Consider the following 72089-nt stretch of genomic DNA (forward strand, 5'->3'; position numbering starts at 1 on the left):
GATTGATTGATCTGTGGGCTTTTTTTAAATCAGATTCAATGACATGATTAGTAAATGACTTATTAATATGTATACACTTTCAAAATTTCAATGAAAAAGTCCACACATCAATCAAATGTTCATAATATGTATACAGGAAGCATATGCATGCAAATTTATTGAATGTCTGATTATTGTGTTGGCTCGGCTCGCGAGCCGGCTCGAGCCGGCTTGCGAGCCTAGTTCGAGCCGAGCCGAGCCTACTCAGCGTGCTCGAAAAATTACCGAGCCTTGGCTCGGCTCGGCTCGGCTCGTTTCCAGCCTTATCTGCACGAGTCTCTAACTCGCCCAGAGGCTCGAGGGCTACACCCAGTGGGTGCGCTCTCGCGCAACCACATGAGTCCAGCTTGGGGAGACAGCACCCAGTCACGACAACCCAGATATGAAGCCAGGCACCAGCTACTAAAGACCCTGCACGAGTCCCCAGGACTCTTGCAGGGGCTCGGGGGCTATACTCACTAGGTCCGCTCGTGCGGACCCAGCGGAAGCACATCCGACCCGGCGCACGCCAAACTCGGGAAGACGACGCTCGAATGAAGCAAAGCCCCCGCATGGCTCTCCGAGCTGCTCAAGCTACTGACGAGGTTAAATACCACGGGTACCCCAAAGCACGGCCTTAAGGGGCCTAAGCGGGGATTAGCTTGAAGCCGTCGGACGGCCAAGCCCAACAGGGCACAGGGCGCGGTTGGCGTCAGCCCATCAGCAGATGAAGTTGCCACAGCCCGGCAGCAGTAGGGCTCGGCCCACGTGATGACCTCCCGACCGCAGCATCGCCGTGGGGGTCAGGAGGCCCAAACCAATCCCAAGAAAGAGCCCGGGCGCAAGATCTCCTGGAAAAGGCGCGAGACGGAATTTACTCCCCCGGATTCGATAAGACATGCATGCATGCCCCTCCCCCAACAACCAGGGTAGGGGCGCTCCTTACTGACCGGAGGACCGCCAGGGCGCACCCGGTTCAACAGGCCATCATGATGCTGCGACCAGTGCCCACACCGGCCGCGCCCCCTCTCCATCAGCACGATACGATGGATCGTACCGGGTCACCCTCCGCGATCAGGCGTAGGGGGAAGCAGGCACAGCGAGCTAGCGGGCCCCACCACATATTTAAGGCGGAGCTGGGCCTTCTCACAGACAAGCTGACAACCACGCACACTCACACCGCTTACAGGCGTCCCGGTGTAAGCACCCAGCATTCGAACGTGAGGAACACGAAGAACACCACCCCATACTGGATGTAGGGCTATCGCCCGAACCAGTCTAAATCCTTACCTTTGATTGTTAGCCATCGAGCCACCGAGAAGTGTGGTGCAAATTAGTAGCCAGTGATCAAAACACCGACAATACAGGAGCTACTAGCCATTACAACTGCAGAATAATTAACAAGTTCAGATAATCAGATCAATACATCAGCGATTCAGTGCCCTGCAGCAAAAAGATCAACTAAAATAAACCTGGAAATCTCAGCCATTCTCACTTCACATTTTATCAGGCATATCACTGATTCATTGGAGATCTAGCCTTCTAGCTCATGTTACAAAAGATATACAAGAGCTGATACATAAAAAAATTCCTTCATATGCTACTTATTTCTCGGTGCATTGAAAGAGCAGATCCGTGCATTTAAAGAGCAGATCGGTGCAGGAACAGATCAGAGCAACACGAGAGGACTAGACTCCTGAGTTTGCAGGCCGCCGGCGAGCACAGGAGCAGCCCACGCGCGGCAGAATCGCGCGGACCCAGCTGAAGCACATCCAACCCAGCGCACGCCGAGCTCAGGAAGACGACGCTGGAACAAAGCAAAGCCCCCGCGTGGCTCTCCGAGCCGCACAGACTCGGGGGCTATTGATGGGGTTAAATACCACGGGTACTCCAATGCACAATCTTAATGGGCCTACGCGGGGATTAGCCGGACGCCATCAAACAGCCCAACCCAACCCAACAGGGCATTGGGCGTTGTTGGCGTCAGCCCATCAGCAGAGGAAGTCACCGCGGCCCGGCATCAGCAGGGACTCAGCCCACGTGACGACGTCTCGACCCGCAGTATCGCTGCGAGGGTCAGGAGGCCCAAACCGATCCCAGGACAGCGTATATAAGGCGGAGCTGGGCCTTCTTACGGACAGACTGATAAAGTCGCACGCTAGACCACGCACACGCACACCGCTTACCAGCGCCCCGTTGTAAGCACCCAGCATTCAAACGTGAGGAACACGAAGAACATCACCCCGTACTAGACGTAGGGCTATCGCCCGAACCGGTCTAAATCCTTGCCTTTAATTGTTAGCCATCGAGCTAGCGAGAAGTGCGGCGCAAATTACTAGCTGGTGATCAAAACACCGACAATACAAGAGCTACTAGCTATTACAACTGCAGAATAATTAACAAGTTCAGATAATCAGATCAATACATCAGCGATTCAGTGCCCTGCAGCAAAAAGATCAACTAAAATAAACTTGGAAATCTCAGCCTTTCTCACTTCACATTTTATCAGGCATATCACTGATTCACTGGAGATCTAGCGTTCTAGCTCATGTTACAACAGATATACAAGAGCTGATACATAAAAAAATTCCTTCATATGCTACTTATTTCTCGGTGCATTGAAAGAGCAGATCCGTGCATGGAAAGAGCAGATCGGTGCAGGAACAGATCAGAGCAACACGAGAGGACTAGACTCCCGAGGTTGCAGGCCGCCGGCGAGCACAGGAGCAGCACACGCGCGGCGGAATCTCGCGGACCCAGCTGAAGCACACCCCCGCGTGGCTCTCCGAGCCACGCTGGCTCGGGAGCTACTGACGGGGTTAAATACCACAGGTACCCAAAGCACGGCCTTAAGGGGCCTAAGCGGAGATTAGCCGGATGCCATCAGACGGCCAAGCCCAACAGGGCACAGGGCGTGGTTGGCGTCAGCCCATCGACAGAGGAAGTGGCCGCGGCCCGGCAGCAGCAGGGCTCGGCCCACGTGATGACCTCCCGACCCGCAGCATCGCCGCGGGGGTCGGGAGGCCCAAACCAATCCCGGGAAGGAGGCCGGGCGCAAGATCTCTTGGAAAAGGCTCGAGGTGGAATTGACTCCCTCGCATTCAATAAGACATGCATGCGCGCCCCTCCCCCCTCCCCCGACAGCCAAGGTAGGGGCGCTCCTTACTGACCGGAGGACCGGCACGGCGCCCCCAGTTCAACAGGCCATCATGACGCCGTGACCGGCACCCACAACGGCCGCGCCCCCTCTCCGTCAACACGATATGACGGATCGTACCGGGTCAGGCAGGCACGCCGAGCTAGCGGGCCCCACCGTAGACCCGGTGGCAATAGAAATAGAGGCGCTCGATGTGATATCCAGGTAGTTAGACAACTAGATATTAAGTTTGGGAATAATATATGTAAGCAGGATATAGTGTATACAAGTTGTACAAAGCATAAGGGTATATTTGTAAATTATAAGTTTTATAAATTCTCATGAGCAAATGTGTGAAAATGTTCTTAATGTCAAATTTCAGATGGCTATAACTAATAAAAGATCAAAATTTAAATAAACACTAAGGGGAATGGACTCTATATGGAATTAAGGACCTTTATGTAATTAATACAAACATATAAGGACTTACATGTGAAATGGTAAAAAGATAAAAGTAAAACTTAGTTTTACCTAAGGACTAAAGTGTAAGAAAAGCTAGTCATGATTACTGCAGAAAGAATCACAAAAAGGACCCCAAACATTAGGGCATTTTGTTTTAATTAACACATAAAGGTTAAAAATTGAATTGTGTTCAAATTCTCAAAATAAAACTGTACCCTTTAAGATTTCAAACCCAAGCCTTAAAGCAAAGATGTAGAGTTTGAAAAACTCTACAACTTTCATGTTGAGTACTTTTCCATTTGACCCTTGTAGCAGTAGGAAAAATTTTAGATTACAGTGGGGTCCCTGAATTCTTAGAAATTACGAACAGGTCCTCCTGACATCTCTCTGCTTCTTCCTCCTCTGACTACCGCCGCTTCCCCCTTCTGCGCTGCTCCTGTCGCCGCCGTTCACCGCCGGCACGGCCACCCGAGCGCCACCTCCAGCTGCCACAACCTCCCACGCGTCCTCCCCTCCCGGCCTTGACTTCTTTTCTCTTCCCTGGTGGCCTCCCGCGCGCGCGCCACGGTAACCCGAGGCTACCGCCGGCCGCCACCTCCTCGCCGTCGTGGCCAGCTCGCTGCAGTGCCTTAACCTTCTCTCTTCCACGCGCAGCAGCACCACAACAACATCTACGTGCTGATCAGCTACTCCCAGCGCCCATTTTCCCGCACCCGAGCTACATTTCCTCGCCGCCATCCCGTTCCTCTCCGGCCGTGCACCACCCGCCCGTGGACAGCCCACACCGGACCTCCTCCGCCTCAATCACCACCTGCACAAGCTTTCCCACAGTCTACTGAAGCTCCTCGACCACCTACGGCCCTCCAATTTCCATTGGAAACTCGTCGCCGACGAGCAACATCCGCCGCCGCCCTCGGCCTCACCGTGGGCAGCACCTCTCACGCGATCCCGAGCCACCACATCACCCTAGACAGCACCACATCATCGCCCTGAAGCTGTAGGACCCAACCATTGACCCTCCGGTGCACCACAGTGCCTTCCCGACGCTCGCCGGCGATCTTCCTCGCCGCCGCCGCCTCGGTCTCCGTCGAACTCCTTCAATCTTACACGTTTTCATCAAATTGATGGCACGTACACGTTCCTCATGACTCACTGGTCCTCATGCGCAGGTTGTTGGCCGACGTTCATCGCCGGAGCACACTCGTCGCCGTTGAACCCTCCGCCGCCGCCTCGGGTCCTCGTCGGGATCCCTCTTCCCGGTCGTTCCAACCCTCGACACGTGGCGCATAAGGACCCTTGTGAGCTACTGTCCCTTTCCCACCCCTTAGACCTCATCGCCGGTGATCACCGTCGCCGGAACACGGCCGTCACCGCCCTGCTCTGCTCGGATTCACGGCCAGGGACCTCGGGTTAGAAGGAAAAGAAATCCAGGGGGTTAAGTGTAAAGCCATAGACTCAGAGGAATAGTGCCCAAGGACTTACTTACGTAATTTTGGCTGTCAACTTAGAAATGCCATATCTCTTCAAAGAAAATTCATAAAATAGTAAACTAAATTTTGTTAGAAACTTTAGACAAGGATCTGTAACTTTGCTTTAAGGGTCGACTTCAGTTTTTGAATGTTTGATGACCTAATTTAAATATCAAAGTTAATTGCTTGTAGGCTTAAGAATTACATAGTAATTCATAGAAAAATGATAAATTAGTAAAACCAGTGCCAATAATTTTCTTTTAACATGTAGAATTGAAGAAAAATAATTAATCTTGTACTCTAGTAATAATTTCTTCTTGTATAGATTTTGTTAGAAATAATGTGTAGTCTACATAGTATAATTAATAAATATAGTTTTAAATGTTCTAAAATCATGAAAATAGATTAAAGTTCTGTTTTGTAATATTATAACATCTTATTAAAATTTTCAACCAAGAATTAGATGATAATTAAATTAGATATTATATATTAGATTTATTAGGTAATAGCAACTTAAAATTAAGAGGTTAACATGTAAAGCTTTTAATATAAATATTAATGGAAACCACACCACCTGCTGCTCCATGCTACTAAGTGAACACTTAACCTAGCTAAATTTATTGTTTAATGAATCTAAGTAAATTTATTAGTACTCAATAAATGACTGCCCAGAACAAAGTAATTAGGAAATATATCAAAATAAAAGGTTATTTATATTGAATTACAACTTTATCGGAAAGTAAACTAAAGATAAAGGCATTTTATAACTTATAATTTGCATCTCATGTAGACTCGACCATTCTCGCTGACGGGGATTATCAGTTGATCCCGGAACAAGAAGAAGGTTATTCTGAAGACCCCGGGATTCTTGTTACCGATTTCTCTGAAGCCCCGAACCAAGGTTCGGAAGAAAATAATTTGACTAACCCCAACCCCACCAGCGAAGGCAAGCCCCGGACATAACCCCTACCTTATTACACTGCAACTTATATTACTTATATATATTTCTTTATGCATTAGGTTCTTAGGAGTTGTTTGGAAACTTAGTTGCATTGTTCTAGGAACCAATGTACTGAACACTAGAACTGAGTCCGACTAGCTGCTCTGCTTATAGGACCGGTAGAAGTCGAGTGATTTCCTGTCACTCGCGCGATTTAGGAATTGTAATGTTTACATTCCTGTTATCACTATAAGGATACCGGACGGGAGTTTTATGAGGTATCATGGTCAAGATGATACCCCGTCTGTATTGTTGAATTTTGATAAGGTCGCAGTGTGTGGTAGTGGTGGCTAAGCGTTTGAAAGTACTAGCCACATGCCGTGAAATATGGTAAGCGGTAAGCCTAGTAACCAATCGGCCCGAGGAGTGGACATACCCCCCACCACATGTATTTGCTTCTTTTGGTTACTTTGTTCGACGTGTAGGCATACGTGTTGCTGGGCAACCAGGAGTACGGGTTTTGTAGTCGCGCTACAGACGTACGTCCTGCACGTTGGATGTGCGTATGACCTGCAGTCGCTTGTGGTGGCACTGATCCACGAGTCGGAATGAAAGGCAAACGGTTGCTTCGGAACGACCCTGTGGTGTTCCAAGCGTGTGAGTTAGGTTTACCTTGCAAGGTTGAATCTCGATTCAGAATCGTCCGCCTCTCACGATGTATGAGACTGCTTATCCCCTTTATCACATAGAGTAACAAGAGTAATTATGTGATTATTAAAGATGATGTTTGAGTAAAGATTCTACCATGTTTGAATAGCTATAGGTGCTTACTTAGAATGGTTAATTCAACTAGAACCTGAAAGCTAAAAATTGAAAATAAGGATCTACTCTTTGTTGCTTTTCAGCTGAAAACCCTACCCAAAGCTAAAAGCCAGCATAAGTCTAGTTATGGGCTAAGATATACCCAATTCCGGGTAAGTCTTGCTGAGTATTAGTATACTCAGCCTTGCTTTGTTGATTTAATTCAGGTAACCCTTCTGAGGAGCCCGCATTCATTACACCATGGCCTTACCCTTTGCCTGATGGTTGGTCCGTGGAATGGGATCCGTCCCCGGCCAACACAGACTCCGCCGAGTGATATTATGCCAGGGCTAGCATAATATCTGTAGTGACGCCATGTATAATAACTCCGCTTTTCAAATTCCGCTGTTTTAATCAGAAACTCGAACTTGTGATGTAATAAACTCTCTTCTGTAAGAACAAATATTATTTTGTATATTTTTGTAATATAACTGCCTGTGGTGTAAATTATTTTGGGCATTGTATCTCTGGACTCACCTTCGTGTGAGGTACCTTGTTAGATCCTGCGTTCGGTGGTTCATCGGGACGTTACCCGACAGACCAATAGTTTTATACCGTTTGAAGTGCGAGGTAGCCCTGCATTAAGGACTCGCGCACTTGAGTCGGTATAATTCAGGTTGGTTCTGCCACAGCTGGTATCAGAGCTAACAAGTGTACCCTGGAGATATAATTAGCCTTAAAAAGTAATTTTTAGTATAAAATTTCATTACTCAAGTATTTGCGAACTACGTTAGTTCATTAAGGATTATGTATAGTACGTAAGCCCTAGGGTAATATTATTATGGGAATTAAAGGTGGCTGTGATATATATATATGACTAACTTCCAGCATTACTTTTCTGTTGAAACTTAAATTTATGCACAACCCAACCTTACTTTCTGTAACGACATCTTCGATCGTGAGGTAAGAAGGTAAGGATCCTCAGCCAACTGAGGGAGCTTGGCCTTCCTGTCGGTGATGCGAACCGAACGCTGTTTCTCAAGCAGTGGCCTACTTGAGATGCTGCCAATATACCGACCTCGGTTGACTATATTGGGAGTATATGGTTCGGCGCAGAGTATGGCGATCGCTGTTCATACCCCCGCATTTTGCGGTACCCCTGTGAATACGTTATCCAATAACGTATGTTAACGTTGTCTGTACGGCGGTAATTGTACAGATGCTGTTTCTATAGTGAGCAGTAATGAATGGGGACGCTTTCATGACATGCTGGCATGAAAGGTTCATTGGATATATATGCATTGTGGTTTTCTGCAGGTACACTAACCACGATTCCGAAACTAGGACGGATAGGGCTTATCGACTAGTTAATAGGGAGAGACGTATTTATATTGTGCCACCGAAACTAACCACGTAAGACCAAGATTACTTGGCAGTTACTTTTGGTTGTGAGATCGATTAGTACGTGCATGCATAATCCATTAATCAACTAAATTGAATGCTTGTTTAATGCTTCCTAAAGAAAATGGGCAACATGTTGGTTTATCTTAGTTGGGTAAGTAAGAATCTTAGTTGGGTATCTTAGGCATCCATCTGATTTCCAGCCTTTGCTGTTATCAGAATCAGCTATCTTAATCTAATTTTACCTTGTAAAGTTTCTCAACAGGGTAAAAATATCTTACCATTTGCATTGTTGTCGCAGATGGCTGCTCCTGCTAATACCTTTTGGGATCAGGAGGGGCACTTTCACACCAATGGTTTACATTGGGAGGGATTTCCTCGTCTTTTGTGGGAATCCTTGAGTATGTTTCATTATACAGAGCCTCCTCTGTATGATGGGGTAGAGTATCTTGAAGAAGGAGTTTCCCGCTGCAGGGTTAAGATGATGATTCCTCAGCACCCTTTCCGCTCCTTATGGCCTCCCATAGAAGTGGAAGTGGTTGGATATCGTCTTGTGGATACCTTTGAAACTGCTGCTTTAGAAGGAATCAAACTCTTCTGCAATCAACATCCGATTGAAGTTGCTTCATATCCTATTGGGTTATTCCCTACCATAGACCCGAGTAATTCGGACTGGGATTTTCGGACAAATCATCTTGGTCATTTGCTAGGAGATATAGCTGAAGAAACCGTCCGTATTGTTACCAGGTTTATGGATGTGCAATACCGTTACCAAAAGCTACTGCGTCATGGGGTAAGTCAGATAACTGGTGTGGCTCAAAGCCACTATCGGAATGCTGATCACCAAGTGACCCAGATAGAAGAATTGCAAGCTTTGGTGACTCAGAAGGATGAAATTATTGCAGCAAGAGATGAGACAATCCTCCATCGTGAAGATCAGATCAATGAGAGTGATCATATTATCACTCAGCGTGACACTGTTATTGAGTTCCTACAGGCACAAATTCATGATCTGATACTTGTGGCTGATGATGCCCAAGCTCACATTGAGGAAATGCAGCAGCAACCGATACTTCCCGCTATACCCATAGTACCTGAAGAAGAAGAAGAAGACCCAGAAGAGATTGAGGGTATCTCAGAGATTGATTCTGAGCATGGGGATCCTGTTCTTAGTCCCCATCATTCTCTTTCTGGCAGTCAGTCTTCTGTAGGAAATTTCGACGATTTTTAGTAAAATCGTCAACTTTAGAGATGTAATCTAAGGGAATGTAATAGTTTAAGTAGTCAAACTTTAAGCCATTTGATGTAACATAGATGGCCTATGTAGTAAACTTTCGACATGTGATATGAGAACTATTTGAGTTAGCAATGTAATATAAATTCCGGTTTCATCATCTTGTTCATTATCTTTAAATTTTGAGATGAGAAGATTTGCGGAATATATGCATTGATTATGTCTTCTGAAATTGGGAGTAAGGATATGTGGTTAATAATGGACATCTCCTTTATTTCAGATGGTTGGAGCTACACGAGGAACCCCAGAGGGTTTCAGGGCTGATCAAGCCAGTGGTTCTCAGCAACCACCACCACCGCCTCCCAACCTTGCCGAAGTCATGGCTCGGCAAACGGAATTACTTAATATGTTGGTTCAAGCCCAACTGAATCAGCAGCAACAATTCCGAGGAGGCCGGGATGATCGTAATCCTCCTGTGGCTAGCTACCAGGATTTCCTCAGTACTCAACCGCCTTTCTTCAGTAAGGCCGAGGAACCATTGGATGCCGATGCCTGGCTCCACATTATTGAATCGAAGTTCGCTCTCCTGACCATACCTTGTGCGGATTCTAGCAAGGCTTCCTTTGCTGCTCAACAACTTCGTGGGGCTGCTAGAATCTGGTGGGACAATTTTTATGCCATGCAACCTGCAGGGCATGTCATCACATGGGATGAATTCCGGGTCGCTTTCAGAGCGCACTATATTCCCGCAGGATTGTTGGAGCGAAAGCTTAACGAGTTCCTGGCTCTTACCCAAGGTGCCAATACAGTTTTGCAGTACGCACAGAATTTCAATCATCTGTGCCAGTATGCAGGGTATCACGCAGATAATGATACCAAGAAACAAGACCGTTTTCGCCGAGGCCTGAACACCAAACTCAAGGAACGCCTGAACCTTGTGAGGCCTACTACTTTCAGTGAGTTGGTTAACATGGCCTTAACTCAAGAAGACTGCATTGTGGCGCATTCTGCCGAGAAGAAGCGGAAGAACCCTGCTGGGACCTCGAGTGCACAACCACCGAGGTATCGGGTTGTTCCCAATACGCCGCCCAGAGCACCACAACGCAATGCCCCTACGGGAAGATTGGTTTTTAGGCCACCTCAGCAGCAAGGAAAGTTCAGACCTCCTATGCCCCCGCAACAAGCACAACAATCTGGCCCACGGCCAAATATTCAGCAAGTGCCACAGAAAGGCAGCAACTATCGCTGCTACAATTGCGGAAGTGCGGACCATTTCATCCGAGATTGCCCGCGGCCTAAGAAACCTAATCAAGGGCAGAGCTCCACCCAGGGAAATCAGCATAAGGGAAAGAAGCCGGTGATGCAAGTTCGTCAAGGACGGATTAACTTCACCACCCTTGCGGAACTTCCAGATGGAGCTCCTGTTATGTCGGGTACATTTTCTATACATCACAAACCAGTTGTTACTTTATTTGACTCTGGAGCAACACATAGTTTTATTAGTAACAACTGTGGAACCCGACTAGGACTTGAATCTTGTCCTATCCAGGGGTCATATATGATCTCTACCCCTGGAGGAAATGTTATCTCCACCCAAGTGAGTAGATATGTGCCAATTCAATTAGGTAGTATAGAAATCAAAACTGATTTGGTTTTAATAAGTTTGGAAGGTATCGATATTATACTTGGGACAGACTGGATGACTAAACATCGAGTCCGGTTAGATATTTCTTCCCGAGTTGTTGAAGTTGAATCACCATACTATGGGGTTACTACCCTTTATCTGCCTCAGCCAGAGTATCTGCACCCCTGCACTTATGCTATCACAGATATCAAAGTCAAGGATATTCCGGTAGTATGTGAATACTCCGATGTCTTTCCAGACGATTTGCCTGGAATGCCACCAGATAGAGACATCGAGTTCATTATTGAACTTCAACCTGGCACTGCTCCAATTTCAAAAAGGGCGTATCGTATGCCTCCAAACGAATTGGCAGAACTGAAAATTCAGTTGCAAGATCTTCTTGATAAAGGTTATATCCGCCCCAGTGCTTCACCTTGGGGTTGTTCTGCTCTCTTTGTCAAGAAGAAAGACGATAGTCTGAGGCTATGTGTCGACTACCGTCCACTCAATGCGGTTACCATCAAAAATAAGTATCCTCTTCCCCGCATTGATATCTTGTTCGATCAACTTGCTGGAGCAAAGGTCTTTTCCAAGATTGACTTACGCTCTGGTTATCATCAGATCAAGATCAGGCCTAGTGATATTCCAAAACGGCCTTCTCAACCAGATATGGACTTTATGAATATCTGGTTATGTCGTTTGGACTTACTAATGCACCGGCGTATTTCATGTATCTCATGAATTCTGTATTTATGCCGGAGCTTGATAAATTCGTCGTGGTCTTCATCGATGACATTCTGATATACTCCAGAACCAAAGAAGACCATGCTAATCATTTGCGTGTCGTTCTTCAACGACTACGTGATCATCGCCTTTATGCCAAATTTTCAAAATGTGAATTTTGGCTGGATAGTGTGAAATTTTTGGGACATACTATCTCTAGTCAAGGCATATCGGTTGATCCAACTAAAGTTCAAGAAGTTATGGACTGGAATCCTCCCACTTCAGTCCATCAAATACGAAGTTTCCTTGGATTGGCAGGATATTATCGCCGATTCATTCCAGACTTCTCCAAGATAGCCAAACCCATGACTGAGCTACTTAAGAAAGAAGTTAAGTTCCGTTGGGATGATAAGTGTGAGGAAGCATTTCACACTTTGAGAAAACTTCTGACGACTGCTCCAGTACTAGCTCAGCCAGATAGTAACCAGCCTTTTGATGTCTATTGCGACGCTTCTGGAATTGGCCTTGGTTGCGTTCTTATGCAAAACAACCGGGTTATTGCTTATGCATCCCGAGCACTTCGGACTCATGAGCAAAATTATCCAACACATGATCTTGAATTGGCAGCAGTTATTCATGCTCTCAAGATCTGGAGACATCATCTTATGGGCGCTAAATGTAACATTTACACTGACCATAAGAGCCTCAAGTATATTTTCACTCAGGCTGATTTAAATATGAGGCAAAGGCGTTGGTTGGAGTTAATCAAAGATTATGACCTGGAGGTACACTATCATCCGGGCAAAGCTAATGTGGTTGCGGATGCACTTAGCCGCAAGTCACATTGTCACTGTTTGACTATCTCTACTTTTAATGACACTCTTTGCCATCAAATGCGGAGACTCAATCTGGAGATTATTCCCCAAGGTAGTTTAAACTTGATCTACATTGAGTCTACTTTGCAAGATAAAATCGTCATGTCGCAGCTACATGATGAGGGTGTCAATATTATTAAATCCAAGCTATCCCAGGGAGAAGCTAAGTATCAGTGTTTTCACACTGATCGTCAAGGAGTCCTATGGTTCAACGATCGACTTGTTGTGCCAAAGGATCATCAACTTCGTAAGCAAATCCTCGATGAAGCACATTTGTCCAAATTCTCTATTCATCCTGGTAGCACCAAGATGTATCACGATCTTCGGCAACATTTTTGGTGGACCAGAATGAAGAGAGAAATTGCCAAATATGTGTCTGAGTGCGATACGTGCCAGAGAGTCAAAGCCAGTCATCTCAAAGCTTCTGGTACGCTTCAGCCATTACCCATTCCGTCATGGAAATGGGAAGACATTAGTATGGATTTCATTGTCGGTCTTCCCAACACATCTCAAAAACATGACTCCATATGGGTAATCATCGATAGACTCACAAAAACAGCTCATTTCCTTCCGGTGCATACCACGTACTCTGCTAAGAAGTATGCCGAAGTCTATCTGGAACAAATCGTTCGATTGCATGGGGTTCCGAAAACTATCATATCTGATCGTGGGCCCCAATTTATTGCACGGTTCTGGGAGCAGCTACAATCAGCTCTAGGAACCAAATTGATTCGAAGCTCTGCATATCACCCCCAGACTGATGGGCAGACTGAGCGAGTTAACCAAATTCTTGAAGACATGCTCCGAGCTTGTATTATTCATTATGGTACAAGTTGGGACAAGTGTCTTGGTCTAGCTGAATTTGCCTACAACAACAGTTACCAAGCTAGTCTTCAAATGGCTCCTTTCGAAGCGTTATATGGTCGCCGATGCCGAACTCCTTTGAGTTGGTCAGAGGCCGGTGAACGCAAAATCTTCGGACCAGACCTAGTTGTTGAAGCCGAAGATAAGGTTAAGGTTATTCAATCTAATCTTAAAACCGCTCAGTCCAGACAAAAGAGTTATGCAGATAAGAGGAGAAAACCTCTGCAATTCCAGATAGGAGATTTTGTCTATCTCCGAGTGTCACCTACCAAAGGCGTCCAACGTTTCGGCATAAAAGGAAAGTTAGCACCTCGGTATGTCGGACCCTTTGAAATTCTTGATGATTGTGGCCCAGTGGCTTACAAACTTCGTCTTCCATCTCAATGGGCAGCTATTCACGATGTCTTTCACATCTCTCAACTTAAGAAGTGTGTCAAAGTACCCACAGAAATCGTTGAGACAGGTACCCTTGAGATTGAACCTGATTTATCGTACATCGAGCAACCTCTTCGAATTCTGGATACTAAGGAGAGATTCACCAGAAGAAGGGCAGTTAAGATGTACAAGATCTTGTGGGATCATCACACCGAAGAAGAAGCGACTTGGGAAACTGAATCTTATCTTCAACGGAATTTTCCAGACTTCTTTCAAGCCAATCCCCAAATCTAATCATTAAATTCTGTTCAGCTTCGGAATCTCGGGACGAGATTCTTTTAAGGGGGGAAGGCTGTGATATCCAGGTAGTTAGACAACTAGATATTAAGTTTGGGAATAATATATGTAAGCAGGATATAGTGTATACAAGTTGTACAAAGCATAAGGGTATATTTGTAAATTATAAGTTTTATAAATTCTCATGAGCAAATGTGTGAAAATGTTCTTAATGTCAAATTTCAGATGGCTATAACTAATAAAAGATCAAAATTTAAATAAACACTAAGGGGAATGGACTCTATATGGAATTAAGGACCTTTATGTAATTAATACAAACATATAAGGACTTACATGTGAAATGGTAAAAAGATAAAAGTAAAACTTAGTTTTACCTAAGGACTAAAGTGTAAGAAAAGCTAGTCATGATTACTGCAGAAAGAATCACAAAAAGGACCCCAAACATTAGGGCATTTTGTTTTAATTAACACATAAAGGTTAAAAATTGAATTGTGTTCAAATTCTCAAAATAAAACTGTACCCTTTAAGATTTCAAACCCAAGCCTTAAAGCAAAGATGTAGAGTTTGAAAAACTCTACAACTTTCATGTTGAGTACTTTTCCATTTGACCCTTGTAGCAGTAGGAAAAATTTTAGATTACAGTGGGGTCCCTGAATTCTTAGAAATTACGAACAGGTCCTCCTGACATCTCTCTGCTTCTTCCTCCTCTGACTACCGCCGCTTCCCCCTTCTGCGCTGCTCCTGTCGCCACCGTTCACCGCCGGCACGGCCACCCGAGCGCCACCTCCAGCTGCCACAACCTCCCACGCGTCCTCCCCTCCCGGCCTTGACTTCTTTTCTCTTCCCTGGTGGCCTCCCGCGCGCGCGCCACGGTAACCCGAGGCTACCGCCGGCCGCCACCTCCTCGCCGTCGTGGCCAGCTCGCTGCAGTGCCTTAACCTTCTCTCTTCCACGCGCAGCAGCACCACAACAACATCTACGTGCTGATCAGCTACTCCCAGCGCCCATTTTCCCGCACCCGAGCTACATTTCCTCGCCGCCATCCCGTTCCTCTCCGGCCGTGCACCACCCGCCCGTGGACAGCCCACACCGGACCTCCTCCGCCTCAATCACCACCTGCACAAGCTTTCCCACAGTCTACTGAAGCTCCTCGACCACCTACGGCCCTCCAATTTCCATTGGAAACTCGTCGCCGACGAGCAACATCCGCCGCCGCCCTCGGCCTCACCGTGGGCAGCACCTCTCACGCGATCCCGAGCCACCACATCACCCTAGACAGCACCACATCATCGCCCTGAAGCTGTAGGACCCAACCATTGACCCTCCGGTGCACCACAGTGCCTTCCCGACGCTCGCCGGTGATCTTCCTCGCCGCCGCCGCCTCGGTCTCCGTCGAACTCCTTCAATCTTACACGTTTTCATCAAATTGATGGCACGTACACGTTCCTCATGACTCACTGGTCCTCATGCGCAGGTTGTTGGCCGACGTTCATCGCCGGAGCACACTCGTCGCCGTTGAACCCTCCGCCGCCGCCTCGGGTCCTCGTCGGGATCCCTCTTCCCGGTCGTTCCAACCCTCGACACGTGGCGCATAAGGACCCTTGTGAGCTACTGTCCCTTTCCCACCCCTTAGACCTCATCGCCGGTGATCACCGTCGCCGGAACACGGCCGTCACCGCCCTGCTCTGCTCGGATTCACGGCCAGGGACCTCGGGTTAGAAGGAAAAGAAATCCAGGGGGTTAAGTGTAAAGCCATAGACTCAGAGGAATAGTGCCCAAGGACTTACTTACGTAATTTTGGCTGTCAACTTAGAAATGCCATATCTCTTCAAAGAAAATTCATAAAATAGTAAACTAAATTTTGTTAGAAACTTTAGACAAGGATCTGTAACTTTGCTTTAAGGGTCGACTTCAGTTTTTGAATGTTTGATGACCTAATTTAAATATCAAAGTTAATTGCTTGTAGGCTTAAGAATTACATAGTAATTCATAGAAAAATGATAAATTAGTAAAACCAGTGCCAATAATTTTCTTTTAACATGTAGAATTGAAGAAAAATAATTAATCTTGTACTCTAGTATTAATTTCTTCTTGTATAGATTTTGTTAGAAATAATGTGTAGTCTACATAGTATAATTAATAAATATAGTTTTAAATGTTCTAAAATCATGAAAATAGATTAAAGTTCTGTTTTGTAATATTATAACATCTTATTAAAATTTTCAACCAAGAATTAGATGATAATTAAATTAGATATTATATATTAGATTTATTAGGTAATAGCAACTTAAAATTAAGAGGTTAACATGTAAAGCTTTTAATATAAATATTAATGGAAACCACACCACCTGCTGCTCCATGCTACTAAGTGAACACTTAACCTAGCTAAATTTATTGTTTAATGAATCTAAGTAAATTTATTAGTACTCAATAAATGACTGCCCAGAACAAAGTAATTAGGAAATATATCAAAATAAAAGGTTATTTATATTGAATTACAACTTTATCGGAAAGTAAACTAAAGATAAAGGCATTTTATAACTTATAATTTGCATCTCATGTAGACTCGACCATTCTCGCTGACGGGGATTATCAGTTGATCCCGGAACAAGAAGAAGGTTATTCTGAAGACCCCGGGATTCTTGTTACCGATTTCTCTGAAGCCCCGAACCAAGGTTCGGAAGAAAATAATTTGACTAACCCCAACCCCACCAGCGAAGGCAAGCCCCGGACATAACCCCTACCTTATTACACTGCAACTTATATTACTTATATATATTTCTTTATGCATTAGGTTCTTAGGAGTTGTTTGGAAACTTAGTTGCATTGTTCTAGGAACCAATGTACTGAACACTAGAACTGAGTCCGACTAGCTGCTCTGCTTATAGGACCGGTAGAAGTCGAGTGATTTCCTGTCACTCGCGCGATTTAGGAATTGTAATGTTTACATTCCTGTTATCACTATAAGGATACCGGACGGGAGTTTTATGAGGTATCATGGTCAAGATGATACCCCGTCTGTATTGTTGAATTTTGATAAGGTCGCAGTGTGTGGTAGTGGTGGCTAAGCGTTTGAAAGTACTAGCCACATGCCGTGAAATATGGTAAGCGGTAAGCCTAGTAACCAATCGGCCCGAGGAGTGGACATACCCCCCACCACATGTATTTGCTTCTTTTGGTTACTTTGTTCGACGTGTAGGCATACGTGTTGCTGGGCAACCAGGAGTACGGGTTTTGTAGTCGCGCTACAGACGTACGTCCTGCACGTTGGATGTGCGTATGACCTGCAGTCGCTTGTGGTGGCACTGATCCACGAGTCGGAATGAAAGGCAAACGGTTGCTTCGGAACGACCCTGTGGTGTTCCAAGCGTGTGAGTTAGGTTTACCTTGCAAGGTTGAATCTCGATTCAGAATCGTCCGCCTCTCACGATGTATGAGACTGCTTATCCCCTTTATCACATAGAGTAACAAGAGTAATTATGTGATTATTAAAGATGATGTTTGAGTAAAGATTCTACCATGTTTGAATAGCTATAGGTGCTTACTTAGAATGGTTAATTCAACTAGAACCTGAAAGCTAAAAATTGAAAATAAGGATCTACTCTTTGTTGCTTTTCAGCTGAAAACCCTACCCAAAGCTAAAAGCCAGCATAAGTCTAGTTATGGGCTAAGATATACCCAATTCCGGGTAAGTCTTGCTGAGTATTAGTATACTCAGCCTTGCTTTGTTGATTTAATTCAGGTAACCCTTCTGAGGAGCCCGCATTCATTACACCATGGCCTTACCCTTTGCCTGATGGTTGGTCCGTGGAATGGGATCCGTCCCCGGCCAACACAGACTCCGCCGAGTGATATTATGCCAGGGCTAGCATAATATCTGTAGTGACGCCATGTATAATAACTCCGCTTTTCAAATTCCGCTGTTTTAATCAGAAACTCGAACTTGTGATGTAATAAACTCTCTTCTGTAAGAACAAATATTATTTTGTATATTTTTGTAATATAACTGCCTGTGGTGTAAATTATTTTGGGCATTGTATCTCTGGACTCACCTTCGTGTGAGGTACCTTGTTAGATCCTGCGTTCGGTGGTTCATCGGGACGTTACCCGACAGACCAATAGTTTTATACCGTTTGAAGTGCGAGGTAGCCCTGCATTAAGGACTCGCGCACTTGAGTCGGTATAATTCAGGTTGGTTCTGCCACACTCGACCTCCCGGTCGGTGCAAGGGAGGCTGGATCCATTGACCAGATGAGAGGCCCCGCCCCGGTGCATCCGAAGGGGCATGCCACAAGGATGACGGCGCCATCCCTTGCCATGGGGATGGCGAATAGGACTGAGGACGTGTCACGCGGCGCCGCGGATCGGGCAGACGAGACTTCATTTCGGGAAGCGATGCACCCCTTCTCTCACGCAATATAGCCCAGCCCACCACGTATATAAGGCGGAGCTAGACCTTCTCACACACAGGCTGACAAAGTCGCACGCTAGACCACGCACACGCAACCGCTTACAAGCGCTCCGTTGTAAGCACCCAGTATTCGAAGGTGGGGAACACGAAGAACGTCACCCCATACTAGACGTAGGGCTATCGCCCGTACCAGTCTAAATCCTTGCATTCGATTGTTAGCCATCAAACCACCAAGAAGTGCGGCGCAAATTACTAGCCGGTGATCAATACACCGACAATACAGAAGCTACTAGCTATTACAATTGCAGAATAATTAACAAGTTGAGATAATCATATCAATACATCAGCGATTCAGTGCCCTGCAGCAAAAAGATCAACTAAAATAAACATGGAAATCTCAGGCATTCTCACTTCACATTTTATCATGCATATCACTTATTCACCGCAGATCTAGCGTTCTAGCTCATGTTACAACAGATATACAAGAGCTGGTACATAAAAAATTCCTTCATATGCTACTTATTTCTCGGTGCATTGAAAGAGCAGATCCTCACGTGCATGGAAAGAGCAGATCAGTGCAGGAACATATCAGAGCAGCACGAGAAGACTAGACTCCTGAGGTTGCAGGCCACCGGCGGGCACAGCAGCAGCACACCCGCAGGAGAATCGGGCGGCCGGGGTCCGTGAGCGCGTATGCGCTGTGCCGGCCGCAGTGGGCGCCGTGCAGCTGGGGGCCGGAGCACGGTTACGTGGGTGTGGCGCACTGGCTGCAATGGGCGCTGGGCAGCCAGGTGGCCGGGGGCAAGGGTCGTGGGAGCGGCGCGACGGCGCCTGGGCCGCCGCCGATTGATGTTGAGGGAGGAGGGTAGGCGACCGGCGCACGGGAAGGAGAGCCGAGGAGGAGGGGGCGGCGCTCAAGGAGGAGGATGGGGACAACGGCGCAAGGAGGGGCCGAAATCGGAGAGGAGGGGGGGGTCCGGTGGGTGTGGCGGCCGGGAGCCCGGGAGTGGGATTTGGAGGCTGGGAGGAGAAATGAGGAGGAAATCCTAGAGGTTCTTTATATAAAAGTATATGGGTCCACATATCAGCGGGTCTGGTGGATTTACGGATCCAGGTATTAATTTTTTTACCCGTTAGCAAATACTCACGGGCACAAAGTTAGACCCGTATCCGTATCCACCGGGTTTCCTATCCGCGGGTAGGTGGATATTTGATGCCCGTTGCCATGTTTAGGATAAATGTTAAGGCAGTTATATAACTTAAGTTTCTTTTATATACTATCATCTACATATGGAATTTTAAGGTGAAATTCTTGTGAGGTAACGTATCCATCATCTACTGAATAATTCTTTTGTGGCATGGTAAATGAACTTACACTGTATACTTTCAAGCCTTGATCGAGTGGAATCATAGAATGATGAAATATTGTGACTGGACAGTAGATATCTCCTACCCAATTAGATTCATCTACAGATCATGCATGTCGCAATCTGGATCCAGATGCATATTTGAATTGATATCATGCTTGATTAGTATATAAAGTAAATTCATGTTTTGAGCAATATTAAATCCAGATTTTCGAGCAATAAAATTTGAATTCCTTTTCTTCCTGAGTTCAAGCCGAGTGATTTCCCAGGCTGACCATATATTCATTTATCCTTATTCTTTTTTTAGATACCATATATTCATATTGTTGTTAATCTATGGCTCAAATAAATCTTTTCATCAATCGACATAATGAACATGAGCAGTTTTGGAGATATACTTTCAAGGCACCCATCTCGACTCCAGCCTTACAAATTCAGATACCTTTTCGATGAAACAATTCACAAACATTAAACAACATTTTACAGAGATACAGGTGAACAGTGCATGTTGCGGACATGCTGTTGCTCGTGAACAGACTGGGAACTAATTAACTCTTGTAAGCTTGAGTAGCACCCTTTTCCATATTATCCAATCCAAAAGAGAAGGTTCTCAAGCCAGCTGTGAATAATGTGTCCAGGTCTCCATGAGATCACGAAGAACTAGAGCTGAGCTCAACAAGTGAAGCATAGATGCCATCCTTTATCCGCATTAGTTCACCATGGCTCCCTTTCTCGACTACCGTCCCATTCTTCAGGACAGCGATGGCATCTGCACCTCTGATTGTCGATAAGCGATGCGCCACCACCACAGTAGTCCGACCAACGACCACATTGTCTAGTGCCTCTTGCACCACTCGCTCCGACTCCACATCCAGTGCACTCGTTGCCTCGTCGAGCAGCAACACCTTGGGATTCTTTATAATGGCCCTAGAGATGGCAACACGCTGCTTCTGCCCACCTGACAACTGGATCCCTCTCTCGCCGACGATGGTGTTGTACCCATCAGGAAGGGCGGAGATGAACTCGTGTGCATTGGCTGCTTCAGCAGCAGCAACGATCTCTTCTTCGGAAGCCTCCCCTTGCCTCCCATAAGCAATGTTGGCGCGGATGGTGTCGTTGAACAGTACTGGCTCTTGGGAAACTAGCCCCACTTGCTGCCGAAGCCAGCTTACTTTGAAGGTCTGAAGATTAATGTCGTCAAGAAAGATGCTCCCGGAATCCGGGTCATAGAACCTCTCAAGCAGTGCAATCACCGTGGATTTCCCACTTCCACTCTCCCCAACCAGTGCAACAGTCTGCAAGGATAGTGCCACTAAAGTTAAGTTCTGCATCATGTGAAAATGTCTAATAAGCTACTTTTTAGATCTGATGAAAACAACCACCTTTCCAGAAGGAATACTCAGTGATAGATCCTTGAATATTTGAATACTTGGTCGCAGTGGATAACTAAAGCATACATTCTGGAAATCAATGTCACCCCTCACGCTTGCAATGGTCACACCCTCCTCGCTGCTGTAATCGATCTTGGATTTACAGTCAAGAATTTCAAAGACAGAGGTGGCTGCGTCATTAACCTTATTACTGTCTGCACCTATTGCGCTTGATCGGGAGATTCCTTCAGCTCCCAATACTAATACAAAAAAGACCTGACAACCACTGGATCATCAGTTGGCCGAAACATGGAAAATAAACAAATGATGCAGTATGGGTATACATAAGAATGTGTCTGCACCTTAAATATTTCAGGAAATGTTGCCTTTCCTTGCTGAACAAACTTTGCACCAACGTAGAAACAGAGAGCATACGCAAAGTAGAATACAGCTAATGAGAAGCCAAATCCCAAGCCACCAACAACACCTTCCCTTATTCCTTGCCTTATTGGAGATTTACATTTCATCTCATAGGTTTCCATCACATTCTTTTCGGCACAAAATGATGCCACAGTTCTGATGCCGCCAACTGCATCAGTTGCTACTTGACTTGCTTCTTCGTACTTCAACTGCATCGCACCAAGCAATTAGACAAAGATACTTTCTATATGAGAAATGATTATCCAAACAATACTAATGGTTCGTCCATTTTATATACCTTTGCATTTTTATTGACACCTTTAAGAAATAACATCTGAGCATAGGCTTGCAAACCCACAAAGGGGAGCACAAATGTTATAATCAGTGTCATCTTCCAATTTGCTACCATTGCTATTGTGAGGCCTGATACGATAGTTGATAAAGTCTGCACATTAAGTGCTAAGTTATCGCCAACTAGTTGCTTCACGATAAGAGCATTGGTCGATAGCCTGGCACCTATCAATCCACTGAAACAAGAATTAAAGCTTTGCATAGGAATAAATTTTTTTGTTTACTTCCGGTTAGCATTTGTAACTGTTCATCTAAATACATTCATGATAAAGGTTTTTTTTGACAATGAGTAATATGGTAATAATGTACCATATTACTCAATGTTATCATAGAGTTCAGAAAATTATTCCGGGTCAACACATTATAATGTTAAAAGTGTTATTATTTACTCATTGCAAGACTAAGGTGAAATAGTACATTGAAGGTTTCATTAAAAGCAACTAGTAGGATATTGATTTCACGCTTGTAGATTTTGAAAATGGCTATATGGAGGAATATTACTGAGGATGGTAACAAAACATATTATTGCAAAACATCATGTTAACAATATACACACACACCTTGAGTGCTCAGGTTTATCAAACCAATTGATGTCTTGGCTCATTACACTTTGAAACATCAATGATCTTATGCGCTCCACAAGCTTCCCACCTGCTAATCCAAACAGGAAATACTCTACTGGATTCAGAACAAAACTATAAGCGCCCAATGTAACAAACATGCTTGCCCAGAACCTGGAGTCCTTTGGTAGTTTTTCTGGTGGCTCATAAAATGTCTTTATTGCAATTGAAATCAATGTGCCAAATAATGGCAAAATGACTCCATGCATTGCAGCAGTAATAGAACCAAGTGAAAGAACAAAAACCTCTGGTTTGTTCAGATAGAAAAGCCTAGCAATTGGAGCTTTCTTTGGACCATTTGTCATCACATTGTGTGTCTTGTCATCCTCTATGTTCGGAGCAGGACTAAACTCTGTTGGGTCAGGTATCCGAGGCGAGGCAGAGAAAGAGTGCCTATCACTATGCCCAATAGAAGATGAACCTTTACTAACTGACCTCGCAGAGAAACTTTTGCTTCTTGGCTCGGTGTTGATCGTTGTGGACCCAAAATCATTTGTTGATATCATATCATTATCAATATGAGAAGATTCCGCCTCTGGCTGAGTCTCCTGTAGATGAATTAGCTTAGAGTAAGAACCTTCAGGTATCTTCATCAACTCTACATGTGAACCTGCGTTGAGTTCACACAAACAACTGCCAAGTTATCTACCTAAAATATTACAGATCAAATATCATGTCAAGCAAAAGAAACTAAGATTTATTACGACAAAAAAGACAACGTTTTCTGATGATGCCGATATGGATGTGTTGTAGTTAATACAAAGTAATAAATGGAATAACACCTATATATCACAATTAGTTACTAGAAAACATCTTCTATTTAGTGCCTTAATTATGGGATCTCATATTATATAGATCAATTGTGTTCGCAGGTTAACAGATTACAAAGATTAAATAAGTAATCTGTGACACAAACATTAATACGAATATATATTGTCAAACTTAAAATTCTACAGAATACGGGGACAATGTAGGAACAACAAATTATTTAAAGGTTGTAGACAGAGATATATATTTCTAGTTTGTACTTAAGAAAATATTGCCAAATGGTATACCTTGTTCCACCATCTTCCCATTCTGTAAGACTGATATCACATCAGCATTCTTCACTGTGCTCAGACGATGAGCAACAATAATTGTAGTCCTTTGTAACATTACCCTATTCAAAGCTTCTTGAACTACCCTCTCTGATCCCATATCCAATGCACTAGTTGCTTCATCAAGTAGTAAGATCTTAGGGTTCTTTACGATTGCTCTGGCAATTGCTATTCTTTGTTTCTGGCCTCCAGACAGTTGAATTCCACGTTCACCAACCATTGTGTCAAGACCCTGTCAGGTTACAAGCAACACATTATTATTTGTATAGCATAAAGTTAGCAACTAATTTACAATAATGGATATATAAGTTTATTAATACACTTGGAAAGTTATCAATGAATTTGGCTGCATTCGCAAGCTCGGTAGCGGCCTTGATGTCTTCAAGTGTTAGATTTTCCATTCCGTATGCAATGTTCTCCCTGATCGTAGTTGAGAACAACACTGGTTCTTGGCTAACAAGACCAATTTTTCCTCTTATCCACCCCAGCTTCATTCTTCTAATGTCAACTCCATCAATCAAGACTTGTCCAGCCTGTGGATCGTAGAATCTCTCCACTAAACTGATCACGGTTGACTTCCCACAGCCACTCTCGCCAACTAGGGCCATAATAGTGCTACTTGGTACTCGCAATGAAAATCCGATAAATACCAAATATTCAGGTCTAGTAGGATAGCTGAAGTACACATCCTTCAATTCAACATCACCCTTGATGTCCTCCAAAATGATGCCTGTGGTATCATATATGTCAATATCTGGCTGCCGCTCAATTATCTTGAACATTCTATATGCTGCTCCTTGACCTTCTGCGAAAGCTGTCACTGATGGTGTTGCAAGACCTAAGCACCTATGGAACAGAAGCATGTAACTGGAATCAGCAAAGGGTATAAATTAGATATGAGAATGCCTATTTAAATATCATGATTTAAACCTTCTTGGGAAGTTTAATTGATATTGCAACTTATGACAATGTCATCTTAGGAAGTGCAAAATAATATACTTCAAATTTAAAAAAATATAAGATAGATACAATTTACATGAGGGCATGAAGCACACCCATATAAAAACATGGCTCATTTATCACCATTATTATTTCATATTTTAAGAATATTTTCTTGATAATGTGATGCATGAGAAACTTACATCGCACCGATCGTGACAGCCATTATAATAGAAATAACCGAGCCTCCATTATATCCATGCTCAACTATCAATCTAGATCCGTACCAGACTGCCAATCCATAACTGCAAAATAAGGATAGCTCCATGGAACCCAGTCCAAGTCCACTTACAATACCTTCCAATAGTGCGGATTCATACACTTTTCTTATTAACTTGTTATACATTTTTATAGCATGCTTCTCGCCACTGAACGAAACTACCTTCAAAGCATAAGTAGGTAAATTAAACCAAGTTAGCAGAACATCATGGTTACTAGTGACATGTAAGATGAATAACAACAAACACGTGCCTAGTTGCACTAACCGTTCTGATGGCCCCAAGAGTTTGTTCAACAACATTTCCAGCATCACCATATTTTGCTTGCATGTGGGTGGAGAGTCTTATCCTCAACTTCGTTATGATTGCAAAGGAAATAGCTATTGGAGGAATGCTTGAGAGCATAACAAGAGCCAAGAGCCATCCTCTCACAAATGCTATAATGAAGCCACCAATAAAAGTAGAAAGGAGTTGTATGGACCTCCCAACCTAAACAGAAATATGTACACAAACTTATATAAATAGTTAACAGAAAATGGAGCATTTGTGAACTCACATCATTAATAGCAAGACCAAAGGTGATCACCGCCCATTCGAGGTTCGTGGCTCTAACCGGCGGTGATAAACATTTTCAATGCCTGTTCCAAAATGGTAGTGATATGCTATATTATCACTGCCGACTTAAATCCAATGCCCCCCAAACCATTGGTGATGGGCCCTTACAAAACGATGATGAGCTTTATGTAATAGTGAATGTAGTTTATGTTACCACAGTTCATAGCTTTTAAATATCTCAAAATAGTATACCTTCTCCCCTATGGCATCTTGAATGAGAAATGTGTCACCCGCCATCCTTTCGGTCACTTGACCAGTACTCATTTCCATGTCAAAATATGCTATGTCTTGTCTTAGAATAGCCTTGAGATACAGGGCTCTGATTCGTGCTGCTTGTCTTTCTCCAGTAATTGTCCAACATGATACCTCTAGCAAAATATCAAACTACTAAATTGAGAAAGGTTTGTTTCTAACTTTTTGTTTAAGAAAAATTGGTTTTTAGGAAAATTCTTTAGATAGAAAGAATAATGGAACAGTACTTCTTTTCTGATATGATATGATTTTGAATAAGAAATCCACTTACGAAGTGTTGAAGCGAGTCCTGCCCCAATGGCAAGATAGACAAAGTTCATAATCACCTGAAAATAAGAAATGGGAGTTTGGTCAAAGCTAATGATGATGAGCAAACCACCCTGCCAAAACAAGAACAGTTTCACCTGTGGGAGATGTACTACTCTAGTTGCACATTCCCAAAAATTTAATTGACCGGTATACTGTGGTTCTTATATTAGTGCCAGTGATTTATGAACAGTCTCAATGGTTGCTGTCACTCTATGTCATTGTGTGTAGTGCTCCTCTAACATTTCTCCCTCAAAAAGAAAACCTTGTATTATTATCATCATTATTATTATTATTATTTCGTTACTTATTTCAAATCTGAAAATATCGGTGTTTAACCTCCAAGCCCACCGAGGGATACCCCCGAGGTGGTAGATTGTAGGTGGGGTATCGCTGAGATCAGGAACTCGAAGGTGCAAGGAATACGAAACTTTAGACAGGTCGGGCCACCGAGAACGTAATACCCTACGTCCTGTGTGGTGGTTTGTATTGCCTTTGATGTTGTGATGTTTGGAGGAGGTCCTTGCCCGCCCATATATAGTCTGGAGGGACAAGGTTACATGAAAATTCTAGTCAAATACAAGCTTAGGAGTCCTACCCTAGTACTACTTGGGTAGTTCCTTCGACTAATCCTACTCCTGTACGAGTAGTTACAACTGACGTAGGGTGTGGACCATATCCTATCCCTTATTCTAGAATATGTACGCCATGTGTACAGTCCCGTGGCCACAGGTTTGACAAGCCCTAAGCTCTTCGTAGTCGAGTACTGCAGGCTTCCAAGCACTTCTGAAGGCGTCTTCGAGTTCTCCCGAACTCCATCTTGAAGGTGTCTTGTAAGTACTTCCTTGGCTGTATCGAGGCTGTGAGGTGCTCATGCTCCCGAATAGTTGCCAGGTCTTCATTTATATGGGTTGCGATTAAACTCGCACTCCATATGGAGTAACCCCCGAGCCTTAGGTTGAGTCAAAGAATCAGGCTGAGGGCTAAATAAGTCTTGACTCTTCTTTTCTTATCTTCCAAAAATTTGAAAAATAAGCCGTTGATGACATGTGTCCCGCAGCCTCGATTCAAGCCCAAAGGTTTGGAAAAAAGGATCCAAAAATCGTGGCATGGGTTATGAAAAAATTAAGGCTTTATATTGATGGCTTAAATAGGTAAATTGGTTCTGAAATTCGAAAACCTCTTTTTTCGGATGACATCCCTGAAAAAATGATTAAGCAAATAACTTCCCCAAATAATCCCTAAATTGCCACTCAAAACAAATCTTATGCCGAGAAAAAACTGGGCCCGCCATAAAACTGGGCCCGCCGCTGGTTATTGGAGAGCAGTGGAAGATGGAGCTCGCCAATTGCAGGAGATAGACCGCCGAATTGGAGAGGAAATCATGAAAAATATTGAGTTTTGGAATGAACTCAATGCTTTGAAAAAGAAGTGTACCCTTGAGGTATGGCTCTTGAAGGACACTGAAAATCTCATAAACAAGAACAAGCCTATGGCCAAGACTCACTGAGGAAACAATCTGGTGATTGCTTTTGCCTTGCATTGTTTTATCCAGTTGCTTGTATCTAAACTCGTGTGAGTTTTCTTTTGTCGATTGTCCACAGAACTTAATAATATAATAAGCTATAAAGAAGATCTGGTGACTGACGTGAAGAATCTGTAGTACCATGCAACAGATGATGCAGAGAAGTTGCTCAAAGTGCTCCAAGATTCAGGTGCTTAGAATTAAAACACACTAAATGCTAGTAGAAAGTATGTATGTTTGATTTTGTATAGGTGTGCCAACATTTGAATGCAAAGGGAAAAGGGCATTTGTGTAATTTTGTAAAATTTAGGTCCTTTAGTGTTAAATGGGTGAGAATGGGAAGTAAAAATCAAAACGTATAAAGGTTGTTGTGTGAAAAGTCAAGAACTTACTTTTAACCTCAAATAGAGATAAAACTACCTATAGGATGCAAGTGTAGTGTAGAATTCTACATAGGATTTACTTAAAGTTTAAAGTTTTGCCAAGTTTTATGTTAGTTTCAAATCCTTAGCTCTTTTGCAACTAGGCCTTAAAGCAAAGTTGTAGATCTTATTAAACTCTACACTTTTTCTTTTGGGCACATTTTCATTTGAGCTATGGTTTGAAAGTTAGCTAGACTTTACAGTGGAGTCCCTGTATTTTTGGAAAATTACGAGTCAGTCCCTTCATCTACCTCCAGCCCCCCTGCTCTGCTCTATTCTGTCTTCGCTCTGCCCGACGCCCCGTCGCCTTCGCTGGCCATGTGCCGAGCTTCAACTGCTCCGCGCCGCCCCTCTGTGCACCACATGCTACCCCTGCACCTCGCCACCGCTCAACCGACCGCGCTGACCTCTCCCCGCCTTGCCGCGCCGCACTGCCATCCGCCCGAACTGCTTTCCGCCGCTGCTCGCCGTCGTCGCAACCCGACCGGCGCCACCTCCTGCTTCTAGCAGTCCCCACGCGTCACTCCCCGGTCGACCGCCGCTCTAATTCCCTCCGCTGTCTTCTCCCGCACGCGCCACGCTGCCCCTACCACTGTCCGAGCTTCGCCCGCAACCGCCACGCTCGCCGCCGGCCGCCAGCACCAACTATCACTCACTGTGCCCTCTCTTCAACTTGAAGCGCATCCTTGAGCTTCCAGTGTCCTCCCTCTCGCATTCCAGCACCCACATTTCCACGGCATTTCTCTTTCCCGACCACCGCGCCTCACCGGACCTTCGCCGCAACCTCTGGCCGTCGTCGTCAGCCGCCCACGCCGCTTCCCAGCCCCGATCCAGTGCACAAATAGCATCCCCGTCACCCGCTGAAGCTCACCAACCCGCCCAATCTCGCTCTCGTGCACCGGAACGATCGGACCACTACGCCGGTGAGCTCAAGTTTCCGCGCCGCTCGGCCTCGCCGTCGTCCCATCGATCCACCGCCTCTTAGCCCCGGCCAAGCACACCGCCAGCACCACATCATCATGTGGAAGCTGTCTAGCCACTTCCCCGCAACCCTCCTGCCCTCCAGCCACCGGAACGCCGACGACGTCCCTCGGACCTCCGCCGCCCGCCCCTGTTCGTCGTCGTTACGCCGCCTCGGCCCCTCTCATCCCCGACACCGACCACCCCCGTGACCGCCATGAGCTCCTAAACATTTCCCCTCACTTGCCCCTCACCGCCGGTGAGCCCCCTCACCGGAATTTGATCGGCACCGATTGAGTTCCCTGTGTATCCCAGCCAAGGACCCAATTGCGAAGATTCAAAACTTTCTAAGGGCCTTTCTGTAGGAAACCAATACCCCTCTCCAAATTCAAATCAGTCAACTTGTAAAATCCATAGGAATGTGTAGAAAAATCCAAAAATTGCCAAACAAGTTTTTTTGGAATCTAGAAGTCTAATTCTACCACTTTTGTTAATAAAGTCTGGTTTGAAACTAAATGCTTTTTGATTTATTTTAAACTCTAGAAAAAGAGTATCTTGTGCATAACTATTGCATACTAGTTCTTTTTCTTGTGATTTTTGGTGTATAGCCTATTTACGTGATGAGTGAGCTTGTGTAAAAATTTCATACTCACTACTGCTCTGTAGTTTAAGTTCTTTAAACTTTTGCAAATCAAATTTGAAATGGTTTGAATTTATTTAAGCATGTCCCTAAAACTTTCCTGCTTAGATCTTTTTAACATAACTCAATCTGTTGATAATGAGTTCCTAATTAAATTTTCAAGGAAATAAAGCTCTGTTTGCTTAAGGTTTGAATTTAAAACTTGAAATTTGAATTTAAATTCAAATGCTTTAGTTTCTATTTTCAGAAAATTATGAAAAAATCACAATAAGCTTATTGTTAGAAATAAGCTTATCCACCAAAAATTCAAAGTCAGAACCTTTATGGTTTTCAAAATAAAAATCAAACTTGTCAAATTACTTCAAATTAATTCCATTAATATGACAATGAATTAAATACAAATAGTAAAATTGGATCCAACCCCCTTGTTTCATGAGATTATGTTTGTTAATTTGTTGGATTGCAACTTTATTGTGAAGTAAAATCCTTAACTCGAGAACCATCTAATCAAACCATTGCATATCATGTAGAATCCACGACACTCGACGACGGAAACTACGAGCTACTCCCGGAACACGAGCAAGGATTTTTTGAAGATCCTCCGAACATCACCGAGGTTATAACTGAAGCCCTGAACCAAAGTTCGGAAGCATCTGACCTCCTTGACCCCAACCCCACCCAAGAAGGCAAGCCCCGGTGCATAACCCAGTATTTCAAATTACTACATTATGCAATCTTACACTTATATATTATATCTTGCATTAGGTCTAGGAGTTGAAATGAAACCTTAAATGCATGAATCCTAGAAACCTATGTATTGTGCCTGAGTCCTTATTGCATAGATGCTCTGCTAATAGGATCGGTAGAAGTCGGGTGATTTCCTGTCACTCGCGCGATATAGGAGTTGAATGCTTACTATTATGCAATCACTATAAGGATGATGGACGGGGTCATGTGCAATACCATGACTCGGAAGGTTACCCCGTCTGTGTTGATAAAAGTTGTTAAGGTTACAGTGTGTGGTAGTGGTGGCTAAGCGTTTGAAAGTACTACCCACATGCCGCGAAATATGGTAAAGCGGTAAGCCTAGTACCTGATTGGCCCGGCAAATGGACTTATTCCCACCACTCGATATATTGGTTTGTTGTACACACGCACCGACGTGTGGGAGTATGTTTTGCGTAGCAGACAGGAGTACGATCATATAGTCGCGCTTCAGACGTATGTCCTGCACAATTGGTGTGCGTACGGTCCTGCAGTCGCTTGTGGTGGCCCTGATCCATAACCCGGAATATGAGGGAAATGGTTGATTCGGAACGATCTTTGGATGTTCCAAGTGTGTGAGTTAGGTTTACCCTTGCAAGGTTGAAATTCGATTCAGGAATCATCCGTTTCTCGCGAAGATTGAGACTGCTTATTCCTTCTGCCACATAGAGTAAGAACAGTAACCTTATGGAATAATTTGGATGGATGTTAACCTCTACCTTGTTTGTCTAGAATAGGTGCTTACCTAGAATGGTTAATGAGACTAGAATTTGAAGGCTAAAACATAAAAGTAGATCATACTCTTTGTTGCTTTTCAACTGAAATTAAATTCCGAACCATTACAAGCCAGCATAAGTCTAGCTACATGGCTAAGTATACCATGACCCAGTTAAATTTTGCTGAGTATTAGTATACCCAGTCTTGCTAGTGAATTTTTTAGGTATGACCCTTGAGAACCCCACGGATAGTCCTGCATGGCCAACCTCTGTTCCGTTTGGCTGGTCCGTGGAGTGGGATCCGTCCCCGGCTGGCAGTGACCCTCCTGAATGACGCCATACTTCAGGCTGAGTGTGGTGTCAACCTCCGCGACGTGTGTAGTCGCGTGTTAATTTTTCTTCCGCTGTGAACTTGACAAGCATGTTTATCTTGTTGTTTTAAACAATGTTTGTTTATTACTTTAAGTTTGAAACGGTTTGTAATAATGTTTAATACTCTGTGAATTAAAAGTTGATGAGCTGTTGTGCGACTGTAAACTCGCCTTCGTGCGAGGTAAACCTGCTTCGATCCTGTTGAACCGTGGTTGCATCGGGCGGAGACCTGACAGACCAATGGGTTGTTCCGTTTGAAGTGCGTTGGGTTAGTATCGGCTGTATAGCGATGGCTAGCGCACTTGAGCCGGAATAATCCAGGCGGTTTTGCCACAGTAAAGTCCTACTAGCCCAAGGCCAATCTGAACCCACTGGTTGATAGTATGTCTGCTAATTGTTCTGAGGAGAAATTTGCAAAGTATATCAAAGAAGTAAAACCAGTGGCTCAAAAGTTGATTGATAGCTTAGAGCAGGAGTAAACATGATATGTAGTCGATGAACAACCTGTCCATGAATGTAAACATGTATATATGTTTTATTTGTTGTTGCCTGTTGATGTGTTTGGTGTGCTTACTTGTAGAGTAATAACAAAAATCGTAGGACTTAGATAAAGAATGCGGGATGCCCAATATAGAACTGCCCAGAAAGCTACGCTTCTGGAAGTAGTCGATGACTTGGTGTCCAGCGCAAAGTCCCATACAGGGAGAGTAAGTGAATCAGGATGCAATCACTACACCAAAACAGCTCAATTTCGTCGGCCAGATGTAATTTCGTCGGCTAAAATCAAGCCGACGAAAATAGACTATTTATTTCGTCGGCCAGCAGAGGCCGACGAAATTACAACTTATTTTCGTCGGCCCACTCAGACCGACGAAAAAGCTCTCATATTTTCGTCGGCTAAGATCTGGCCGACGAAATAAATGGATCATTTTCGTCGGCCCTACCCTAAGCCGACGAAAATAAGTTTAATTTCGTGGGCTTGTGCTGGCCGACGAAAATACAGGTACCTAGTACCTAATAGCCCGATCGGATCTCATTCTACGCCCCCCACACGCACTGTCTTCTCTCACCCGCGCCCGAGCCCCCCGCCCCCAAGCCCCCCCTGGCCCCGTCGCCGCCGCCGCCGCCTCGGGCGCACGGCCCCCGCGCCGCCGCCGCCTCGGGCGCGCTGCCCCGCGGCCCACACCGCCTCGCGCCCGCGCGGCCCCCGCGGCCGCCGCCTCGGGCGCATGGCCCCCGCGCCGCCGCCGCCTCGGGCGCGCGGCCCCCCACGCGGCTCGGCCCCGCGGCCCCCGCCGCCTCGGGCGCGCGGCCCCCACGCGGCTCGGCCCCGCGGCCCCCGCCGCCTCGGGCGCGCGGCCCCGCGCGGCTCGGCCCCGCGGCCACCGCCGCCTCGGGCGCACGGCCCCCGCTCCGCCGCCGCCTCGGGCGCGCGGCCCCGCGAGGCTCGGCCCCGCGGCCACCGCCGCCTCGGGCGCTCGGCCCCGCGCGGCTCGGCCCCGCGGCCGCCGCCGCCTCGCGCCCGCGCGGCCGCCGCCTCGGGCGCACGGCCCCCGCGCCGCCGCCGCCTCGAGCGCGCGGCCCCGCGCGGCTCGGCCCCGCGGCCACCGCCGCCTCGCGCCTGCGCGGCCCCCGCGCCCGCCGCCTCGGGCGCACGGCCCCCGCGCCGCCGCCGCCCCCGCGCCCCTCTTCAGAATGTATTCACGAAGCTATGCTCCTGAGGTTATCTTCAGAATGTATTCACGAAGCTATGAATGAATTACCTACTTCAGATTGGCTAAGCCATTTTATTTTCTATGGTGCAGATGCTTCTTGCACTGATGGATGAGGCATACACTGGTTCTGCAATAGAAGATTCTAGGGGTAATTCAGGTTCTGATGATAGTAGTCCCCTAGACCTCGCTGACCCAATGTTCCTAGACCTTCTAAAAGATGAGAATGATGGTATTGCCGTAAGTAGTTTCTCCTATACAATAGTCTACTGTTCCCTTCAGGCAAAACATTGGATATCTCCTACAATATCTTCGACATTACAGGTGGCAGTTAACAGTCCACAATCGGACAGATTAAAACAGTCACTGGAAATGGCACCTCGCTTTCTTTCTTTGTATTTTGCAATTGCATTACGGGACGTTAATGACTGTATGTTGCCTACCTTTTCTCATTATAATTACTATTGATATACATACTAAATTACCAACATAATGTTGATGTGAAAAATTTATGTTTGGTTGTTCAGCGCTGTTGTGTGCTCTTATTCCAGTAGTTATGTCAAGATATGCTGCAATGTTCCCAGACAAGGTTTTCTCATTCGAGGTAAACAACTTAGACTTATTCTGAATTTTCCTTGTCTCTTATGTGTTATACTGATGTTTTGTAACTATAGTTAGATACATAAGCTGGGTGCGGTTCGCAACCAAGGATATATTACCTTTCCAATATCTCTGTTTGCTTGATCGGATATAACAGATTAATTCTGTAGGAAATCAATTTATAAGCAATTAATAAACAACATCACAAGCCAAAATTGAAGGATTCAGCATATATGTTGAACTATTGCAGCTGTTGTTTTCACAAAACTTACTAATTCTGAAAGCCATCCTAAATGATGCTATGACTAACTGGAGCAGTCAGCAGTGGTATGTTAAGTCCATCTATTTTATGTTGGAATATGTTGGATGATCAAAATGAAAGAAGTACAAACTGCCAATACCAACCTTCACCTATAATCCACAATGATGGTATATTCATATGGCTTGTCTGGCTTTGGAATTGGTTATTTGCCTAACATGACTTCTGTAAGTTCCATGTTCCCATATTCTAAGTTCCCTTATATTACATTCTTGTAGGTCAGGAAAAGACTGTCGGATTTCATATTGGCTGCCTTCCAGCGGTCTCCTGACATCATTGCAGTACCAAAGGTAATGTGTAAATTTGTGTTCTTTATTTCTTACTATACATACAAGTCAGAACTTCGAAGTCTGAACCAAATAAATGCCCATGTTATGTAGAACTTAGCAGCAATAAGGAGGCCTTTAAAAAGTTTCTTTATATAAGAGTTTTGTTAACAATTTCGCATGATAACTTTGAATCATTCTGCAGAAGCCTATTACTGACAGACTTGGTGAAGCTCATGATTACTTACACAGGTGCATACACGTGAAATGATTACTTACACAGAAATAGTAAACAATGCATGTGTAATATCACTTGTACAGAAATACATACCATAAATGTTACTGTTATATAGGCTCTGAATTTCTACCGTAGAAATTCGTGTTCCATGGAGTAGTTGATTTTCTTTGTGTACTAAATGTGATCAGGGACCATCTGCTTGCCCATTGAGACTTGCAATTACTTCACCTCTCTTCTGCTTCTATATAGCCAAAATGCCAAATTAAGTCACTGGCAGTGTGCAAAGCTGGAGCTATACTGAAGAAGATTCCTCTTTTTTTTAGCAGGCATCTGATTATTTTCGTCGGCCATTAAAGCCGACGAAAATACTTGACGTATTTTCGTCGGCCACTGAAGCCGACGAAAATACTTGACGTATTTTCGTCGGCCACTTAGGCCGACGAAAACGTGAACATATTTTCGTCGGCCGTATTGGCCGACGAAAATACGGTTATTTTCGTCGGTTGCCGACGAAAATAATCCTATTTTCGTCGGGTTTATTTCGTCGGCCTATTTTCGTCGGAGGGCCGACGAAAATAGCTATTTTCGTCGGCATTTGGCCTATTTTCGTCGGCTTCTGGCCGACGAAAATAGCCTATTTTCCTGTAGTGAATACTTTAGATTGCTTTCAAAGGCGTGGAAGCCTCTTCGACTTTCTCACGGTGACTCATGCCATTGGTTCCTACAAACTGTTAAGCTAGTACTCGAAGTAGTCAGAGTCGGACGCAAGTAGTGTTTGCGCTTCGGCCCACAGTACTAGTTGGTAACTAGTAGATAGAGTGTTACCCGAAGTATGGGAGCGAGGCTCCTTCAGTAACATAGAGTACTAGTCGAGAACTAGTAAACACAGCGTTACTACTAGTAAATGCAGCGTTACTGGAAGTATGGGAGCGAGGCCCATTCAATAACATAGAGTACTAGTCGAAAATTAGTAAACGCAGCATTACTGGAAGTACGGGAGTGAGGTCCCTTTAGTAACATAGAGTACTAGTTGGAAACTAGTAAACGCAGCGTTACTGGAAGTATGGGAGCGAGACCCCTTCAGTAACATAGAGTACTAATCGGAAACTAGAGAACGCAGCGTTATTGGAAGTATGGGAGCAGGCCCCTTCAGTAACATAGAGGACTAGTCGGGAACTAGTAAACGCAGCATTACTGGATGTATAGGAGCGAGGCCCCTTCAGTAACATAGAATACTAGTCGAGAACTAGTAAACGCAGTGTTACTGAAAGTATGGGAGCGAGGCCCCTTTAGTAACATAGAGTACTAGTCGGGATCTAGTAAACGCAACGTTACTGGAAAATAATCACGTAGATGCTTTATTTGGCTAATTAACGGGTTCCATTAGTCATTGCCAAACGAGGCGACCACTTTTGGTAGTCACAAGGCTTGGTTGTGACATGGTTCACTGAGCTTAGCCTTGAAGAAGTTGAATCATTTTCTTCTCTCCCAATCCCATCCCCGCTGGCCCTATCCTTAGCCCCCGAGTGTTGGTAATAAAAGCCCATGACATGAGAAATAGGTGACAAGAGATCGGCTGGAAAAAGGTTACGCTAATTAGACTGGACATTCATTGGGCATGTCTGAGAGTAGTATGGTGAGAAAGTCATGATTAACCCGAATAATAAACATAAATGGCGATCCCGACTAAGTGGTAAAAAGGGGTGCTTTTAGGTTTACAGAACCCCTTATTTTGATATATAGTCCCAAAATAATGGTTGAACAAATGAAACACCTAAAAGACCCTCAGAAAAACTCCTTGAATCGGATATTTAATTTATGAATAAATCATTGTTCGGATAGTCCCATCATCTTTCTTCGTAGTCTTTGTTGAGTGGCGGAGCTCCCAAGACCCTCCGAAGGGTTTGACATTTGGAGGTGGAATGCTTGCTCTTCGGGTGCCATGGGCATAGCTTGTGGAGAGCCTCCTCGAATCGTTCCTTCAAGCTGAGGGTTTTCTTTCTTCGGGTTGGTTGTTTCCCGACTTTTGGCTTGCTTTTTTTGAGTTGTACCCAGGTAATCGAGGGGGATATGATAGTTGGTGGGGCTGTAGGCCTCCACCTCGTCGCGATGATGACGTTGCGGGCGTCCCGGCCATCGTTGAAGATAGTGTGAAGGTCGCTCATGGAGCAATCATAAGGTTGCCAAGCTGATGTTGGTGTTGTTCTGGTATGCGCTGCCTGCGCGGCACGCTTGGCGTTCCTAATCTTATGCCGCACTTTTTAGACGTCATCTTCATCTTCGATCTTCACGGTTCCCACAGTGTTGAGAGCATGTACGGGTAGCTCGTGATGGGCGAATGCCCCTGCTGCGTCTGGGTCTAAACCGGGTGTGTCGGAGATGTAGTCGTCGTCGTCGATGTAGTAGTCGTCCAATTGAACATACTCCGATCCTTCCTCCCCTGCGTCCTGGATTTCCTCGATGAACTCCATGAACACCTCGCGATCCAGCGTTGAGTTCTTGGCGGGTTGCTCCTCTTCTCCGTTAGAGGGATTGAGGGACTTGCCTTCCTGGAACGGGAGCTCGTCGGAGTCGATGTCATGGAGAGGTAAGCTATGTCGAATAGCTCGAGGGGTTTCGTGCCCTTCTGACGCATGAGCCCACCTAACTAAGTTGATGTGATCGTTGGGCCTTGGCGGCCGCTTAATAAGAGCCTTGAGGAGTAATCGAAGAGGGGAGCCTCCCGTTGTAGGGTCGCTTCTCCTTCCCCGAGTTGTAGTAGGTAATACAAGTCCTCCTTCAGTTGAGAGAGGGGCTTAGTGCATGTGGCATCAGACCAAATCAAATTCGATCCGGGAGGTGGTAGCTCGTCGAGTGCGTCAATGAAGTCATCAAGGTCATGATCGAAGATTGTCGTGGATGCTTCCAACTCTTTAGAGTCAGAGCGCCGGAGAGCTTGATGCATTCGGTGATGTTTTGGCCGACTCGATCGATTGAAGAAAAGATATCGCTGGTGTCGGCAAGAGGGTGATGAGGTATCGCAGGGCGATTCAGGGTCGAGGGACCTGAGTTATCAGAATGTTGGAGAGCAGCCTCCGCAAGCTTGATGCACCTGATAATGCTGGAGTCCACCCGATCTATTCCGGCGAGTAGGTTGTCGTTGCTGATCCGAGGATGAGAGATTGCCTTGAGGCGGCTCGCGTAGCTTCCGATTAGATCGGAAAGTCAAATTCTGCCGAAACCGTTGGTGACAGCATCAATGTCCCGTTAGGGTGTTGGAGCAGATGCCTTCGACTCCCTGGGGTGTGCAAGGTAGCTGTTGAAAACCCCATGTTCGTTAGCAATGCAGACTCAGGAGCCAAAGGTGAACGATGTGCCCACGTCGGGCATAGCGCTGGTGAAGTTGAAAGATACTATCGAGTTCTCCGATGGATGCTCGATGAACACCCCTACCAAGCACACCAGCCGTAGGTGTTTAACCTCCAAACCCACCAAGGGATACCTCCGAGGTGGTAGATTGTAGGTGGGATGTCGCCGAGATTAGGAACTCAAAGGTGCAAGGAACACGAAACTTTAGACAGGTTCAGATCACCGAGAGCGTAATACCCTACGTTCTGTGTGGTGGTTTGTATTGCCTTAAATGTTATGATTGTATGGTGGTTTGTATTACTTTAGATGTTGTGATGTTTGAAGGGGGTCCCTGCCCGCCCTTATATAGTCTGGGGGGATTTACATGGACATCCTAGCCAAATATGAGCTTAAGAATCCTACCCGAGTACTTCTTGGGTAGTTTCTTCTATTCCGACTAGTCCTACTCTTGTACGAGTAGTTACAGCTGACGTAGGGTGTGGACCATGTCCCATCCCTTATCCTAGAATATATGCGCAGTCCTATGGCCTCGGGTCTGATAGAAAATCCTTTTATTCTCTAGGATTAATTGACAATCATGAAATCTTGTAGTAAAATAGAAATTAAGTACCAATAATGGTTTGTATATGATAAGAGAGTAGTAAGAAGCAAGATAATATATAAAACAAAATTGATAAGAAAAAAATTATGAATAATAACTATCTAACAACTAAGCAAAGCTTTGTAACCCAAACAAATTGCCGAAAGTAAATTACTAGTGAAATTCCTAGACAATTGGGTCACCCGACCTAATTGGTCTTATCACCTGGGTCATTGATGGCCATTCAAGCAAACTCTATTCTTTCTTCCTTCCCAACTTTCTTATTGTGTACAATGAAACTTCATGCAACTGTCATAAAGCAACTAGACAAATATAGAAAGCATTTCTCTGGGGAGGAACAGATTTAGCTGATAAAAAGCCACCAAAAGCAGCTGGCAGATGGTCTGCATGTCAAAAGAGGAAGGGGTCTTGGGTATTGGATCTTGAAGTTCGAAATGAGGCTTTGCTTATGAAGCATCTACACAAATTCTTCAATCATGAGAATCTCCCGTGGGTCAAACTAATATGGGATAATTATTATTAAAATGGGGATTACCAGGAATCATAAAAAATGGCTCTTTCTGGTAGAGAGATATAATCAAGTTGTTTGATACTTACAAAAGGCCTTGCAGCACCACAACCCAACAATGGAAGAATTGACTCTTTTTGGAATGATGTCATGAATGGATTAATTCTTAAGCTACAATCCGAGAACTATGGGGCTTGACCGCTCCTGTTTCATAAAAAAATCACAATGGTCCAAATCCTCTCCTCTCCTCCACAAGGGCGCTATTTGTGTTTGCTTGAGTGGTGCGGAAGCTCAGCACTGCATAACTAAGCCCAAGTCAGAAACTTCCTCTCAGCCAAATTCAAACAAGGATCCTTTTCTCCTTACCCAAAGCCACGACACTCAGTCGACTAGCCACCTTGTCACCAAAGTTAGCCTCATGCGAGACCCACACCCACGACCATAGAATTAGTTCTCCACAACAACAAAAAAAAAAAGAAGATTGCTCTAACCATTAAATTAATTGTGCAAATCCTGAAACCTAATTTTTTCCCCAAAAAACCAAATGGTTCCAATCCAAAATAAATAAATAAATTGCTCTCTGATGTAGAAAAACCGCACTGGCAACAACCTCCCTGCCATTCTTAAGCATGTAGGGCAGAATGAAACGAATTTAACGGTCAGCATGGCAGGGAGCAACGTGTAGTATTCGGAAAGGAACACTATCGCTCGAAAAAACCCTCAGGGAAATGGAATACACACATGGAAAAATCGGTTTCCGGTAGCTAGTGGCGGCATATTAGCCAAGAGCATAAAGGGAAGGGCGAGCTAAAATAGTGACACATGGACACATAGTAACCTCGATAGTCGAGGTGGGACATCAAATGAACATTACATGCATTGGAGAGAGTGGGCTACGCCAAGCTCTGTCCATGTGTGCAAACGCGATGATTTGCTCTGATGCAAGCCGATTGTAGACTGTCATTGCCACCATCGCCCTAATCTCTACTGATGCACATCCCTCCTAGTGCCAAGAAGAAGCTCTAATGAAATGCTAGCAATGCCAATATATTTCCATGTGGAGACAAAGTATTCCAAACATAGAGTCAAAATATTCCAAGCACGGAAATCACATTTTCCATCCACACGCCTACAAGCAGCCGTATCTCCATGGGCGGAATGTGATGTGACAGTAGAGGCGAGCGAGATCAAGGTTGGGAGGGAGGAGATCCTTGGTGGAGATGACGACAAGCTGCCGTATCTCCATGGGTCAGCTAAGGACACACCCAAGGCTAATAGTGACCACACTAGATTATTGCTACGGTCTGTAGAGTGGTAGCAATAATATAATGGAATATGGACAGCACCCCGGCTAGGGCAATTTTTGTCAACTATTTACACACACCCTAAACCATGAAGTTAATTTTTTTACTACTTACTCCTGAATCAGTAACCTTGAGGTCCTATCCAGTCTCCAATACCATGCCATGGCCTGCCACTATCATTTCCTCACCTCAATGCACACACCTCCATTGTTTAAGCTTTGCACATAGTTTTTCAATCGAAAGATTGAGATCAAATTAAAAGTTTATTAATTTATTTAGGAAGAATTTGGGAAGTAAAGGGGACTTGAAAGTAAGAAGAGATTTATGTGATTCCACTTTCACGTAGAAGGGCAAGAATGCAGTGAGGGATATATATATATCTAGAAAACACAAGGCCAGAGGTCCTGCATCCTTTCATTGAACAGGTTAGGGAAAAGGTGGTGGTGACGTGGAAGGGAATCCGAAGACAGTGTCATTAACAAAAGGGCGAGCCCACATAAAAAAAAGAATGCCCGAACCCTTGTATTCTATAGGTCCTTGTCCAACCTATACATTTGTTTGCGGTTTAGTTTTTTCTTCTACGCCCACCTAGAAGGCTAGAACCGTGGTTGAATCTCTGCTAATTGCCCTACCTCCCCTATCATAAAAAAATTATGTGCTTTTCCGTAGAAAACAAAAAAATGTGCCCACTATGTGAGCGAAATTCCACTAGAAAATTATACAAAAAATAAAAATGACCCAAAATAAATCACCTTGCTCGATAAAAACTCAAGAAATATTCCGTTCCTAATTTAGGGGCATATTAACCAAACTCGTCTTCAGACAGGTGCTAAAATTAAGCAGCATCCAAAGAAATGAGCTTGTTTCATGTTAAACTCAAAACAGTTCACATCGTAAAATAATTTCTCACGAGACCTGGTAAATTTAATAAAACTCGTGCCAAAGCTTAAAAAGATTGAGCGGAGAATGAAGCTTATGTTTGTCAAGTAGAATAAAAATTTTCACGGAGATTCGAGTGGATAGAAATCCCTAACGGAGTTCGTTGGTTTGGTATGGCGCCGACATTGTGATGGCATTGGCGTAAAAATCTGTGTCAGCCACCATCTAACTAGTTATGTTATAAGTTAAGGTTTTAAATAGCTGCTTATAGCTATCGCTATAGCCAGCTATAACTGGTAGGAAGAACAGCCGATATGACTTTTAGCCCACTAAAATCGGCTATAGCCCACTAAATGCTGGTTATAGCTCGCTAAACACCGTAACGGTGGTCTTGCCGCTAAACGTCTTAGCTGGCGATTTAAAACTATGGTTCTAACGAGTAACCAGATGAACAGCAAGAAGAATGCTGCGCACATGCACGTGCCTACTTACCTTAGAGACCCTGTGCGCGACGTTGGAGGAGCCATCAGCGGAGCCGAAGGCGTCGATGACGTCGCCCAGGATGAAGGTCATGAGCGGCCGCGCCATCCCGTTGGCAACCGCCGCGGCCGCGCCCACGGCCATGAGCGCGGCGTCCGTCCTGTCCGCGAACGCGAACAGCCGGTGCAGCGGAACGGTCCCGACGGCGGCCGCCTGCTTGTCCGCCGCCGCCGGCCTCTCACGGCCGCCGGCAGCTCTCTCGCCGCTCCTTCCCATGGCCAAGAGCTATAGTCAACCAGCTGTGTGAGCCTCGGATCCGATCCCTTTTTCCGGGGCCTCGGCCACTGCCACCTTTTAATTATCTTCGAGACTTCGACGACCCCGGAGCGAGAGAGCTCTTTGTTAATTCGCTGCTTAGTGATTGGAGAGCGCGCAGGTGCACTGGTTAACTAAACTCGTGTTTGCATCCTCCAACCAATGGTTAGCTACTTAAATTTAGCTGTTAGAGATTCAAATAGGTCAACTAATGCAATAACTAATGATGCTCCAGCTAATTGAAACTATGTAATCATATTAGCTGATTAAACCCAGCTAATTCCAGTTAAAAATGTAAAAAGATCTTATTATCCTCGGTCCTTCTATCAAATTTCCCTGCCTGGACTTGTGGGTAAGGGCACCATGATCCATCCATGTTAACGATTAACAATTAGTTGATGGATCCAAACACATCCAGCTAATGACTAACAAACTAATAGCTAGCTAATAAAAACTATTATCAATTAACTAGCTAATCATTAACTAAGAAGGATCCAAACGAGATCTTAGAGCAACTCCAAAAACTCTCTATATCTTTCTGAATAGAGATTTTGATAGAAAAATACCCTACAACAGCTTTTCTAAGTGGTTATCTAAATGTAGCCATCCTCCATTCCGTATTTCTTGCTTGTAAAAAATAGATAACGAAAATAACTTTCTAGAGTGTACACAAGATATTGAAAAGCTGTTGGAGAGTGAAAATATATATAAAGTGACTTTTAGGCAGAAGGCTTTCCAAATAATATTCTATAGAGTGAAATTTAGAAAATTTAGAAAGATTTTTGGAGATGTTATAAGTTTGACGCATCGAGTTGCATGACGCCGGACAAAACCAGTCGGCGAGGCTCTTTAGTTTTAGAGCACCGCTGTAAATAACACATGCTAATGGCCAATGGCCAACGGCATGAGCTAGCGCATGAAAGCAACTAAACGCTGAGCGCCCGGCGTCCCTTGATCTTGATCAATGAGCTGGAACTTGGGTCTTGGGCTCTTGGCATACGCTCGGAAGTCTGAACTGGCACAGCAGCAGCACATGCCGGTTGCTGACCAAATCACTTTCATACCACGGCGAACTGGAAAAGGCTCTATATATAGCACTAGTACCCCAGATGATATAACAATTCTAATTTAATTAAATTATCTAGAATAGTTTACGTTGATAAACTATCGACAAGTATATGCATAAGTTGCTATCACCGCTGCACATGATTTTTCCGCTCATATAAATATCTTCAAAACGTATATAGTGTATACCTCATTTTGTTTTGTTGTCGAGCATCTCCATCAGATTTCTTATCCCTCTCCTCCATGTCAAAATACTGCTCTCGTAGTGATTGGATGTGCTCTAATAGATTGCTCATATTCATCGCCAAAAACCAAAGACCTATCATTTGGGAGATGAAAATCATCTCTAACAGACTAAAAAAACTAAGCTCCTCTCCCCTTAATGTAGGAGGACGTAACCCTCTCCCTATTGACGGTTAGTTTTGGAGATTGTTTTTAGTAGACTGCTGCAGATCCTTATAAACATAATAGTAGCTATTGGGGAGGGAGAGAGAAAATGTTTTGGTAATAGAGTATGAGTAATCCATTGGAGATGTTGTTGCCTGTGTATTCATGAATCATGCATGATGACGAGGTCCTGTGTTTGCTCATTTTTGCCGCCATTAGCAGGAGAACCCAGTACTCGGTCTGGCCGGACACATGCTTTTTTTCTATGCCACTTCGCTTTCTAGGCACCCGTAAAAGATTCGACTGATGATCCTTATATTTTCACTCTATTTCTTGTGTCATCTATAAAAATTTTGATCGATATCAGATTCATTGTCCCCCATTTTCCTATTTCTATAAGACTAATCAAAATATATTTTACACGCGTCATACTTTCATTGGAAGTGAGATTTTAAGGGGAAAAAACACTCAACCATCACCTAATTAATCACTGCATCTTCAACTGTGCCCCAAAAGTCAGCTCCCCATCCACAGCACCTGTTGCATACATCCTGCATGGGTATTGGCCCACCAATAATGGTGCAACTTTATGCAGGAGGGTCGCGTGAGGCTTTGATCAATAAGAGGAGAGAATGTAAGTTTTGATATAAAGCTGTCAAGTCTCAGCAACGTATGCTAAAGAGTAATGCCTGGAATGAAGTGAGTTTTTGCGCGTAATTCTCTACCAATCAAGCAACACTTTTGGTGCTAGATTTTGAAAATTTGTGTGGAAACATAATCCAGAAAGCATACCCAAAAGTTAATAGAGAACCACGATTTGATTTAAAGGATCGGGCATAAGAAAATCACATCCTTAACAAAGTATCACATATGGTGGCAAAAGTCTTTAGTTCAAGACCTTTAAACATCTCTTTTCGGAGATCTCTAATAGGTGATAAACTAAATGACTGGTATAATCTTGTAGCGAGACTTTTAAATGTAGACTTACAGGAAGGTTGAGATACCTTTAGTTGGTCCCTTTATGCTAACGGGTAATTTTCCATGCGCTCCATGTATAAACATTTGATTAATAATGGGGTAAGAGTCATAAAAGGAGATCTGGCGTGCCAAATTTGCGAGAACCGCCCAATTTAATATCATTTTAAGCGAACCGCCGGTCATTATCCTTAACATGAGAGCTAACACGCGCTCGCGCTAAGGGCGTGCCACGTGTTAACCCACATCTAAGTTATGGCGACTGTCGGTACATACAGACAGGGGTGCCACCTGCTAGGGTATCCAGGCCCTTAGCGTATCACCATACGTGATCTCCCCCTCGCCCTCTGGGTGACATGGCATACGGCCCGGGCCTGACAGCTGGGACCGTGGTCTCCGGACCCTCCCCGAGCTCTCTGAGGTTCGGGGCCTCCGCATGCCACGGAAGGCAAAGGAGTTCTCGGGTAGCCCCCGCGGACCTGGACTCCCGAGGGAGGTCCGGGGCCGCCGCGTGTGATGGCCGGCCCATCACGGGCCAGACCGCTCCAACCGGCCTCGGGGGCCCGGACCCCCCTCCCTCCGGGGAGGGGTCCGGTGCCGCCCCTGCGGAGGGAGCGAGGCTGGCCCTGCCACGTGCGTGTGGCACGAGGCCCTTCGCGGGTCTCCAGCCCACCTACCAGCATTTAATGCGGTAGCTGGGCCGGGTGCCCCCAAGTCAAAAGGAGTGGCCTGCCCCTGACACACGGGGCAGGTAGGCTGACACCACGGTAAGCCCGCCTGTTTCCAAGGTGGCGCGTCGTATCACCGTTACTGTGCGCAAGCGGCGTGCAGTCCCATCACCGCGCGGCGCGCAGCGTGATGATGGCCTGTAATAGGTAAGCTGAGGCGTGCGCTGCCACAGTGCGCGCGGAGGCAACGGCGCGGCGGGTCAGCACTGCCCCCACGCCTGTCACAGTCGCACCCAACAGTGGCAGCACAGCACCACTGTTGGGTAACACTGACAGCGGTCACTGTGCCTGCAGGACAGCACACGACCGTATCCGGGTTGTGGATACGCACACTATCTTCCCAACCGTGAAGGCTACAACGGGGAGCTGGAGATGGAGATCTCCATATCACTTAGAATAGGTTCCTGTTGGCCGGGCCCACCTGTCGGGGCCCCGCACAGTGTAAGCACTCCCCTTGGACTATAAAAGGGAGAGTGTACTCATTAGAGGACAGGTTTTGACACACACAAGTTCGTGCGGCTCTCCATTCAGGCTTACACAAGCAATACAACACCAAAGTGGACGTAGGGTGTTACGCTCCGGCGGCCCGAACCACTCTAAATCCTCGCGTCCTTCCTGTGTTCATCCGCACATCGATCGAGCGCTCCTAAGTCTCCTCCAAACCCATCCTTAACTAGGATTAGGCGGGTGCCAGAAGCGGGAAGAGACCGTGGAGGAGGAGCTGGCAGCCGGGCCACCTCCTCCGCCTCGCGGGCAGCCAGCCACTCTTCTTTCTTCGCCGCGGCTGCCGCCAGCTCTGCGACAGAGGCCTCTTGCGCCTTGACCGCTGCCGCTGCCTTCCTGGCCTAGGCGGCCAGCTCCAGGGCGGTCCGCTCCCTGTCCGCTGCCGCCAACATCTTCTCCTCTGCCGCGATCTGCCGCTCCAGGGCATCCGCTTCCCGCCGTGTGGCCGCCTTCTCCCATTGGAGCGCCGCCGCCTCCCGGTCGCAAGCCTCCTGCAGTTGCTCGTGCAGGAGCTCGCGCTCCAGCACGAGCTTGGCGCGCTCTTCGGCGTGGCGGGCGGAGGCAGACTTGATGCAGTTCCCCAGGCGGCGCTCCCAGTCGGAGAGCCGGAAATGCTCCGCCTCAAGCTTCTCCCATTCTCGGCAAATGCCAGCCTCCAGCTCCTCCTGAGCCTGCTGGCATTTGGCAAGGAGCCGGGGGAGGGGGATCTCCGTTGTGCTCGGGAGGAGGGGCCTTCCCAGCACCACCTCCGGTTCCTCCTCCTCCGCTGGTGGGGCGGCGGCGCTGGTAACCTCAGCGGCCTCCGGTGCCGCTCTCTCCGCCGCCTCCGCTGTCTCCGGCGCTGCAGCCTCTGCCGTGGCGGCGGCCCCCTCTACTGCCGGCTCAGCTGGAGAGGGCCCGAACTCGGCACCTGGCTCGGCTGCCGGTGCCTCGGTCGCCGCAGCGGGCCTGGCAGCCTCCTCCTGGGGGGCGGCTTCAGGTCGTGGCGGTGTGGTGGCCTCTGGCTCTGGACCTCTAGGTCCGGAGCCTTCTAGAGCTGTCTCGGACGGGGGACCTGCTGGAGCCGACGCCGAAGATTCCGGCGCTGGCTGGGGGCCGGATCCCCCGATCGGTGCCTCTGAAGATTGGGGCCTGCCGTGTCACCGATATGGTTAAGGTCCAGAAGTTAAGTGGGATAATGAAGAACTCTAAGAAGACTACTTACGTGAAGTCGAACCACTCCCATCGGCCCCGGGCGGCTGGGGGGACCTTCTTCCCTGCCGAGGACCCCCCGGACCTCTAGCGGGTGTCCCCAGCCACCGGTGCTTCTGGCGGCGGTGGTGGGGTCTATGGCCTGGGCTCGGATGATGGTGGTGGTGTCGCCGGCCGCCGTGTCAGGTGGTGGTGGTGGAGGAGTCTGCTGCCTCGGAGGAGGCCGTCGCGCCTCCTCCGGTCTTCTCTCTGGCTGTTGGCGCTGCGGTGGAGGTGGTGGAGCTCCGCTCCGCTCCTCCGCCCCCGCCGTCTTCTGGCGCTTGGGCGCCGGCTCCCCGACCAAGGAGCCATCACCACGCTGGAGCCTCCGGGACTTGCTCCCCTCGGCTTGACTCCTCTGTGCGGGCGCTGCCCCCGGGCCTCGTCGCCCCTTTGGGCCGGGGCAATACCCGCATTGTCCTTGTGCCGGTGCTCTGGCACCGGCGCCTTCTCTTTCCCTTTCCCGGCGGGAGCCAGACCTCCGGGTCCGGGCTCCCCGGGACCTTCGCTGGTGCGCTGCTGGCGGTCCGGAGTGGCGCCGGGGATTTCGAGCCCGCGATTGGGGTCGCCTCCCAACTGCCGGACCGCCAGGCCGCCCTCGTCCAGGGTCGGCATCGACGCCAGGATAGATGACCGCAGCGCCTGGTCCTCGCACAGGGCCTTGACCCCGCTCGGGAGGACCAGGGACTCTGGGCTGAACGCCTCGCTGGTCATCGCCCGGACCACCGCCTCTAGCTCCACTCTGGTGAAATTGGCGCCGGGCCCATGCGCGATCCTGCAGCAGTCATTTAGTCCCGTGTACATGTAGGCCATCCGGGACCGCTGCTGCAGGGGGGCGATCCGCCGCTTCAGGAAATCGCCTAGCACCATCATGGATGTCAGGCCGCTCCGTTGGAGATTCTTGACCCGATCAAGTACTGGGCTGAGCTCCTTCGGAATCGTCGGCTTGGCCTTCCATGTGCTCCGGTTGCTCTGGGGCGCGTCCGTTGGCAGCTCCAGGGGTCGTGGGGGTCAGCCACCGCGATGACCCAGCCTTCGCGCCAGTCCTCCCACTTGGAGCTGGAGAAGGCGGCAATGTAGGAGTTCGCCATCCCGTGCCGGAGCTTGAAGTAGTAAGCGCCGATCTCACGCTTGCACCTCCCGGTCCCGACCAAGGCATAGAAATGCCGGAAGATGGTGGTGCAGGGGCGCACCCCCACAAACATCTCCATAAAATGGGCGAAGACCGCCACGAGGAGGACGGAGTGGGGGGTGAGATGTTGGAGTTGGAGGCCGAACTCCTCCAAGAGCAGGAGGAAGAAGGAGGAGATCGGAGAAACCAACCCGCACATAATGTACGAGTTGAAGAGAACGAATTCCCCCACAGCAAGATCGCGGAAGGGAATCTTGCCGGCCCTAATCTTCCCGGCTAACGCCGGCGCGGTCCATCCAAGAAGGCGGCACACAGAGTTCAGCTGGGCCTGGCTTTGGAAGCGGCACGGAAAAGGAAGCGAAGATATCGCGATGGATGTCGAGGTCGCTAAGGATGGATCGCAAGGGAGCAGGGAAGAGAAGGATGCCGAGCGCAAGGAAGCCGAGCGCAAGGAAGCTGATCGCGAGGAAGGTTGTGAAGGCGAAGGGGCGCTACGGTGTCTGTTGATGGCAAGAGCGAAAAGGTAGCTGTTCCCTTCGACGCTTGCCTTTTATGCAAAAGGCTGTTGCTCTCTTGCGCTCTGCGGCGACCGAGAAGAAGTCGAACGGTTGCCTGCACCAGGCCCCCTCCTCTCACACCCAATGACCAGTGGGCCCGACGGGATGGAAGGGGGAAAGGCGGAATCTGAACCGCCCGAGCCGCGGGAAGGGCTTGAATAAGACAAGAATCTGAACCGCCTGACACGCACGGCGCGGGCAGGGGACGAGCCCCTCGGGGATCCCGCTTTGGGGGAAAGGCCATCTATGCCCTTCCCCGGCGGAACGAGCTGTCCACCTAGCGCAATGCTGGGAAACTGGCTCCACCTGCGGGTTCATTCTTCACCCGAGGTGGGCCCGGGGGCCTCTGTCGGTACATACAGACAAGGGTAGCTCCTGCTAGGGTGTCCAGGCCCTTAGTGTATCACCATACGTGATCTCCCCCTCGCCCTCTGGGTGACGTGGCATACGGCCCGGACCTAACAGCTAGGACTGTGGTCTCCGGACCCTCCCCGAGCTCTCTAAGGTCTGGGGCCTCCGCATGCCACGGAAGGCAAGATAGTTCTCGGGTAGCCCCCGCAGACCCGGACTCCCCAGGGAGGTCCGGGGCCGCCGCGTGTGATGGCCGGCCCATCACGGGCCAGACCGCTCCAACCGGCCTCGGGGCCCGGACCCCCCTGCCTCCGGGGAGGGGTCCGGTGCCGCCACGTCCCGCCCCTACGGAGGGAGCGGGGCTGGCCCTGCCACGTGCGTGTGGCACGAGGCCCTTCGCGGGTCTCCAGCCCACCTACCAGCATTTAATGCGGTAGCTGGGCCGGGTGCCCCCAAGTCAAAAGGAGTGGCCTGCCCCTGACACACGGGGCAGGTAGGCTGACACCACGGTAAGCCCACCTGTTTCCAAGGCGGCGCGTCGTATCACCGTTACTGTGCGCAAGCGACGTGCAGTCCCGTCACGGCGCGGCGCGCAGCGTGATGATGGCCTGTAACAGGTAAGCTGAGGCGTGCGCTGCCACAGTGCGCGCGGAGGCAACGGCGCGGCGGGTCAGCACAGCCCCCACGCCTATCAGAGTCGCACCCAACAGTGGCAGCACAGCACCACTGTTGGGTAACACTGACAGCGGTCACTGTGCCTGCAGGACAGCACACGACCGTATCCGGGTTGTGGATACGCACACTATCTTCCCAACCGTGAAGGCTACAACGGGGAGCTAGAGATGGAGACCTCCATATCACTTAGAATAGGTTCCTGTTGGCCGGGCCCACCTATCGGGGCCCCGCACAGTGTAAGCACTCCCCTTAGATTTGACACACACAAGCTCTTGCGGCTCTCCATTCAGGCTTACACAAGCAATACAAGACCAAAGTGGACGTAGGGTGTTACGCTCCGGCGGTCCGAACCACTCTAAATCCTCGCGTCCTTCCTGTGTTCATCCACACATCGATCGAGCTCTCCTAAGTCTCCTCCAAACCCATCCTTAACTAGGATTAGGCGGGTGCTTTCCGCCACCCGTCTGGAGATTTCCTCCGACAGCGACCAACACGCCATTCGCCAAAAATAATGTTAAATCCGGTAGTACCGGTATGTGTTCCACCATATGCCCAAGATCATGCATATACACATACCGTCACAAGCCCATTTATCACCGACGAACCACAAAGAGCAAGTTTTAACACAATGTTAAACAATTAGCCATTACAAGATTAATACAAAGGAAGGATTCAAATCTGAAAATTAGAGGTTCAAATACGAGATACAAGCCTTGGGCTCACAATTAACATTAGAGGAAGCATAAACCATAAGTTCAATGTTTAAGTGGCATCCCCAAAACACGATTGCGCAGCGGATAACTAAGAACAAGATAAAATAATGGCGTCTTGCTCAAGGACACCATTACGACCGCCTCGGCCTACTCATCACCCTCGCCGGAATCGGCGGGGCAGAAGTGGCCAAACACCACTTCCGGCTCACCTGCAACTTAGTTAATAAAGCAACATGAGTACAAAGGTACTCGCAGGACTTACGCGAATAAATAATAACCAAGGATTATGCACATGAAGGCTCACAAAAATAAGGCTTTAAGGTTAAGTAATTTACATAAGCATGAGCTCCCTAATTCCAACACCTAGCTTCCTAACATTTTAATTATCTTGCCCAAACCACCTCAAGTTTTAGTTTATTGAATTATCCAACAACTAAACATCATATATGAGGTGACATATACCACATCCGGATAAAACCGATACTTCTACAAAGGTTTCATTGGATATTGAGCTTGCTCATAATCGAGAACGCGGCAATTCGAATTGATTTAATAACCTTGCAAGGGTGTACTTCTTTACCAACACGACATAAGGATCATGCGACTTACCCAACCGATCACGTTAGGCAAGGGGTACTCGCGTCAACCTTTTCCGACAAGTTTCAACCGTTGAACCTCACGCCCAACTTGCGCGGAGAGTTACCTAGGTCCACCAGGGACACCCCTAAGTCTCTCTACAAAGCCGTATGGCCATGCATCTAGGACCGTGCAACAACAACAACAACTTAGCCTTTTGTCCCAAGCAAGTTGGGGTAGGCTAGAGATGAAACCCACAGAAAACTAGAATAAGAAACACAAAAAGGGCACAAGACAAAGGAAGAGTTAGGGGTTAAACAAAAAGTAACAAAGGTCACGGTTCAGGTACGTTAATTGCTAATCTCCAAGCGCTCCTATCCATAGCTAATTCCTTAGCGATATTCCACTCCTTAAGGTCTCTCTTAACCGTCTTGTCCCAAGTTAGTCTAGGTCTACCTCTATCTCTCTTTACATTATCGCCCCGCTTTAAAACTCCACTACGCACCGGCGCCTCGGGAGGCCTCCGTTGTACATGTCCAAACCATCTCAACTGATGTTGAATCAACTTCTCCTCGATAGGTGCCACCCCGACCCTATCTCGAATCTCTTCGTTCCAGACTCTATCCCTTCTTGTATGCCCATAGAACCAACGCAGCATACGCATCTTTGCTACACTCAGTTGCTGGACATGTCGCCTTTTTGTAGACCAACATTCAGCACCGTATAGCATCGCCGGGTGAACCGCCGTCCTATAGAACTTACCTTTTAGCCTCTGTGGCACCTTCTTGTCACAGAGGACGCCAGAAGCCTGCCGCCACTTCAACCAACCCGCTAAAATTCTATGCCTAACATCTTCATCAATGTCTCCATCTTTCTGAAGCATTGATCCTAGATACCGAAAAGTATCCCTCTTGGCCACCACTTGACCTTCGAGGCTAACTGTAGGATCACTGGACCAGTAAAGAGGCCTAGAGGGGGGCTGAATTGGCCTGTAAAAACTCAACTCCAAATTCTCGTCAGAGGAGAGTGCGGCACTGTCGCGCCTGAGTGCAGCACTGCCGCGCTCAACAGAACACAAATTACAGAATTCAATATCTGACGAACCAAAGAGTAGATCGAGTTAATTTCTAGGTTTCCTGCAAGTGTCAGCAACACAGATATGGAACTAGAACAGAGGAAACCACGGTAGAGAAGTAGATCGGCCTCAAACCTAGAACGAGAAAGTAACTTAGCAATAATGTAAATCAGCACGCGAGACAAAGATTTATCCCGTAGTTCAGCGTCGCTACAAAGGCTGGCCTAAGTCCACGTTGTTGAGGCAGCCACAAAAGGCTTGAGCTTCACCACAAAGGTTGGCTCTTTCTCGTTCTCAAGTCAAGAGAGTGAACTCTTGAGATGAGAGGTAATATCACTAGCTGCAAGAGAAGGTTACAGACCTCCCAAGGCTGCCACACGAAGAGGCAAGCTCAAGGGCGACGCCTAGCCGGCTAGGAGCAAGTTCCAAGAGTAACAAACCCTAGAACTGCTGGTCAAACATGAACTAAATGCTCTTTTGAGTGGGGGAATCAGTAGATCCATTTTTCAATCGAAGTTTGCTGCCTTTTGTCTCAAGATTTGGTGGTTGGATGTGAAGATCCACTTGAGAGGTGAGTTTGGAGCAATGGAGGAGAGAAAGAAGAGCTCTGGTTCTTTCTTCTATGAATTTGAACGTTGGAGAGCTAGCTGGCGTGGTCTGTTACCGTTGGGGAATTTATACTCCTCTGGTCCCAACGGTACATTAAGTGCAGCACTGCCACACACAAGGTGCGGCACTGCCGCACCTACCAAAACAACTCTACTAGATGTGAAATTTTGCTGGCTGTTTTGGTTGAGTATGAGGATGTGGTTTTCAGGATTTGAGCATTTGGTTCAACAGTTGGACAGTTGTTCTTGGATCCCTCTTTATAGTACGGCTTTTCTTAAACTCAATATTCAAAATATAAAATAAATTAAGCCTTCATGAGTCAAGATACCCATCATATCGATTTGGGGGATCCTCCAACCTGTACATCATCCTCCTTTTTAAATTCCCTGCATGTCATCTCGATGAATCTCATTAGTTCCCTAATTAGGTGGTCATCAACGCCAAAACCCATAAAAAGCTTGATTGCACTTACAATCACCCCCTTTTTGTGATTGATGACAACCCAATTAGAGCTAACAAAAGGTATAAATTATAGCTGAGAATTTTTCGATAAATGGATGTAGAAGCCTCCCCCTAAATATATGAGTTGGATCTTAATTCCAATTTTGACACAAATGTCAAAGTTTATATATTTAGATGTGATTTGGGGCCTCCTCCTACATCCATGCCTGCTGTGGGGTGCTGAACACTATGTCAAAATAATAATACGTGATGCATGTGACAGTTCAGAGCATTACAGGATCTGGCTGTTGCAATGGGGTGCGGCACTGCCGCACAAAAGTTCAGCACTGCCGCACTCATATGCATCAGTCAGATCAACAAGAAAATTTCACAGCAAGACATATATGAAAGATAATATCTCTAGCATAAATATGAAGTACGCTACAGCACACAAACACATACATGTCCATATCCGATATAAATGGAGTCACATAGGTAGCAATATTACACAAATAGAGTTTTGATCGACTCTCAAACTCACAACCTAACATCTACTCTCATCGGATCTGGCATGAAGCGCAGCCGCAGCAGGGACACGTCGTCGAAAAAGGTTTGACCCCTCTAATTTTCTCCCCCTTTGGCATCAAGTACCAAAAAGAGAAGAGAAAATAGAGGAATCACTCATCATCAGAAGAGACTACTGCACGTCCTCCATCCTAAGTGTCTCTGTGTCTCTGCTGATACTCAAACAAAGTGTCATCCCAACCACTGGAATGCTGTCCTGAGTCATGCTCTGCTCTGTCGCAGAAAGGTCAGACAACTCAAACTGAGGTGGGACAGGAGCAGGTGGAAACGGTGCAAGCTCTGCACGCTCTCTGGTCTCCCTGACTGACTCTCTGAGCTCCATCCTGGTGTCATAGGCTGTCTGAGAAGTATTAGAGCAATGTCCAAAGATAGCTCTCATCCAGGCCTTGACTGTGCTACTCAGTCCTCTGCCACTGCTTCTAGAGCGAGACCTAGAGCGAGAACTCTCAGGAACGTCCTCACGACCTCTGGAAGTGCCACCAACTGTCTCTGTGGCTGCTGCATAAGACTGGGTCTTCTCAATGTTATAGACGGTGTGGAAACCATCCTTAGGAAATATATAACCAGAAACCCTCTCGATCATGAACATGAGGTAGGGAGCATAGGGCAGACTCCTAGCATCATCCATAGCATAAGCCAGTTGCACCTAAATGAACCTACCAACATTGAATCTCTCACCATTAGGAAAACGAGCAAGCAAGTTCCTCACATAGCCACAAATATCTGAAGCTGCTCCATCCTTAGGATCAATGGTGTTCCTCAAAAGGTTGTTCATGACATAATAGAAGCTTTTCAGACCACTCCTCTTGCCATCTGCCTGGCTGGGGCTCTCCAACAGTGACTAATGTCACTGACCCTGAAAGGATCATCCTGGTGAATCCTGGAGTAAGTCCTGTGCTGCTCCCCAAAACCAAGAATCTGGTAGAAGATGATAAAGCTAATACGGTAGTGTCTGCCATCAGTCATCCAGTGCATCTCATCTGAATCGCTGTTCCAAAAATATGTGGAATGAAACTGAGCAAGGATCTCCACATTCCAATTATACCTGAAACCCATGATGTTAGTCAAGTCATATCTCTCACAAGTGTCAATGGCAGCATTGAACTCGGGCTCATTTTTGCCTCTTACAGCTTCCCAGTCAATATAGTGCATCTTACAAATCTTTCCCTTCCTACTATCGAAGGTGATAGAAGCATAGAAGTTGGAATGGAACCCATCCCAAAATCTATAGTCAATGGTTAGACTCTTTGGATTTGTATAAGTGTTGATCTCTCTAGCATCTGCCACTTCCTTGAATTTCCTGTAGTAGCTTTCATAACGGTGATTTGCTGCATTCTTTGGAGCTGTGAGGTTAAACTCCTCTGTCCTAAAGACCATATATCCTATGTTGGCTTCTGCAAGGTGAAAAGGGGTGCCTTGATCACCTTCAAGAGAGATGGTGTACCCAATCTGCTGTTGCACATCCTCCTGGTGCATGTACTGCCTGTGAGTTTATCTGTCAATTGACTCTCGAGGGGCTGCACTGCTGCTGGATCCCCTCCCCCTGCCTCTGCGAGCAAGCTGCTTCCGAATTGCTTTCCTCTTGCATCTTTGGTCATCACCATGCTCCATCTATCCAATTTGAATAAGACTTGAATAAGAAACTGCATTTAGTAAAGTTTTAGTTGCAATTAAAGGTGAGATTTAACTAGGGAAAGAACTTTGAGGGCTGACTGTCTGAAAGTGACATTTGCATGTCAGTGCGGCACTGCCGCACTCTGAGAGCGGCACTGCCGCGCTCAGTTCTTTCAGTCAGTCAGCAATCAGTTTCTTTCTCTGCCTAAATCTTACTCCTAATTGCATCTTTCCTTTACTACAATCTCTGAATCTAAGTCTAAAAATATTACGATATTTGCTCATGAATTTGAGAGAATAAACATGGGAAATGAAGAAATTTGACTTTGTAAAGAGTAAATCCAATCTACTTGGTTGACAATGACATGGATGAATGAGGGGTCAAATGCTATTTGAATCATCAAAGAACATTGATGTTCTATTTTGGGCAGCACTGCGCCCTCCCCCTTTTTCTTCGAAATCATGGAAAACCAAATTGATTCGATTTAAACCACCAAAATCAATTCTAAATGCCCCACATTACATCTAGGAACAGAAATCCGAGAGCAAAAATATCACATTGCATAGACTGGGCACAAGAAGGTTTGATTAGGGTTTCACCTTGACTGTCCACGTGGAATGGAGAGGGAAGGAGAGAAGGGGTCCGGCCAGGAACCCTAGCCCTTGGGCGTTGACGAGCAGGAGGACACCCAGGGACGGTGCAGCACTGCCGTGGCTGGGCGCGCGGCGGCCGTCACTCCGTGCGTGCGTGTGACGAAGAGAGAGAGCGCACGGTCACAGGCGACGGGGAAAAGAGAGAGAGGAGAAGAGTTACCGCGGGGCCAGAGAGAAAGGGAAGAATAAATGCGGGCCCCACAGAGCAGACGAGTCACGGGCGAATTTTCACAGAAAACCGGAAGTACGGCACTGCCGCACCTGCCCAGAGTGACCGGATTTAGCTACAATCTAGGTGACTCTTTTCATCTTAGATATGGACGTATATTCTCCAAATTTCATGGCCAGAAACCAATAATCAATACAGGCTATGGTCAGAATCTTTGGAGCTAGTTTTGCAATTGGTTTTGAAACACAATATGAATTTTTTTAATCTTTTCCTACACATACTAGTTGATCAATTAGAAGGTGTGCAGGATTTCAAACCATGTTACGAGAATCAAGTATATTTAGCTCACTGCGCAAAGCACAAAACCTTGACTCATCGAGAGGCTTAGTGAAAATATCGGCTAGTTGCTTTTCGGTGCTCACATGGCGAATTTTGATATTTCCTTTAAGTTCGTGGTCTATCAAGAAGTGATGACGGATGTCAATGTGTTAGGTGCGAGAGTGTGCTACAGGATTGTTTGCAAGTTTGATAGCACTTTCATTGTCACACATGTGACCGTCGTGTACTTGTAATGCTAGGCAAATATTTTGTTAGTGTGAAATATGTGTTTGTTTGTATATGTGAAACATTTGAAAATTTAAAGTGCAAGTGAAAAAGGGGTATTTTTGTAATTACAGAAAAATCTAGGGTTGTTTTCGTAAAATGTATTTGGATTGGGGTAATTTCGAAATAAGTGAAACGTGGTTTTGGTAAACATGTTTTTCTTATATTATTCCTTGTAAAAATGTATGTTTATTTGAAAGTTGTATTTGAAATGTGTGTGTTGAAGTGTGTAAAATTTTTTGGGTAAAGTGGTAAAAATAAGGTTATTTATGTAATTTTATAAAAGTACAAGTCCTTTTACGCAAGTATTTGATTTACAAAAGTAACTTTCAAATTTACTTAGGGCTAAAGTGTAAAAAGTGCAAGTCATCATGACATGTCTATCCAACCATTATGACGAGTCTATCCCGTCATTATAACGTGTCATAAATGCTTGCATTTAAGTCCTGAATTTTATAAAATTACACTCTTAGGACAAAAGTAATTCGAATCCAACTTTTGTTCAAAAATTCACATGTAAAAATATAAATTTTGAGTTTTTGAACTTGAGCCCTAAAGCAATGTTGTAGAGTTTGAAAAACTCTCCAACTTTCATTTTGGGCACTTCTTCATTTGGGTTTCAGAGTAATGGGAAATTTATGTTTTACAAAAAGGTCCCTATAATTTTTCTAAATTGCGCACAGGTCCTTGGAGAAGTTCCACTTCTCCTTCTCCCTCTTTCCCTTTCCCTGGCGCCTTCCCTTTTCTCCCCATCGGCAGCACAGTGCATCCTTATCTCTATCTTGTGTTACCTTTCCTCTCCCTCTTCCATCCACGGGCACAGGGAGCAGCAGGCGCTCGAGCTCGGTTGGGCGACCGGCGGTGCGCAGGCGGGCGACCCCGAGCGGGAGCCCGAGCGGCTGGAGGTACGGCCCAGGCGAGCGCGCGGGCATGCGGACGCGCGGGTGAGCGGAGGCGGCCCGGGCGAGCGCGCGCGGATGCAGGCCGAGGGAGCGGAGGCGGGCGGCGCGAGCTGCGGCAGGCGCCAGGCAGCGGGCCCTGGCGCATGTGCGCGGGCGTGTGGTCCCACGTGGGCCGCGGCAGGCGGAGGCGAGCGGCCGGCGCTGGGTGCGTGCGGCGCGCGGACCTAGGCCAGGCGGGCCGCGGGAGGCAGGCGGCAGCGGCCGCAGCTCGGGCACGAGCGCAGCGCAAGCGAGTGCAGTGCTGGCCGGGGGGCGAGACAGCGCAGGCGCGCGGTGGGCGGCTCGGTGCGGGGGCGGCGCAGCGCACGCGCGTCTGAAGCGAGCGGTGCGCAAGCGTGCGTGGCAGGTGAGCGGCGCAGCCGCGGCGGCTCGGCAAGCGTGCGCAGAGGCAGGGCACGCGCAGGCTCTGGTGGCGCAAGCAAGCGCGTGTGCGCGGGTGGGTGGAGGTGCGTTGGCGCGCAGAAAGGAGGAGCGACTCGCAGGAGCAGGTGCGGCGCGGGCTCAGACGCGGGCGAGCCCGAGGCAGAACGGCGCCAGAGCAGAACGCGCGAACAGCTCAGGCGTGAGCTGATGCGACGCGACGTAGGCGAGTTGGCGTCAGTCGAGCACGGGAGCTGGAGCGGCATGGTTCAGGTGGTGCAGGAGCTCGTGTGCTGGAGAGCCGGTGTAGGCGCTGGAGCGGCAGGAACGTGGGCGGCACCGAGCGAGTGGCGCGAGCGTGCGCGCGGTGGCGTGCGGGAGTTGGCGGTGTGGGCAGCTGTTGAGCGGCCGAAGCAGAGCAGGCCTATGGGCATGAGCAGGTGATGCTGGAGTACGACATGCCGAGCAACGGTGACATCAGCCCTAGCTACGCCACGGAAATCTCTGATGACGCAAGAGTGGCCATGTCGAGGACGCGAGCTCGCTCGCTCGCGAGATGCACGAGGGGCAACGAGCTGGAAGGAGAGGAGGTGAATCGAGGGTGACGGTTACAGTGCGGCGAGTTCGGAGGGAGCAATTGCGCAGCGGCAAGGCGGTCAGGACAGGAGTAACGCGGCGCGGGTTCGACGCGCATTGCAAGACCGACGGCGAAGTTATAGAACCCGGAGGTCCGAGCGAAGTTGAACCAGCGTGTTCGCGAGTGCGAGCGGAAGCGTTCTACCGGTGGCCGACTGAGCTCGTGAGCAGGAAAACCCTAGGGTTCGCGGAGAAGTCAGTATAGCGAACCCATTCGGCTCCATCGTCTCATCCCATAAGTCTACGACATCCAGCAACTCCTATTCCTCATCGATCGCCGAGCAAGACCACAAGTCACTGTGGGGATTACCCCTTCGGCCATCTTCCACCCACGGCAACCCTTCCCGACAAACTTCTTCGTCACCCACGGAATCTCGTCATCGTCGAGCTTTTCTCTTCGCCGATCCTGTTCGCCACGGGACTTCACTTTCCGTCTGTCCTTCTCTACAACCAAGGTTTGCCCTGATTCGCTGAATCTTCCCAATGCCGGCGATTCCTTTGCCGGAATATCGTCGTTAACCTCCTGTTATTTGTTTTCCCGAACCAGGGACTTGATTGCTATGTTTTAGAAAGTTCTACGGTGTTCTTTGTAAAATTTCCAAAGCTTTCTGTATTTCAAATCGATGAACTTCTACATTTCATAGATTTTCGTAGGAAGTTCATAAAAAGGTAAAATCAGTTTTGTTTGAAACTCTAAGTCAAACCCTACAAGTTTATGTTGTGATCTTGAATTGAAAATCTTGATTTGTGGTCTAGGTTAAATGTTAGGGAATGAGTGCTTTATTATACCTTGTGTTGTATGCATGTGTTGTAGCTGAATATAGATCATAGGATATATGTCTCAAGTGCAGATGTGTGATATCTAGTTAATCTTTTCATACGAGTGCTCTTATCCTTACCGTCAAGACGTTATCTTTGTCTTGATTGCCGTATCCTTAAGATCCTTTTCGTAAAAGGATTCCTGTTAGTTTATGTACTTTTGTTGCTTAGCTTATACACCTCTGCGGCTATGCTTCAACGTCGGATATTAGTTCAGCCGCTAAGCATCCGTTTCCTTGAGTCTAGGATGTTTCTGTGTAACAGCTGTCAGTCGATACTTCTACCATCAGCTGATTAGCTGATACGGTTGGTACCTTTCTAGTATCGGCTACTGCCGATACAATTCTTTTGCTCTGTTCTATATCGACTGCACAGAGTCGATGTATCGGAGAAACACACACGATCTTAGGGTTTTTGCTATCGGCCGATCCAAGCCGATTCTAGTCGTTTTCCGTATCGGTCAAATATGGCCGATCAATCCTTAGTTTCCCCATCCTTATCCACACACTTCTATCAGTCAATTTATTGACTGAGACGTCGGCTATATCTCTATCGGTCATATACCCTCAACCACACTCCAATCGGCTGTACGTCACTCAATTGTTGAGCTGACGTAATCGAGTCGATATAACCACACCTAGTTACCTAGAATAACACTTAAGCACATATCAGTCAAGACACAACTGTTTTAGGATTTATCCCTCTGCTAAAGTGATCGGTGTTTTCATCAATCAATCAGGAAACCGGTGCACCTGTCAATCGACTACCCAGACCAAAGTATACAACCCTCGATCAGTAAGATCGCACAGTAGACACGCCTCTATTAGACACGACCAAAGCCTATCTATCGGCTATACCTCCGTTGTTTCCAGTCGGCTCTGTTGTAACCCTCAACAAGTAGCCGATTCTAGTTAGTTGTCCCCCTAAAGCTCTGTCTAGGTTTAGTTCAGATCTTTTTGGTTGTTATGTGAATAGTGTGTTATATGAGTGCTGGATTGCAACTTTGCTGTGAAATAAAATAGTTTTGTGTGCACGCTTGAATGTAATGTTGCATTACATGTAGATACGACTACTTCGGCAACGGTACCTACGAGATCTCCCCGGAGTCTACGGAGGATGTTCCTGAAGACCAAGTGAACGTCATCAAGGATTATCTGAAGCCCCGAACCAAAGTTCGGAAGATATTGACATTTCTAACTTCAGACCCACCAATAAAGGCAAGCCCCGGACATAACCCACTATTTTATTACACTGCAATCTATATCTATTTACGTATTCTATGCATTAAGTTCTTAGAAATTGCTTGAAACCCTAGTTGCATTCTCCTAGGAACCAATGTTATGGATACTAGCACTTGAGTCCGACTAGCTGCTATGCTAATAGGGCCGGTAGAAGTCGGGTGATTTCCTGTCACTCGCGCGATATAGGAATTGTAATGTTTACATTCCTGTTATCACTATAAGGATGCCGGACGGGAGTTTTGTGCGGTATCATGGTTGAGGTGATACCCCGTCTGTGTTGTTGAATTTTGATAAGGTCGCGGTGTGTGCCGATCGGGGTTAAGCGTTTGAAAGTACTAACCACATGCCGCGAAATATGGTAAGCGGTAAGCCTAGTAACCAATCGGCCTGAGGAGTGGACATACCTCCCACCACTCGTCTTGCTTCTTCTGGTTACTTATGTTCGACTGAGGAAATACGTGTTGCAAGGGCAACCAGGAATACGGGTTTTGTAGTCGCGCTACAGACGTATGTCCTGCACGAGTGATGTGCGTATGTTCCTGCAGTCGCTTGTGGTGGCTCTGATCCACGAGTCGGAATGAAAGGTAAACGGTTGCTTCGAAACGACCCTTTGGTGTTTCAAGCGTGTGAGTTAGGTTTACCTTGCAAGGTTAAATTCGATTCAGAATCGTCCGCCTCTCACGATGATTGAGACTACTTAATCCCTTTATCACACAGAGTAACAAGAGCAACTATATGATGAGTAATACTGATGGTTGAGATACAGAGCTCTACCTTGCTTGCTTAGTTATAAGAGCTTATCTAGAATGGATAATCACATAGAACTTGAAAGCTAAAAGTTGAAAATAAGGATCTACTCTTAGTTGCTTTTCAGCTGAAACTAAACCCAGAACTATTATAAGCCTTCATAAGTCTAGTTATGGGTTAAAGTATACCCAATCCCGGGAAAGCCTTGTTGAGTATTAGTATACTCAGCCTTGCTAGTTTTATGTTTTTCAGGTAAAGCCTTTGAAGACCCTACTCTTTCCCTGTCATGGCCCTGTGCTCTTCCAGAAGATTGGTCCGAGGAATGGGATCCGTCCCCGGCCAATACTGATGATCTCGAGTGATTTCGTGTCAGGGCTTAGCATGACATCCGTCTTGATGACGTGTTGTAAGTGTTGCGTATGTTTTCCGCTGCCAAAAACCATAGCTTTAACGGTGTGTAATCTTTTCTCTGGATTTAAAACTTCGTATTTCTTTTGAAAACTCTTGTAATGTAAGTCTCTGTGATGTAAAATGTGAGGGTGATTGTATCTCTGGACTCACCTTCGTGTGAGGTAACCTTATTTGATCCTGAGTATCGGTGGTTTATCGGGACGTTACCCGACAGGCCAAGGGATTATACCGTTTGAAGCACGTTGGAGCCCTCAGGATTGGACTCGCGTACTTGAGCCGGTATAATTCAGGTTGGTTCTACCACAACACAAGAGTGGGATTTTTGAGTATTGACATCCGAAATCCTTTAAGGTTTGCCTCATCAAAAGTAGTTGAGCACAGCATGCACTGGCTGCAACATACTCGGCCTCGGCTGTGGAAAGGGCTACACAATTTTGCTTCTTAGAGCTCCAAGACACTAGGGATCGTCCAAGGAATTGACAAGTCCCCGAAGTGCTTTTTCTATCTACTTTGCAACCGGCGTAATCGGAATCCGAATACCCAAGTAGATTGAACTTGGAGCCCTTGGGATACCACAAGCCAAGGTTAGGAGTGTGCACTAAATATCTCAAGATTCTCTTAATAGTCGTTAAATGGCACTCTTTCGGGTTAACTTAAAATCTAGCACATATGCACACACTAAGCATAATATCAGGCCTAGATGCACAAAGATAAAGTAGAGAGCCTATCATGGAACGATATACCTTGGTTTCCACGGGTGCTCCTTCTTCATCAAGATCAAGATGTCCATTGCTTGACATGGGAGTTTTGATTGGCTTTGCATTCACCATGTCAAACTTCTTTAACATATCTTGGGTGTACTTGGTTTGGCATATGAAGGTCCCTTCCCCCATTTGCTTGACTTGAAATCCAAGAAAGAACTTTAGTTCACCTATCATGAAAATTTCAAATCTCTTTGTCATGGTCCTACTAAACTCTTCAACATACATATGATTAGTACTACCAAGTATTATATCATCGACATATATCTGGCACACAAATAAATCATTGCCAACTTTATGTGTAAAGAGAGTAGGATCAGCTTTGACTATTTCAAAGCCTTGTTTGAGTAAAAAATCCTTAAGTCATTCATACCATGCTCTTGGTGCTTGCTTAAGCCCATAGAGCGCCTTATGGAGCTTGAAGACATGGTCGGGGAACTTGGGATCTTCAAAACCCGGTGGCTGCCTCACATAGACAAATTATTGAATTGGGCCATTGAGAAATGCACTTTTGACATCCATTTGGTATAGCTTGAAGTCATGATGGGCAGCAAAGGCTAAAAGCATTCGGATTGCTTCAAGCCTTGCCACCGGTGCATATGTCTCATCGAAGTTCAAGCCCTCAACTTGAGTGAAGCCTTGAGCCACCAATCTTGCCTTATTCCTTGTCACCACGCCATTGCGGAAGACCCACTTGGTGCCGATGATGTTGGTCTTGGGTCTTTCCACCAAGCTCCACACTTGATTTCTCACAAAGTTGTTGAGCTCTTCTAGCATTGCCAAGACCCAATCGGGATCCTTGAGAGCATCTTCAATCTTGGTTGGTTCCTTGGGTGACACAAAGGAGTAGTGTTGGCAGAAGTTTGCCAAATATGATCTTGTTGTCACTCCCCATCAAATGCTTCCAATGATGTTGTCAATGGGGTGATCCCGTTGAATGGTTTGGCGTAGTCTCGAATGCTCAACACCTTCTTCTTCTTCTTCACCTTCAGCTTCTTCTTCTTCAAATATGGGATCAAGATTGACCCCCTGAATTGGTGGTGCAGGTGTTGGTGAAGCTGTTGCCGAGGTAGAGGGAGCGGCACTACCGCTCCTAAGTGCGGCACTGCCGCTCTGCTGATTTCCAGCAGGAGTGTGCTGCACTTGGTCGTCGAGCACGTCAGCGGAATCTTGTGCAGCAACAGCTTGTGGATCCTCCTCATCTGTGGCCTGAACTTCTTGTGGCCTAATGTCGCCGATGGCCAATTGCTTGATTGTCTCACATGGTGGATCCTCCTTTCCTACAACACTTGAATCAACTTGCTCTACTTGAGAGCCATTAGATTCATCAAATGTCACATCTATTGTGACTTCAACTCTACCCAAGGTTTTGTTGAAGACACGATAGGCATGCTCATTTGATCCATAATCAAGAAGAATGCCTTCATCAACTTTAGGTGCAAACTTAGAGGTTCGGGGCCTTTTGTTTAGAATGAAGCATTTGCACCCAAATACCCTAAAGTATGATACCTTTGGTTTGTTACCGGTGAGAAGTTCATATGAAGTCTTCTTAAGTTTCTTGTGTAAGTAGAGGCGGTTGATGGCATGACAAGCGGTGTTTACGGCTTCACACCAAAAGATATCCGACGTCTCGTACTCATTAAGCATCGTCCTTGCCATGTCAATGAGTGTCCTATTCTTCCTCTCTACTACACCATTTTGTTGAGGGGTGTATGGGGTTGAAAACTCATGCTTGATGCCCTCATCATCAAGAAACTCCTCAACTTGGGTGTTTCTAAATTCGGTCCCATTGTCGCTTCTCACTTTCTTGATTGAGAGACCGAATTCCTTTTGTGCCCTTCTCGCAAATGTCTTCACCTTGTCTGGTACCTGGCACTTATCAAAGACAAAGAATACCCAAGTGAAACGGGAATAATCATCAATAATAACTAATCCATATTTGTTACCCTCGATGCTAAGGTAGGCAACCGGTCCAAAGAGATCCATATGAATCAACTCCAAAGGTTGAGTGGTGGTCATGATGCTCTTTGGTGGGTGAGGTACGCCTACTTGCTTTCCAGCTTGGCAAGCGCTACAAATCCTGTCTTTGTCAAAATCAACATTGGTTAGTCCAAGAATGTGGTTGTCCTTTTGTAGTTTGGCCAAGTTCCTCATCCCAACATGAGCTAGTCGGCGATGCCATAACCAACCCATGCTAGATTTTGCCACTAAACAGGTCTCAAGCTTAGGCTCACTTTTGTTGAAATCAACTAAGTAGAGCTTGTTCTTGAGGCGACGTGTGAAGACAATAGAGCAATCCTCCCTACTAAAGACTTCCACATCCTTATCCGTAAAGACACAATTGAAGCCTTTCTCACAAAGTTGTGAAACTGACAACAAATTGTAACTCAACGAATCAACATGTAAAATATCAGAAATTGAATGCTCAAGTGTAATAGCAATTTTACCAAGATCAATCATATCCCTCTTTGAGTTATCACCAAAAATAATATTCTCACTAGAATCTATAGTTGGGGAATATGATGAGAGCATACTCCTTTCTCCGATCATATGATTTGTACATCCGCTGTCAAGCACCCAACTTGATCCACCGGAGGAGTATGCCTACAAAACAGATTTAGTTCCTTAATTTAGGTCCTCAAATGTTCTTGGGGCCTTGCATATTAGTAATAAGAATCTTAGGAACCCAAATAGAGGTGTTAATATAAACATTTCTGTCCTTGCTAACACATTTGGCATACACCTCCCCCTTGCTGTTGTTCTTCAATACAAAGCATGAACTCAAGTTTTGTCTATGTGCATGAGCCTTCGGTTGATAAGAATATCTATTTGGGGTGGCCCAGATGGTATTCTTCGGCTTCTGGGGCTCATTTTTCACATTGTAGACCTGCTTCTTGGGCTTATCATGAGCAGAGGATGAGTAGGTGACCTTCCCTTTTCTTGGGGGTGCGGCACTGCTGCCCTTCACAGCGGCACTGCCGCGCTTGGCAGGCTGTGCTGCTCGGGTTGGCTTTTGTGTCAATCTCTGTGCAAGTCTCTCTGTACCTATCTTCCCTTTGCTGATGAACTAAACACACTCAAAACCATTGATCACCTTGCGACCATTGGTTTTGTTACCTTTTTTATGACCAAGTCCATCTTTGATGTGAGGTAATCTCCCATCCTTGTATTTTGGCCTCTTTGATTGATCATCTTTGCCACTTTTGTTCAGCATAGCATTGAGCCTAATAATCTCCTTTCTCATTGCCTCCATGTTTGCAAGATTAGTGGAATAGACATTCAAATCAACATTATAATATTTTCCACAACCTTGACTAGTGGAGGGAGTAGAGGTGTCCTTTGCTTTAGAAGGATGTGAGATGCTCTCCCAAAGAAGGTTATATTGCATCTCAAGGTCCTTGTGCTTTTCATCTAAAACCCAATACTTGTCATCAAGTGCAATATTTGCCTTCTTTGTGAGAGCATATTCTCTTTGCTCATTAGCCAAAGCTTTGCGCAAAGAGGACACCTCATTTCTCTCTAATGCAAGAGCTTCCTTGCAAGCAATGTACAGCTTTTCTTGTGCTAAGAGATCATCATCTCTAGTTGCTAGCTCAGCTTATACACTCTCTAAGTCCTCCAAAGTTTTAGTGATGAAGATTTTAGTTGAAGGGTCTAGTTTTCTAGTTATCTCATTTAGTTCCTCATCACTAGAGACATCATCTTCACTAGAGCTATCACTAAGTTCACTAGAGATATCACTAGGAGATGGTGAGGGAGGAGGTGTGGCTTTCAGTTCTACCTTCTCACACTTTGCCATAAGACAAATGTGAGAGGAGTGGTATGATACATCATCATCACCATCATCCGAACTAAATGATAGCTCACTTGATGATGCTTCATACACCTTCTTGGCCTTCTCCAACTTGGCCCTTTCTTCTCTTCTCTTGGCTCTTTCTTCTCTTGTGATTCTTCTAGCTTCCTTGCGGCTCAGCTTCTCTTGAAGCTTGTTTTCTTGCTCACGGTTCTCTCTTTTCTTGAGCTTTGCTTCTCTTCTTTCTTTTCTTTCTTTTCTTCTCGTAGCATCGGTGGTGTTCCCTTCTGGAGCATCCTTGAGAGTGGAGTTGCTGGCTGTAGATAGTGACAACTCACTACTACTAACAACGTTCTCCATGCGAACCTCATTTTCCTTGCCACCGGTCTTCCTTGAACCTCCACCGGTCTCCATACTTCACGCGGTGAAGCGTATACGAAGCAACACGGCTCTGATACCACTTGTAGGATCACTGGACCAGTAAAGAGGCCTAGAGGGGGGGTGAATAGGCCTGTAAAAACTCAACTCCAAATTCTCATCAGAGGAGAGTGCGGCACTGCCGCGCTCAACAGAACACAAATTACAGAATTCAATATCTGACGAACCAACGAGTAGATCGAGTTAATTTCTAGGTTTCCTGCAGGTGTCAGCAACACAGATATGGAACTAGAACAGAGGAAACCACGGTAGAGAAGTAGATCGGCCTCAAACCTAGAACGAGAAAGTAACTTAGCAATAATGTAAATCAGCACGCGAGACAAAGATTTATCCCGTGGTTCAGCGTCGCTACAAAGGCTGGCCTAAGTCCACGTTGTTGAGGCAGCCACAAAAGGCTTGAGCTTCACCACAAAGGTTGGCTCTTCCTCGTTCTCAAGTCAAGAGAGTGAACTCTTGAGATGAGAGGTAATATCACTAGCTGCAAGAGAAGGTTACAGACCTCCCAAGGCTGCCACACGAAGAGGCAAGCTCAAGGGCGACGCCTAGCCGGCTAGGAGCAAGCTCCAAGAGTAACAAACCCTAGAACTGCCGGTCAAACGTGAACTAAATGCTCTTTTGAGTGGGGGAATCAGTAGATCCATTTTTCAATCGAAGTTTGCTGCCTTTTCTCTCAAGATTTGGTGGTTGGATGTGAAGATCCACTTGAAAGGTGAGTTGGGAGCAATGGAGGAGAGAAAGAAGAGCTCCGGTTCTTTCTTCTACGAATTTGAACGTTGGAGAGCTAGCTGGCGTGGTCTGTTACCGTTGGGGAATTTATACCGCTCTGATCCCAACGGTACATTAAGTGCGGCACTGCCGCACCTACCAAAACAACTCTACTAGATGTGAAATTTTGCTGGCTGTTTTGGTTGAGTATGAGGATGTGGTTTCATGATTTGAGCATTTGGTTCAACAGTTGGACAGTTGTTATTGGATCCCTCTTTATAGTACGGCTTTTCTTAAACTCAATATTCAAAATATAAAATAAATTAAGCCTTCATGAGTCAAGATACCCACATATCGATTTGGAGGATCCTCCAACCTGTACATCATCCTCCTTTTTAAATTTCCTGCATGTCATCTCGATGAATCTCATTAGTTCCCTAATTAGGTGGTCATCAACGCCAAAACCCACAAAAAGCTTGATTGCATTTACACTAACGTCCCCATCCTTATGCCTAGTCGGGCTAAAGTCGCACATCATATATTCGGTCTTGGTCCTACTTAGTCTGAACCCTCTTGATTCTAACGTGTGTCTCCACAGCTCTAACTTCATATTAACCCCTGCCCTACTCTCGTCAACTAGCACCACATCATCAGCAAAGAGCATACACCAAGGGATATCACCCTGTATGTCCCTTGTGACCTCATCCATCACCAAAGCAAATAGATAAGGGCTCAATGCTGACCCCTGATGTAGTCCTATTTTAATTGGAAAGTCACTGGTACCGCCATCACATGTTCGAACACAAGTCATCGCATCCTTATAAATATCCTTGATGAGGGTAATATACTTAGTTGGGACTTTGTATTTTTTCAAGTCCCACCACATGACATCTCTCGGTACTTTATCACACGTCTTCTCTAGGTCAATAAAGACCATGTGTAAGTCCTTCTTCTCATCTCTATATCTCCCCATCAACTGTCGTACTAAGAAAATCGCCTCCATGGTCGATCTCCCAGGCATAAACTCAAATTGGTTTTGGGTCACCCTTGTCAATCTTCTTAGGCAATGCTCGATAACCCTCACCCAAAGCTTCATCGTATGTCTCATCAGTTTAATCCCCCGGTAGTTAGTACAACTTTGAACATCTCCCTTGTTCTTGAAGATCGGTACTAATATACATCTCCTCCATTCCTCCGGCATCTTGTTTGACCGGAAAATTAGGTTAAAAAGCTTAGTTAACCATACTACCGCCCTCTCATCCAGGCATCTCCACACCTCAATGGTGATGCCATCAGGACCCATCGCTTTACCTCCCTTCATCCTCTTCAAAGCCTCCCGATCTCTGCCTCCTGAATTCTCCTCACAAAGCGTCTGTTGGTATCATCAAATGAGTCGTCCAACTCGAAGATAGGACCCTCATTTTCCCCATTAAACAACTTTTCAAAGTATTCTCGCCATCTGTCCTTGATCTCCTCATCCTTCACCAGAAGTCGATCTGTCCCATCCTTCATGCATTTGATTTGATTTATGTCCCTTGTCTTCCTCTCGCGGGTCCTAGCAATCCTATAAATGTCCTTCTCTCCTTCCTTCGTACCTAGCCGTTGATAAAGGTCATCAAAAGTCTGACCTTTCGCTACACTTATAGCTCGCTTTGCAGACCTCTTCGCTAATCTATAGCCCTCGATGTTGGTTGCGCTCTTGTCAAGGTGAAGGCGTTTGAAACACTCCTTCTTCTCCTTAATAGCCCTTTGCACCTCGTCATTCCACCACCAAGTCTCTTTCACTTCCTGCTTTCCTCCCTACTCACACCAAACACTTCTGAGGCCACCTTCCGAACACATGTCGCCATCTTTAGCCACATATCATCTACATCTGCTCCTTCTTCCCAAGGCCCCTCGCCTAGCATCCTCTCCTTAAACGTTTGTGCCTCTTCCCCTCTAAACTTCCACCACTTCGTTCTCGCAATCTTGGCACATTTGTCTTGGTGGGCACGTACCCAAAAATGAAAATCCGCCACCACAAGCTTGTGTTGTGGGACAACACACTCCCCAGGTATCACCTTACAATCTAAGCAGGCACATCTATCCTCTCTCCTAGCAAGGATAAAGTCGATTTGGCTCGAGTATTATCCACTATGTAAGGTCACTAGATGGGACTCCCTCTTTCTAAAGAGGGTATTCACTAACAGCAGGTCGTAGGCCAACGCAAAATTCAAAACATCCTCCCCCCCTCGTTCCTACTACCATACCCGAAACCCCCGTGTACTCGCTCATATCCTACGTTAGTCGCACCCATATGGCCATTGAGGTCTCCTCCTATGAAGAGCTTCTCACAGATAGGCACGGTACTAACCATGCTATCAAGGTCTTCCCAAAACTGACTCTTGGAGCTCTCACTAAGACCTACCTGAGGTACATAGGCACTGATCATATTTAAAACCAAATCTCCAATGACCAACCGCACTAGGATAATCTGGTCGCCTTGCTTCCTAACACCTACAACTCCATCCTTAAGGCTCTTATCGATCAAGATGCCTACACTATTCCTACCCGAAGTTGTCCCCGTGTACCAAAGCTTGAAGCCAGAACCCTCCACCTCCTTCGCCTTCTGGCCTTTCCATTTAGTCTCCTACACGCATAGAATATTTACACGCCTCCTAATTGCTACATCGACTAATTCTCTTAACTTACCTATTAGAGACCCTACGTTCCAACTACCTAGATGAATCCTAGTTGGCTCGGCTAGCTTCCTTACCCTTCTCACCCGTCGAGAGAAATGCGAAGACCCTTGCTCATTTTTCACTACACCCGGGCGCAGATGTAGCGCACCACAGAGGCTGCGACGACCCGACCCTTGCTCACTTATCATCGTACCCAGATCATGATACGACGCGCCCCTGAGGGGATGACGACCCGGCCCTTACCCATTTAACACCACACCCGGGTTCCGATGTAGCGCATCGCTAAGAGGGTTACGCCCCAACGAATTTCTTATGGGTTTCGTTTCCATTAGAGTGGCTGATTTTTTTTACGTTGGTTCGCCAAACCTAACACAACCCTCCATATTTTCTCATCACGGGTTTGGCACCGGCAAAGGCAATCAAAGGAATCTAGGACCGTGCATCAAAGGTTAAAACTAGAAGGTAATCGAATGGATATGTGGTAGTACGATAAATGCTCAAAACCAAGGTCATCCACGGACGGTCCTTAACCGATTCAAGTGGACTATGCCTCCAAAACTCCTTTCTCTAGGCCCTACCTTCCGCTCAAATCATGAAACAACTTCCCAACTAGATCGTTCCGAACTTCCAACATTTTAAAACCGAACAAGCGCGATTATAGTTAAAAGTGGTGTAGTGAGCAAGGTGACCCTATTCCAATGTTTCTTCCAAGCTAAATACCAACTCTAAGCATGGCTAAGCATTCGCTTAATTGATTAGTTATTAACTACAAGTGCCAAGGACATGAATGTAAAAGCAAGGGAAGTCATTGTATGAAAATAGGATCGACGATGCAATAGATAAACATATAGCATAAATATATATATCCAATTGAGATAACTAATTCTAATCAAGTTAAGCGGGTCAAGGAATCATACTTAGCTGCTTGCCTTGATTTTCTTCCGGCTCAACGACAAACTCGGCTCCCGGCTTGGCTTCGACGGTCTCGGCGGGCTCAACGGGCTCGTTCTCCGGCGTTTCGGTCACTATAATGCATGAATGATATGCATGCATTAGCATGATGCCGATGATATGAAATGATATGGTATGAAATGAAGAATGAATGTCACACTTAAACAAGGAAGCAGCATGAATGCTAGAAAGGAATCTCGCTTATTATGCTCTTAAACACAAAGTCCGATAACAAGGATTGCTCAAAACAATTCATCTAACAAGCATGAATCAAGATTTAATTTTTGCATACAGGGGACATCATAAGAAACTCATGAGAGTTGGATTTGCAGCAAAATCATTTTAATAGAATTACTTATGCATTTTACAACTTTTAGCTACTCTAAACAAGTTAAATCTTAAAAGTCATGCAAAACATTTCCATAAATCCTCAGAAAGTTACCAGGGAAAATAGACATGACAACAAAGGTAACAGAAGTGGTTTTGATATTTTATCACTTTTCAAACCAAAGTTATGAAATTAACAAGCTTGCAGGGCAGAAAACTAATAAGCATATTGAAACCCTATCAAACAGCATAGAGTAATTTGCACAAGTTGCACCATTAGATAGAAGATTTCACAAGGATTCCAACAAGATTTAATTTGGCATTTTTAGAGCATCCTAACAGTTATCAAGCAATTAACTTACTTTGGAAATGATAAAGTATAACTAAGTGTACAGGACC

At 46.3% G+C, this 72089-nt stretch overlaps 2 protein-coding genes across 2 annotated transcripts; one reads left to right on the top strand and one right to left on the bottom strand.

The window, feature by feature from the left end:
- Positions 1–20411: 20411 nt before the first annotated feature.
- Positions 20412–42059, bottom strand: LOC112891906 (ABC transporter B family member 4-like). The gene is made up of 12 exons (XM_025958909.1): positions 41913–42059; positions 26211–26265; positions 25880–26055; positions 25340–25561; positions 24998–25236; positions 24176–24701; positions 23814–24087; positions 22699–23368; positions 22086–22314; positions 21730–21996; positions 21380–21643; positions 20412–21292 (listed from the first exon to the last, which is right to left on the bottom strand). Exons 1-12 carry the CDS (start codon positions 42042–42044, stop codon positions 20648–20650), a joined length of 3699 nt encoding a protein of 1232 aa, XP_025814694.1. The 5' UTR covers positions 42045–42059; the 3' UTR covers positions 20412–20647.
- On the top strand, positions 33364–34840 carry LOC112891907. The gene is made up of 6 exons (XM_025958910.1): positions 33364–33367; positions 33451–33597; positions 33640–33787; positions 33885–33961; positions 34495–34566; positions 34748–34840. Exons 2-6 carry the CDS (start codon positions 33451–33453, stop codon positions 34811–34813), a joined length of 510 nt encoding a protein of 169 aa, XP_025814695.1. The 5' UTR covers positions 33364–33367; the 3' UTR covers positions 34814–34840.
- Positions 42060–72089: the final 30030 nt, after the last annotated feature.

Source organism: Panicum hallii, chromosome 5 (assembly GCF_002211085.1).
Source record: "Panicum hallii strain FIL2 chromosome 5, PHallii_v3.1, whole genome shotgun sequence".
Taxonomy (NCBI): domain Eukaryota; kingdom Viridiplantae; phylum Streptophyta; class Magnoliopsida; order Poales; family Poaceae; genus Panicum; species Panicum hallii.

Coding starts and splice junctions, on each gene's coding strand:
- LOC112891907 (XM_025958910.1), top strand. CDS start 33,451: ATGCTTCTTGCACTGATGGATGAGGCATACACTGGTTCTGCAATAGAA. Junction 33,962..34,494: donor ACAAGGTTTTCTCATTCGAG/GTAAACAACTTA, acceptor ACATTCTTGTAG/GTCAGGAAAAGACTGTCGGA. Junction 34,567..34,747: donor ACATCATTGCAGTACCAAAG/GTAATGTGTAAA, acceptor ATCATTCTGCAG/AAGCCTATTACTGACAGACT.
- LOC112891906 (XM_025958909.1), bottom strand. CDS start 42,044: ATGGCCGTGGGCGCGGCCGCGGCGGTTGCCAACGGGATGGCGCGGCCG. Junction 24,088..24,175: donor TCATTGATAACTTTCCAAGT/GTATTAATAAAC, acceptor GTAACCTGACAG/GGTCTTGACACAATGGTTGG. Junction 21,644..21,729: donor CATTTCCTGAAATATTTAAG/GTGCAGACACAT, acceptor AGTGGTTGTCAG/GTCTTTTTTGTATTAGTATT.